General features: G+C 44.1%; 4 protein-coding genes across 4 annotated transcripts; 1 reads left to right on the forward strand and 3 right to left on the reverse strand.

The window, feature by feature from the left end:
* Positions 1-9183: 9183 nt before the first annotated feature.
* LOC136653728 (vomeronasal type-2 receptor 26-like) lies at positions 9184-14853 on the reverse strand. Its single transcript, XM_066630611.1, has 4 exons — positions 14639-14853; positions 12516-12812; positions 11381-12113; positions 9184-10065 (listed from the first exon to the last, which is right to left on the reverse strand). Exons 1-4 carry the CDS (start codon positions 14851-14853, stop codon positions 9184-9186), a joined length of 2127 nt encoding a protein of 708 aa, XP_066486708.1.
* A 3989-nt stretch (positions 14854-18842) lies between these two features.
* On the reverse strand, positions 18843-27291 carry LOC136653729 (vomeronasal type-2 receptor 26-like). Its single transcript, XM_066630612.1, has 6 exons — positions 27074-27291; positions 25165-25456; positions 24093-24944; positions 22427-22654; positions 20170-20296; positions 18843-19744 (listed from the first exon to the last, which is right to left on the reverse strand). Exons 1-6 carry the CDS (start codon positions 27289-27291, stop codon positions 18843-18845), a joined length of 2619 nt encoding a protein of 872 aa, XP_066486709.1.
* A 9499-nt stretch (positions 27292-36790) lies between these two features.
* On the forward strand, positions 36791-43567 carry LOC136653730 (vomeronasal type-2 receptor 26-like). The gene is made up of 6 exons (XM_066630613.1): positions 36791-37008; positions 38306-38597; positions 39097-39948; positions 40548-40775; positions 41357-41483; positions 42666-43567. Exons 1-6 carry the CDS (start codon positions 36791-36793, stop codon positions 43565-43567), a joined length of 2619 nt encoding a protein of 872 aa, XP_066486710.1.
* A 4994-nt stretch (positions 43568-48561) lies between these two features.
* Positions 48562-53762, reverse strand: LOC136653731 (vomeronasal type-2 receptor 26-like). The gene is made up of 3 exons (XM_066630614.1): positions 53178-53762; positions 51604-51831; positions 48562-49443 (listed from the first exon to the last, which is right to left on the reverse strand). Exons 1-3 carry the CDS (start codon positions 53760-53762, stop codon positions 48562-48564), a joined length of 1695 nt encoding a protein of 564 aa, XP_066486711.1.
* Between the last annotated feature and the right edge of the window lie 7186 nt (positions 53763-60948).

The following is a 60948-nucleotide window of genomic DNA, read 5'->3' on the forward strand; positions in this document are numbered from 1 at the left end:
CTTTTTCCTTCTGTATCCTGAATGACAATTCTCGTTGCAAAGCGAAAGGGGCTGTGCCTGTCCAATAATGAAAGAAGAGGATTTGTTTGGATGCAAAAAATTATCCCCACTGGATCAGGCCAAAGGCCCATCTAGTCCAGCTTCTTGTATTTCACAGCGGCCTCCTAGAAATGAACTCTAGAGAGGTCAGAGATTAACTCTGGAGTAGAGGATGCTGGCAGAAGTGATGTTCTGTCAGTGAGCACAACAAGGCATTCAGTTCAAGGGCCACTGTGTTCTGGCACCAGTGAGTTAGCAGTGGAGGTGAGTGGTGGGTGGAAGGGTTGAGGAGGAATGGGTGATGTGTTGGGGTGGGGAGGGGGAGGGTGCTAGGTGGAATGGGGCAAGAGGGGAAGTTACCAGCAGCATGTGGTAGCTCGTTCCCTAACCCACCTCAATTCTCCACTAGCAAAATGGCTCCACCATTTTAACTACCTTGGTTCACCACCAGCAGAATGGCTGTCACACAACTAAGGACACCCATTGGATAAGCACATTTGGAAATGGAGGCCTCCTCCAAGGTAAGGGAATGAATGTCCCCTTACCCTGTGTTTCAAGTTTTGCTAATTGAACATTTAGGATTGGAAATCATAACTGAAAGGTATCTCACAGACAGACAGAGCATTGGTTTTAATGTCTGACTAGTGAATCATTTTTTTAACATGATTCAAATAACTGGAGAGAGTTCCCACATGCAGCAAGCCTTACCTGGTTAAACCTGCTGGGCCATACAATGGCAACATCGTCAATAGAAAGCAAGTTGTCTTGTGTAGCTGTGGGTTCCATCCTCCCAACTCTGACTCTCCAAAACGACTGGTTTGAGAAAGTGACCCAGTTGATAATATCAAATCCAGCAACTAGATTTCCATCTTGATCAAAGGAAACCATTTCCCCAGCACTGTTGTTGAAGGAGAGACTTCTCAGGAAGTAGTGGAGCTAAGTAGAGGGGAAAATCACAAGCTGTAAAAAAGACACAAATATACAACAAACTGGCCATCTGTCATACTTGAGGGTTATGCACAGTACTGTAAGCAAAATTGTTAAGGGCGCAATCCTAACCCCTTATGTCAGTGCTATCCAGCGGTGCCAATGGGACATGTGCTGCATCCTGCAGTTGGGTGTCACTCACGGAGGCCTCCTCAAAGTAAGGGAGAGTTTGTTCCCTTACCTCAGAGCTGCATTGCCCTTATATCAGTGCTGGAAAACACTGATATAAGGGGTTAGGATTGCACCCTAAAGGTATTACAATGTTATAAGAAAGTATATTTTTTCTTGTGGAAGACTACGGAGTCCAGCAAAGCCTGAAGACATTTCTTTTTAGACAAGCCTTCTGAGTTCTTGGTCTTTTAAACACCTTTTTAACATCTGGATTTTACAGGCTTGGGGCTTTTATAATTTGCTGCTCCTGATCTTTTTACTGTATTAATATTTTATTCCTGTTTTGATGATGTTCTTAATTGTGGAGTGTTTTTAATGTAATTTGTGTTTTTAATGGTGATTTTATGTTCTTTGTAAGAACATAAGAACATAAGACGAGCCCCACTAGATCAGGCAATATGCCCATTTAGTGCAGCTTCCTGTATCTCACAGTGGCCCACCAAATGCCCCAGGGAGCACACCAGATAACAAGAGACCTCATTCTGGTGCCCTCCCCTGCATCTGACTTAGCCTGTTTCTAAATTCAGGAGGTTGTACATACATATCATGGCTTGTAACCCGTAATGAATTCTTCCTCCAGAAACTTGTCCAAATCCCTTTTTAAGGCATCCAGGCCAGATGCCGTCACCACATCCTGCGGCAAGGTGTTCCACAGACCGACCACATGCTGAGTAAAGAAATATTTAGACTGCATTATAGATGCTGTAACTGTGGCGCCAAGTGGCAGAGGGGTAACACAGGGCATGGGGGAGGCATTCTGGGGCAGGGAGAAGGTGGGGGGAAGGAATGGCAGGTGGAAGGAATGGGGCAGGAGGGGAATGGAAGCAGGCCCTATATCCTGTATGATTAGTTAATAATAATTAATAAGCAATTTGTTGATGTAAAGGTAGTGGGGATACCTGAAGCCAGTCCTTTGGTCTGCATAATAATAATAATAACTTTATTTTTACCCCAACTTTCTCCCCTAAGGGACTCAAGGTGGCTTACAACAGGTTAAAACAGATTAAAAACATAATTTAAAAACAGATAAAAGCATATTAACACATATCATAAAAACAGTAGTCAGATAAAAAGTAGTAAAAAGGTAAAAAGGTAAAAAGAGCATGGAGCAGCAAGTCATAAAAGAATCAGGCCTGTAAAAAATTAAAAGATGTTGAAAAGATGTTAAAAAGGCCGAGAACTCAGAAGGCTTGTTTAAACAGAAGGGTCTTCTGGCCTTGCCGAAAAGTCTCAAGAGAGGGAGCCATACTTAAGTCAAGAGGAAGGGAATTCCATAGCATTGGTGCCACCACTGAGAAGGTCCTATATCTAGTCGCTGCCCCATGTATCTCCCTAGGCGGCGGCACTTGTAAAAAGGCCTTCTCTGACGACCTAAGAGGACGAGCCGGATTGTGTGGAGTAGGTGATCTCTAAGATACCCTGGCCCAGAGCAGTATAGGGCTTTAAAGGTCAAAACCAGCACCTTGAATTGGGCCCGGAAATGAATGGGCAGCCAATGTAGCTGCTGGAGAAGCTGACTGACAGAGTCAAACCGCCTACCTCCAGTAACCACACGGGCTGCCGCATTCTGCACTAATTGCAGTTTCCGAACCATCTTCAAGGGCAGTCCCACATAGAGCGCGTTACAATAATCTAACCTCGATGTCACCATGGCATGGATCACCGTGGCCAGGTCTGCACAATCCAAGTACGGCTGCAGCTGGCGCACCAGCCGAAGCTGAGCGAAGGCCCCCCTAGCCACAGACGCCACCTGGGAATCCAGGAACAGCTGCGAGTCCAGGTGGACCCCCAAGCTGTGGACCTGCTCCTTCAGGGGGAGTGCAACCCCATTTAGCGCAAGCTGGTAGTCCAGCACCTGCATCGAGGACTTCCGAACAGGAGAGCCTCTGTCTTATCCGGATTTAATTTCAGCTTGTTAGCCCCCATCCAGATCCTCACTGCCTCCAGACAGCGCTCCAGGCCCTCAACCACCACCCTGGAGTCTGGAGGAAAGGAGCGATAGAGCTGGGTGTCATCAGCATATTGATGGCACCCCACTCCAAACCCCTGGATGACCTCTCCCAGTGGTTTCATGTAGATGTTAAATAGCATGGGGGACAGAATTGAACCCTGTGGCACCCCGCACCTCAAGGGCCAAGGTGTCAAACAGGCATCCCCCAGCACCACCATCTGGGACCAATCCTCCAAGTAGGAGCGGAACCACCGCAAAACAGTGCCTCCCACTCCCAACTCGGCCAATCGGCCCAGAAGGATACCATGGTCAATGGTATTGAAAGCCGCTGAGAGGTCCAGCAGGACCAACAGGGACGCACTCCCCCTGTCCAGTCCCTGGCGTAGGTCATCCACCAAGGCGACCAAGGCGGTTTCCATCCCAAAGCCTGGCCTGAAACCACATTGAAAAGGATCCAGATAATCCGCTTCATCCAAGACCCTCTGGAGTTGGGCCGCCACCACCCGCTCAATTACCTTGCCCAGAAACGGGATGTTGGAAACTGGCTGGTAGTTGTCTAACACAGTGGAATCCAGGGAGGGCTTCTTCAGGAGGGGGCGAACCACCGCCTGTTTCAAAGCACATGGCAACGCCCCCTCCATCAAGGAAGAGTTGACCACCCTCCCTGTCCACTCAGCCAGTCCACCCCAGGCAGCTCTTATCAGCCAAGCTGGGCAAGGGTCAAGCAGGCAGGCAGATGGCCTCACACTTCAAAGGAGTCTGTCTACATCCTCAGGCTGTACAAGCTGAAAAGAATCCCACAACACTGGACAAGCAGTTGAAAGGGGACATCATCAGACATTGTCAATGTAGCATCCAAGTTGTGACGAATATGATCAATTTTATCTGCAAAAAGTTGTGCAAACACGTCACAGCGGCTGACCGTGTGTTCCTCCTGGTCTACTGGAGGGGCCTGATGGAGGAGGCCCCGCACCACCCAGAACAGCTCTGCCGGACGGTTGTCAGCAGACGCAATGATAGCAGAGAAGAAAGATCTCTGCATGGAAATTTAGTATGCATGGAAATTTAGATGCATGGAAATTTAGTATGGATATCTTAGCATGCTCCGGACATTACCTGCCAAGGCTGATGATTCCTCAGATTCCATTTCCCTCCACACGTCATCACTCTGTGATTGCATTTGGATGACTGAATGGCATGCAAAGCATGTGCCACAGAATAGACTGCATTATAGATGCTGTAACTGTGGCTGGTCATGCTCATTTCAAAAACAGAGCTGGGCAGAGTCTCCAGGTTTTCCTCTCCTGTGCAAATTTCCTCATCCACCTTGAAGTTGGAGAACACACAGCCAAATGCCTGCTCCCAAAACGCTCTGATAAAACCATCTCCTTTGTCTGAGGCTGGTTTTCTGTTACGGAGAAATGTGCTGAATCCTGTCACCTGCTTTGAATGAATGGCAAAGGATAGAGCACCGTGGATGAAGTGGATGTCCCAGCTTCTTTGAAAGGGGAGTGATATTAGATCCATCTGGGCTGTCATAACCCAGACTTTGCTTTTTCTCTTCATGGGTATATCCTCTAATGCAGGCATTTCAAGCATCACTCTCAAGATTATTGTGGTCTGAATTTCCCCATGTATGACTACTACATTGGCAGTGCTCCCCATGACAATATTGTATAGCCCAAGCCAGTCGTCCGCTTGTTCAGCAATGTTATTTGAAAAACTTTCTGAAGGAAATCTTTCTACGAACTCAAAACAAATACCACTTTGCGAAAACATGGGAAGCACATCTTGTATAAACTTCTCTCCATGGTCATCATCTACATACATCACCCCAATCCAAATCCAGCTGAAATGAAGAAGCAATTGAAGAATCCCCCTATATTGATGGGCTCCATTTGGGAACAGGTGGTGGAAGAAAGCAGCTTCCATCTGGTCATCCATCACCGGAGCAGAGCCATATGTGAGCTAAATAAAATAATATTTTTGGGGAAAAAAATCAAAATTAAAACTACTTTGCATGTGAGTTACAGTGATGCATCACACACAATAGAATATCCATGTCAGATTGTAAGCTACTTTTCAGAAACAGGTTGCTAACAGGTCTCTCTCTCTCTCTCTCTCTCTCTCTCTCTCTCTCTCTCTCTCTCTCACACACACACACACACACACACACACACACACACACACACACACACACACACACAAATGAACTCAGCTGTTCGGCATCTAGATTGCATCTGCTCCTGCTGCACACCTTACTTGTGGAATCTTGTAGATGCTAAGAATGGTTGCCATGTGGTGAAGAAGGCGAGAGGTAGGTCCTCCAATGGTTGCTTCTGGATAGTTCTGGATATCACACTTGTAGTTAGGGATGAACCCACCTCGTGTGGAGAGGAGTTCCAGAGATGCTTGGTAGATCCAGACTATATTTAAATGACTGTTATAGATGTTGAAACCAAGGGTGACGTTGGGTAAGATCTTGGGATTTTCATTCAGCTCACCGATAGCAAAGAGCAAGGCCATGATGTGTTGGTAATGTTGAGTCAACACCCTGCAATGACAGTTATATGATGCTTTAAAGTACACCTGCTTCAGAACGTGGCATTCCCAATATTATTTCAATACAGCACATGGTCCTATTCCAGGGAAGTGCAAATGGACATCATTATACAAAACAGAACTTTCGGCTTTATATGAGATGGTAGAACTACTTTGGAAGCTCCTACTTAAAACAGATATACAAACATTTCATGCTTCAATTCTTAAAAGTAACCATACAAGACCGTTAGCATGCCATTTGCATGCTGGCATCTTTGTCCCACCTTGCCTCATACACAAATATCAGAGGTGCCCTATGATTGGGGGAATATTGTGGGGAGGCGGGACACTCTTGCACTCCAGGAGCAGATGCAACTCGGCAGCTCAGTCATCTCCAGACAGCATTCTTGCCCATCCACCCTTTCTATAGTCAGAGACGAGCTGGTTGTTCTTTGAAGACCAGGTAGGAACTTTTCTTTTTAACTGCTAATTGGCTTGTAATTGGCTTTTTCTTTTCATTTTTTTTCCTACCCCAGACCATATTTGGGCATTCTGGTGTTCTCAGTTAGGTTTGTCCCCATTTAGGTCACTTTAGCTGGTAGCGTTCAGGGGCAGTAGGTAGGAATAATCATCAGGAGTCCATTCTGAGGCTGCACAGCCAGAGGGTGAACCAGTACCACTCTGCTGATGCTTGACCAACTCAAGGAGGCTGACTGGAAATCCCCTGGATGGCAGAAGGAAATGAGCCTTATGGCCTGGCTGGTGGGCAAATTCCAGCTCAGCTGCCTCAACTCAGAAGGGTTGGCTATGACAGGCACACTCAGTCTTGGACTCAGTGCAGTCTTGAGTCAGAGAGTACGCTTGGCCCCCAAAGGAGAAGGTAGATGGCTAAGGGATCAACCCTATCCAACTTCCCAGCAGCAATGCAGCTGCAATGCAGCCCCTAGATAAGGGAACAAACATTCGCTTATCTTGAGGAGGCCTCCATGACTGCCCCAACACTGAATGCCACACATACCCCCCTTGGCATAGCTGCATCGGCCCTGGAGTGTTTGATGGGCTTCGGCCCTGAGACTGTTTCTCCCAGAGTCCGATCCACGCACATTTTGGGAAGTTAAGTTTTGCCCTGCTGCATATTTCAAAATAAATAAAGTGGCCCTGATTAACTCAGCGACTTTGTTTTGTGTATTTATTGCAGGTTCATGGGTCAAACAGAAAATGTAATAAATGCTCAAATATTGCCTAAACTATTTCAGCATTTCAAATATTTAGCACTTGGAATATTTAAAATAAATGCCCAAATAGTGCGTGGAAAGAAAAGCATGTCTGAAAACTTGAAAAATACCTTTTAAAAAAATAGCAACAGGATATGTTCTAAATAACTTGAGAAAGGTTGCATGCAAAATATATCAGGAAAATAAGCATGCAAAAAAAAGAGGAAGCTGACATTGCTATATAACCAGAAAATTCTTAATCAACAATTTATGCAACAATTAGCAACAAGCTGTATTCTAAATATCTTGACAAAGATTGCATGCAAAATATTTCTGGAATATAAGCATGCAAAATGACATGACGTATGGCATTGCTATGTAACCAGAAAGTTCTTCATCAGCAATCCATGCTGCTTGCAGAGAATTGCTTACAGAAAATGGCTTGGAAAGTATTGGATCCCTTTCTGAACAAGCTACAGAAACATTGTTGGAGATGGATGATTGAGTGGGGCAGTCAGAGTTATACTGTCATTCTAAATAAGATTTCTGGTTTAGCCCCATAAATCAACCAAAGCTAAAGCTTACCCATCTTACATATTTAGCAAAGCAATTCCTTACACAACGTCGTCAATGTGTTCAGGAGAAGGACGCTTTTCAAAGGCTATTGGATTTAAAAGCAAGTAGTTCTGAGCAATGATGCTACCGATGATGAGTTCTCCAGGTTGATAATACTGGTGATCAATAGGAAGAGGCTCACAGACATTGCATTTACGAAGGAGCAATTTGCAGACGGTCTGAGGCAACAGGACTAACACTAATGTCATAAATGCCACCATCTTGCATGAAGATCTTTCTAGAAGTAAATTTGCCATTCCACATTTACATTTGAGCATCCGTGGGAAGCACAGTTGGGCTTCACTCAAATTATTTGGAACCAAAATGGGAAAAGTAATGCCAAGTTTAGCAATCGGGCTCAGGAAGCCCTCTCTGTCTCTAACCTCAACTGTGAGTGCCACAGGAGATCTTAACAGCAGCAGCCTTCTGACTTTTGGTTTTGGTACTTACAGTTGTAATTCCCAAGGGTCCTGGAGAAGAAGCCATAGAAACAAAGATAATTAGATAAGTACAGGGTGTATAAACACCTGCTTCTAATTATAATTGGTCTTGACGATGCAGAAGAAAAACATGTTCCTCAATCTCTCAGCAGAATAATTCTCTGGTCCCCCTCAGTGGGACATCAAAACATTCATTAGCTGGTGATGACTGGCAAGAAGAAGAGCCACCAGAAGCCTCCCTCCTCTACACCTGCTCCACTTCACTTTGAAGAAGAAAAAAAGGTGAAGGAAAAAAAGGAGGTGGAGCAGGCAGCAGTGCTACTCTACTCAATTGAGAATCAGGGGAAATGGAAAAATGAAGTCAACAGAATGGAAAGTTATACCCATAAAGGAGAAATAGTTCGCAAATTGTTATCTGCAAAAATGGAAGGGGAAAAAAACCACCTACAGCTGCCCCTTGGTATTGGCAGATTTCTTAAGGGCAGAGGCACTTCTGTTTACTTCCCCATACCCCCCACCCATTCCCTATATTCATTTCTTGGAGGGAGAGTTAATTTCCTGCTTCTTGCTTAGGTTCACGTTAACATAGAGAAGTTCACTTTCCCTTCTAGATCACCTGCTTGCTTGTCTGTTGAACATAAAGGTATGGCAAGAAACTGCTTACCTGCTTGTTTGGTTAAAGCAAGAGGCATTTCACACAACTGCAATGGCAGTGGAGTGGGGGGGCATGGGCGCTGTCCTCAGGGGGGCCCAGCAACATACCTCCTGTGGATATCGGGGACTCCCGTGTTTTGTTCTTTGAAATCAAAATGGAACCTCTCTTGCAATGGAATAAACAGAGTATTCCCACTACCAAATCCAGACGCGTGCATTTCTTGTTTTTCAATTCATCAGCTGTAAAACAAGTTATCAATTTCCTTCCAGAATGGGACTGCGTACCAAAAAACCACAGTAAAACTACATTAATTTTATTGAAGTAAAGAGGTTTGGGAGAATGAATATATTCTATATTAAAGCAGGATCATTCCTAGAATAAAGTCATTATTACCACTACATTGACACATAAATGTGGAACTAAATTCCTCATTAGAAAACCAACACATGGATGAAGTTTAAAAGAGTCATGACTGTGTATAGATTAGCATTTTCCATTGTATTCATTGGGAATCTGTGCTAATTTTTGATGATATTTTTTTTTAAAATTTATATATATTTTTATCTTTTATTACTTCAGTCTTCTTATCAGATGTTCTCTTCTGTTCAAATCAGGCCGCACTACGATAGCGTAGCATTTGGGGGAAAAGATGCAGATCAGCAACCCAGCACTGGAGGCCAGGATCGAGGAGATCTCCACAGCCACCATGTATTTCCCTTTCGCGCTCAGGTACGTGGGCACAAAGGATAACCAAACACTGCAAAATATCAGCATGCTGAAGGTGATGAACTTGGCTTCATTGAAACTGTCTGGCAACTTCCTGGCCAGGAAAGCCACACTGAAGCTGAGGAGAGCAAGAAAGCCCAGGAAGCCCAAAACACAGTAAAACATGAGAGTTGAGCCCTCGTTACATTTCAGTACCATTTCTGCAGTCAGTGAGTTCATGTCCAAACTGGGGAATGGAGGGGAACTTGCCAACCACACAGTGCAAAGGATGGCTTGAAGAAGGAAGCAGGTGAAAACCACGCAACAGCCCAGTGGTTTCCTCACCCATTTATTCATCTTAGAACCTGGTTTAGTGGCCATGAAAGCAAAAACCACAATCATGGTTTTGGCCAATACGCAAGAAACGGCCACTGAGAAGATGACACCAAATGCAGTCTGTTGAAGGAGACACGACACCATCTCAGGTTTGCCAATGAACAGTAAAGCACAAAGAAAACAGAGCAGGAGGGAGATGAGAAGAGTGTAGGTGAGATTCCGGTTGTTGGCTTTGACAATGGGAGTGTCCTTGTACTTAATGAAAATCCCCAGCACCACAGCAGTGGCAAAAGAAAAGATGAGAACAAACATGGCTAGACCCATCCCCAGAGGTTCTTCATAAGACAAGTACACAATGTATTTTGGAATGCACCAGTTCTTGTTCTTGTTTGGATAGTGGTCTTCTGGACACTGAAAACAGTGATCTGTGTCTGGAAAACAAAACATGGCTTTCAATATGGCATTCCAATGTATGGTTCATTGCACTAATAAAATGGAATATTATAAAACCCCTTATAATGGTTTTTATACAATAATATACAGAGAAAACATTAGTTTGTATTCATTTTATTGTAGAACACAATTCTTGAGACTAGTGAGGTAAACAAAGAATATTCTCTCCTCGAATATCACAAGCCAGGAGAGATCACTACTTGTCTGGCTATATTTGAATATCATGTTTTGTGTCAGAGAAGTGCAACACAATACTTAAAGGTTTACATGCATCAGTGTGGCTTTATCAGACTGGATCCTCTTAGCAGCAATCATCAGCACCCTTTTTGTCTTACCCTTTTTGTTTGAAATTTTCCCTTCTGGGCAGGGAAGACAATCATAACAGCAAAATTGTTTCCCTTCCACCTTTGTCCTTCTGTATCCTGAATGACAATTCTCGTTGCAAAGCGAAAGGGGCTGTGCCTGTCCAATCATGAAAGAAGAGGATTTGTTAGGATGCAAAAAATTATCCCTGCTGGATCAGGCCATAGGCCCATCTAGTCCAGCTTCCTGTATCTCACAGCGGCCCACCAAATGCCCCAGGGAGCACACCAGATAACAAATGACCTGCATCCTGGTACCTTCCCTTGCATCTGACATAGCCCATTTCTAAAGTCAGGAGGTTGTACATGCACATCATGGCTTGTAACCCAAGATGGATTTTTCCTCCAGAAACTTCTCCAATCCCCTTTTTAAGGCATCCAGGCCAGATGCCGTCACCACATCCTGTGGCATTTCCTCACACAGTCGTAAGACACCTTGGGTGCCTTTAGGGAGAAAGGTGAGGTAGAAATACAGTAAGTTAGTAGCAGCCCAATTCTGCTGAATGTGCTCCACCGCTGGCACGCTCTGTCATAAACAAGCTGGTAAGGCACATCTGTGACCATTACCATGAGCCCAGTGCCAGAGCTGGCCCAGCGCAAGCCCACACTGGGCTATCACCAGTCGGAGGCAAGCAGTCCACCACTCCGTGCTCTGTGTGAAGCGCCAGGTGGCAGAGGGGTAACACAGGGCATGGGGAGGCATTCTGGGGCAGGGAGAAGGCGGGGGAAGGAATGGCAGGTGGAGGGAATGGGGCAGGAGGGGAATGGAAGCAGGCCCTATATCCTGTATGATTAGTTAATAATAATTAATAAGCAATTTGTTGAGTTAAAGGTAGTGGAGATACCTGAAGCCAGTCCTTTGGTCTGCATGGAAATTTAGTATGGATATCTTAGCATGCTCCGGACATTACCTGCCAAGGCTGATGATTCCTCAGATTCCATTTCCCTCCACACGTCATCACTCTGTGATTGCATTTGGATGACTGAATGGCATGCAAAGCATGTGCCACAGAATAGACTGCATTATAGATGCTGTAACTGTGGCTGGTCATGCTCATTTCAAAAACAGAGCTGGGCAGAGTCTCCAGGTTTTCCTCTCCTGTGCAAATTTCCTCATCCACCTTGAAGTTGGAGAACACACAGCCAAATGCCTGCTCCCAAAACGCTCTGATAAAACCATCTCCTTTGTCTGAGGCTGGTTTTCTGTTACGGAGAAATGTGCTGAATCCTGTCACCTGCTTTGAATGAATGGCAAAGGATAGAGCACCGTGGATGAAGTGGATGTCCCAGCTTCTTTGAAAGGGGAGTGATATTAGATCCATCTGGGCTGTCATAACCCAGACTTTGCTTTTTCTCTTCATGGGTATATCCTCTAATGCAGGCATTTCAAGCATCACTCTCAAGATTATTGTGGTCTGAATTTCCCCATGTATGACTACTACATTGGCAGTGCTCCCCATGACAATATTGTATAGCCCAAGCCAGTCGTCCGCTTGTTCAGCAATGTTATTTGAAAAACTTTCTGAAGGAAATCTTTCTACGAACTCAAAACAAATACCACTTTGCGAAAACATGGGAAGCACATCTTGTATAAACTTCTCTCCATGGTCATCATCTACATACATCACCCCAATCCAAATCCAGCTGAAATGAAGAAGCAATTGAAGAATCCCCCTATATTGATGGGCTCCATTTGGGAACAGGTGGTGGAAGAAAGCAGCTTCCATCTGGTCATCCATCACCGGAGCAGAGCCATATGTGAGCTAAATAAAATAATATTTTTGGGGAAAAAAATCAAAATTAAAACTACTTTGCATGTGAGTTACAGTGATGCATCACACACAATAGAATATCCATGTCAGATTGTAAGCTACTTTTCAGAAACAGGTTGCTAACAGGTCTCTCTCTCTCTCTCTCTCTCTCTCTCTCTCTCTCTCTCTCTCTCTCTCTCTCTCACACACACACACACACACACACACACACACACACACACACAAATGAACTCAGCTGTTCGGCATCTAGATTGCATCTGCTCCTGCTGCACACCTTACTTGTGGAATCTTGTAGATGCTAAGAATGGTTGCCATGTGGTGAAGAAGGCGAAAGGTAGGTCCTCCAATGGTTGCTTCTGGATAGTTCTGGATATCACACTTGTAGTTAGGGATGAACCCACCTCGTGTGGAGAGGAGTTCCAGAGATGCTTGGTAGATCCAGACTATATTTAAATGACTGTTATAGATGTTGAAACCAAGGGTGACGTTGGGTAAGATCTTGGGATTTTCATTCAGCTCACCGATAGCAAAGAGCAAGGCCATGATGTGTTGGTAATGTTGAGTCAACACCCTGCAATGACAGTTATATGATGCTTTAAAGTACACCTGCTTCAGAACGTGGCATTCCCAATATTATTTCAATACAGCACATGGTCCTATTCCAGGGAAGTGCAAATGGACATCATTATACAAAACAGAACTTTCGGCTTTATATGAGATGGTAGAACTACTTTGGAAGCTCCTACTTAAAACAGATATACAAACATTTCATGCTTCAATTCTTAAAAGTAACCATACAAGACCGTTAGCATGCCATTTTCATGCTGGCATCTTTGTCCCACCTTGCCTCATGCACACATATCAGAAGTGCCCTATGATTGGGGGAATATTGTGGGGAGGTGGGACACTCTTGCGATCCAGGAGCAGATGCAACTCGGCAGCTCAGTCATCTCCAGACAGCATCCTTGTCCATCCACCCTTTCTATAGTCAGAGATTAGCTGGTTGTTCTTTGAAGACCAGGTAGGAACCTTTCTTTTTAACTGCTAATTGGCTTGTAATTGGCTTTTTCTTTTCTTTTTTTTTGCCTACCCCAGACCATATTTGGGCATTCTGGTGTTCTCAGTTAGGCTTGTCCCCATTTAGGTCACTTTAGCTGGTAGCGTTCAGGGGCAGGAGGTAAGAATAATCATCAGGTGTCCATTCTGAGGCTGCACAGCCAGAGGGTGAACCAGTACCACTCTGCTGATGCTTGACCAACTCAAGGAGGCTGACTGGAAATCCCCTGGATGGCAGAAGGAAATAAGCCTTATGGCCTGGCTGGTGAGCAAATTCCAGCTCAGCTGCCTCAACTCAGAAGGGTTGGCTATGACAGGCACACTCAGTCTTGGACTCAGTGCAGTCTTGAGTCAGAGAGTACGCTTGGCCCCCAAAGGAGAAGGTAGATGGCTAAGGGATCAACCCTATCCAACTTCCCAGCAGCAATGCAGCTGCAATGCAGCCCCTAGATAAGGGAACAAACATTCGCTTATCTTGAGGAGGCCTCCATGACTGCCCCAACACTGAATGCCACACATACCCCCCTTGGCATAGCTGCATCGGCCCTGGAGTGTTTGATGGGATTCGGCCCTGAGACTGTTTCTCCCAGAGTCCGATCCACGCACATTTTGGGAAGTTAAGTTTTGCCCTGCTGCATATTTCAAAATAAATAAAGTGGCCCTGATTAACTCAGCGACTTTGTTTTGTGTATTTATTGCAGGTTCATGGGTCAAACAGAAAATGTAATAAATGCTCAAATATTGCCTAAACTATTTTAGCATTTCAAATATTTAGCACTTGGAATATTTAAAATAAATGCCCAAATAGTGCTTGGAAGGAAAAGCATGTCTGAAAACTTGAAAAATACCTTTTTAAAAAATAGCAACAAGATATGTTCTAAATAACTTGAGAAAGGTTGCATGGTGTATATCAAAAAAATAAGCATGCAAAAAAAAAAAAAAAAGCTGACATTGCTATATAACCTGAAAATTCTTAATCAACAATTCATGCAACAATTAGCAACAAGCTGTATTCTAAATATCTTGACAAAGATTGCATGCAAAATATTTCTGGAATAATCATGCAAAATAACATGACGTACGGCATTGCTATGTAACCAGAAAGTTCTTCATCAACAATTCCTGCTATTTGCAGAGAGGTGCTTACAGAAAATGGCTTGGAATGTATTGGATCCCTATCTGAACAAGCTATGTTTCTCCAGCAACATTGCTGGAGATGGATACTTGAGTGGGGCAGTCAGGGCTATGCTGTCATTCTAAATAAGATTTCTGGTTTAGCCCCGTAAATCAACCAAAGCTAAAGCTTACCCATCTTACATATTTAGCAAAGCAATTCCTTACACAAGGCCATCAATGTGTTCAGAAGGATGCTTTTCAAAGGCTATTGGATTTAAAAGCAAGTAGTTCTGAGCAATGATGCTACCAATGATGAGATCTCCTGGCTGATAATACTGGTGATCAATAGGAAGAGGCTCACAGACATTGCATTTACCAAGGGGCAACTTGCAGACGGTCTGAGGCAATAGGAATAACACTAATATCATAAATGCCACCATCTTGCATGAAGATCTTTCTAGAAGTAAATTTGCCATTCCTACATTTATATTTGCGCATCCGTGGGAAGCACAGTTGGGCTTCACTCAAATTATTTGGAGCCAGAATGGGGAAAAAATGTCAAGTTTCAGCAATCAGGCTCAGGAAGCCCTCTCTGTCTCTCACCTCAACTGTGAGTGCCACAGGAGATCTTAACAGCAGGAGCCTTCTGATTTTTTGTTTTGGTACTGACAGTTGTAATTCCCAAGGGTCCTGGAGAAGCAGCCATAAGAACATAAGAACAGCCCCTCTGGATCAGGCCATAGGCCCATCTAGTCCAGCTTCCTGTATCTCACAGCGGCCCACCAAATGCCCCAGGGAGCACACCAGATAACAAGAGACCTCATCCTGGTGCCCTCCCCTACATCTGGCATTCTGACTTAACCCATTCCTAAAATCAGGAGGTTGCGCATACACATCATGGCTTGTACCCCATAATGGATTTTTCCTCCAGAAACTTGTCCAATCCCCTTTTAAAGGCGTCTAGGCTAGACGCCATCACCACATCCTGTGGCAAGGAGTTCCACAGACCGACCACACGCTGAGTAAAGAAATATTTTCTTTTGGCTGTCCTAACCCGCCCAACACTCAATTTTAGTGGATGTCCCCTGGTTCTGGTATTATGTGAGAGTGTAAAGAGCATCTCCCTATCCACTCTGTCCATTCCCTGCATAATTTTATATGTCTCAATCATGTCCCCCCTCAAGCGTCTCTTTTCTAGGCTGAAGAGGCCCAAACGCCATAGCCTTTCCTCATAAGAAAGGTGCCCTTTGCCCCGTAATCATCTTAGTCGCTCTCTTTTGCACCTTTTCCATTTCCACTATGTCTTTTTTGAGATGTGGCGACCAGAACTGGACACAATACTCCAGGTGTGGCCTTACCATAGATTTGTACAACGGCATTATAATACTAGCCATTTTGTTCTCAATACCCTTCCTAATGATCCCAAGCATAGATTTGGCCTTCTTTACTGCCGCCGCACATTGGGTCGACACTTTCATCGACCTGTCCACCACCACCCCAAGATCTCTCTCCTGATCTGTCACAGACAGCTCAGAACCCATCAGCCTATATCTAAAGTTTTGATTTTTTGCCCCAATGTACATGACTTTACACTTACTGACATTGAAGCACATCTGCCGTTTTGCTGCCCATTCTGCCAGTCTGGAGAGATCCTTCTGGAGCTCCTCACAATCACTTCTGGTCTTCACCACTCGGAAAAGTTTGGTGTCGTCTGCAAACTTAGCCACTTCACTGCTCAACCCTGTCTCCAGGTCATTTATGAAGAGGTTGAAAAGCACTGGTCCCAGGACAGATCCTTGGGGCACACCGCTTTTCACCTCTCTCCATTGTGAAAATTGCCCATTGACACCCACTCTCTGCTTCCTGGCCTCCAACCAGTTCTCAATCCAGGAGAGGACCTGTCCTCTAATTCCCTGACTGTGGAGTTTTTTCAGTAGCCTTTGTTGAGGGACCGTGTCAAACGCCTTCTGAAAGTCCAGATATATAATGTCCACGGGTTCTCCCGCATCCACATGCCTGTTGACCTTTTCAAAGAAATCTATAAGGTTGAAACATAGAAACAAAGATAATTAGATAAGTACAGGGTGTATAATCACCTGCTTCAAATTATAATTGGTCTGACTATGCAGAAGAAAAACATGTTCCTCAACCTCTCAGCAGAACAATTCTCTGGTCCCCCTCAGTGGGACATCAAAACATTCATTAGCTGGTGATGACTGGCAGGAAGAAGAGCCACCAGAAGCCTCCCTCCTGTACACCTGCTAAACTTCACTTTGAAAAACCTGGTGAAGGAAAAAAAGGAGGTGGAGTGGGCAGCAGTGCTACTCTACTCAATTGAGAATCAGGGGAAATGGAAAAATGAAGTCAACAGAATGGAAAGTTATACCCATAAAGGAGAAATTGTTTGCAAATTGTTATCTGCAAAAATGGATGGGGGAAAAAACCACCTACAGCTGCCCCTTGGTACTGGCAGATTTCTTAAGGGCAGATGCACTTCTGTTTGCTTCCCCATACCCCCCACCCATTACCTATATATTCATTTCTTGGAGGGAGAGTTGATTTCCTGCTTCTTGTTTAGGTTCACGTTAACATAGAGAAGTTCACTTTCCCTTCTAGATCACCTGCTTGCTTGTCTGTTGAACATAAAGGCATGGCAAGAAGCTGCTTACCTGCTTGTTTGGTTAAAGCAAGAGGCATTTCACACAACTGTAGTGGACATAAGCAATGGCAGTGGAGTGGGGGGGCATGGGAGCTCTCCTCAGGGGGGCCCAGCAACATACCTCCTGTGGATATCGGGGACTCCCGTGTTTTGTTCTTTGAAATCAAAATGGAACCTCTCTTGCAATGGAATAAACAGAGTATTCCCACTACCAAATCCAGACACTTGCATTTCTTGTTTTTCAATTCATCAGCTGTAAAACAAGTTGTCAATTTCCTTCCAGAATGGGACTGCGTACCAAAAAACTGCAGTGCTTGTGCGCACAGAGAGAGAGAGAGAGAGAGAGAGAGAGAGAGAGAGAGAGAGAGAGAGAGAGAGAGAGAGAGACCTTGATTCTGACTACACTCAATGCATTTCAAATGACAGATAATATCTACACCTACCAGGCCTGGTTCGAGGGCAAATGATGCATCATCATTGTTGTCATTGCCCTGTGTGTGCGTGCCCAGCTGGACACCCCACCCCCATCCTGCTGTGCCCCTTCCCCACTTCAAAATGAAGAAACTGGCAAAGGAGAAAAGGGGGTGGAGATGGCAGCAGCGCTACTGTATACGATGGAAAAACAGGATTGCTGCCACTGCTAACTTCTGCCCCCTGGTGGGTTGTGAGCCCATGTGAGGTGGATTGTGGGTTGGGCCCTACCAACAGCCCTTGCATCCAAATGGCTCCAACTTGGAACCAGATTTGGCGTCCAAGGAGTCTTGTTCTGGGTTGTCCCTGGCTGGTGACCCACTCTACTGGCCTTCTGAGGCCTCATAATGTCCTGTAGAAGACTCCAAAACCCACTTCCATTTTTCTGATGTTAAGATTGGGAACCGCTGTGTTAGCCAAATGACTCATGTCACTACTGCTTACAAAGCACACTCAGAAGCCCCTGCATCATCACAGTGTCTCAAGAGGATGTTCCCTGTGGCTCACGGGGAGGGTGGATGAAGCAGCCTATGTCTTCTCTTTGGGTATATCAAATCTCTCCACAGCCCCCTTCCCCCCGGAGAATGACAGGTGCTTCGTGGAGAAGGGAGGAAGAAGATGCTACTACATGAATATGCCGGAAACACCATTACTTAGCTCTCTGGCAAAGGAGACCCAAAAATAACCAGGAAATTCTCAAGATAATGCAGATGTGAAAACCTCTAAAATTACTTATATAGGCTTCTCTCTATGGCAGGATTAGACTGCATCAACCAAGAATGACCAGAGGCACATAAGAAGGCTGACATGAAACACTGTGAGTCAGAGTTAGTGACTCACAAATTAATAAATTCTAAATTAACAGTTAGGCACCATTTCTTGGACTTTCTTTCCATATAGACTAAGGTTCTTTAAATTTGAAGAATTATGAAATTGTCATAATATTATGAAACACATTTCAGGAAAGTAGTAAAACATAAACCACAACTGCTAAAAAATCAAAATATTCCATGGGTTTTCCTACATTAATTTTATTGAAGTAAAGAGGTTTGGGAGAATGAATATATTCTATATTAAAGCAGGATCATTCCTAGAATAAAGTCATTATTACCACTACATTGACACATAAATGTGGAACTAAATTCCTCATTAGAAAACCAACACAAGGATGAAGTTTAAAAGAGTCATGACTGTGTATAGATTAGCATTTTCCATTGTATTCAATGGGAATCAGTGCTAATTTTTGATGATTTATTTTTTTATTTTTTTAAAAAAATTTATATATATTTTTGTCTTTTATTACTTCAATCTTCTTATCAGATGTTCTCTTCTGTTCAGATCAGGCCGCACAAGGATAGTGTAGCATTTGGGGGAAAAGATGCAAATCAGCAACCCAGCACTGGAGGCCAGGATGGAGAAGATCTCCACAGCCACCATGTATTTCCCTTTTGTGCTCAGGTACGTGGGCACAAAGGATAACCAAACACTGCAAAATATCAGCATGCTGAAGGTGATGAACTTGGCTTCGTTGAAAGTGTCTGGCAACTTCCTGGCCAGGAAAGCCACACTGAAGCTGATGAGAGCCAAAAAGCCCAGGAAGCCCAACACACAGTAAAACATGAGAGTTGAGCCCTCGTTACATTTCAGTACCATTTCTGCAGTCAGTGAGTTCATGTCCAGACTGGGGAATGGAGGGGAACTTGCCAACCACACAGTGCAAAGGATGGCTTGAAGAAGGAAGCAGGTGAAAACCACGTAACAGGCCAGTGGTTTCCTCACCCATTTCTTCAACTTAGACCCTGGTTTGGTGGCCATAAAAGCAAGAACCACAGTCATGGTTTTGGCCAATATGCAAGAAACGGCCACTGAGAAGATGACACCAAATGCAGTCTGTTGAAGGAGACACGACACCATCTCTGGTTTGCCAATGAACAGTAAAGTACAAAGAAAACAGAGCAGGAGGGAGATGAGAAGAGTGTAGGTGAGATTCCGGTTGTTGGCTTTGACAATGGGAGTGTCCTTGTGCTTAATGAAAATCCCCAGCACCACAGCAGTGAAGAAAGAAAAGATGAGAACAAACATGGCTAGACTCATCCCCAGAGGTTCTCTGTAAGACAAGTACACAATGTATTTTGGAATGCACAAATCCTTCTCCTTGTTTGGAAAGTGGTCTTCTGGACACTGAAAACAGTGATCCGTGTCTGGAACACAAAGCATGGCTTTCAATATGGCATCCCAATGTATGGTTCATTGCATAAATTGGAATATTATAAAGCCCCAAATCAGTTGAATATTCAAAGAAAACATTCCTCAGTTTTCATGCATTTTAGAACTCAATTCTTGAGGCCTTTGAGGCAAACGAAGAAGGATATTCTCTCCTCAAATATCACAAGCCAGGAGAGATCACTACCTCCATCTTGTCAGGCTGTGCTTGAATATCACATTTTGTGTCAGAGAAGTGCAACACAATACTTAAAGGTTTACATGCATCAGTGTGGCTTTATCAGACTGGATCCTCTTAGCAGCAATCACCAGCATTGCGCACTGTACACATTTTTAATTCTTAGGGCAATTAAGAATAACAACCAGTATAAGTTTGATCAACGCAATACATTTAATTTCTTACCCTTTTTGTTTGAAATTTTCCCTTCTGGGCAGGGAAGACAATCATAACAGCAAAATGGTTTCCCTTCCACCTTTGTCCTTCTGTATCCTGAATGACAATTCTCGTTGCAAAGCGAAACGGGCTGTGCCTGTCCAATCATGAAAAAAAACAGGATTTGTTGGGATGCAAAAAGTATGTTTTCACTTTCACTCGTCAATCCAGATTTGAGAAATGGTTTGCCGCTCACCCAGATTAATGAGGAAAGGGAAAGTGGCTTTCTAAAACAGCAGTCACAGAAACTGAAATTGACTACAGTACCAGAGCTACTCCGAACCCTAATCTTGTTGCTGTCAATACAATACATACAGAGTGAGCAGCAAACCTATTCTTGATCTGCTATATCAATACTCTTGGTTGCTTCAAGATTGAATCCCTTCTGGAAAAGGAAACCAAGTTCCCATAGAGCAGCCCCCCTCCCAGCTACCAAACAAAGAGTTGTTAGATCTAGAAGGGTTTCTAGATGCTTGTCCATAAAAGCACTAATTCCACTAATTTGTGGAAATTAGGAATGGATCCTGGATGAGATATGAATAGACATTTTGGAGACTTCGGTTTCTCCAACTATACCTACCAGAACAAAAGAAAACAAATGCTGTTCTGGGATAAATTGTAAGTGTTCAGTCCAGGTTACCCTTGGTAGCTAACTTCAATGCAAAATCAAGCAAGCCTGATTGGGACAGAAATGGACTCTAGAGTGGAACTGTGAGAGTATGCCACCAGAAGTGATGTTCTACCCTCAAGCATGATGAGATCAACAAATAAGGGCCATTGGAGAGGTCACTGTATGCTGGCATCAGTGAGTTGGCCGTGGAGGAGGTGGGGGCAGAAGGAACATGGAATATGTTGGGGTTGGTAGGGGGAAAGTGCAAGGTAGAACGGGGGCAAGAGGGGAAATTGCCAGCAGAATGTCTGTGCGCCAGTATGCTATACTTCTTCCCTACCCCTTCCTTAATTCTCCAGAGGCACATCAGTGCATCAAATACAGATTTCTCAACGTTGAAAGGCAAGATCTTTATAGGATGGCAAACAGAATATGTTCCCCGTTAAGTTGGGAGATCCCTGTATTGTATGGTCAAGTAGCCTCATAACTTTACTTGCTGCACACTTTTCAAAAAAGGAGAGCTTTCTCCCTTACTAGATTTAATGTGCTCCCATCAGCCGTCCTTTATGGGAAATTCCTAAGATAGCTCATTCTGAAAGGCGATGCACTTGTGGGCTGGGTTGTGTTGAGACCATTATCCGTTCCATTCTTTATTGTCCCTTCTACTCTGAGATTCTTCAAAGATATTTGGATCTGATACTGAGAACAATGGAGGACTTAAGGATGTGGCAAGAATCAGGGCCTAGAAGAGGGGGTAAAGGGGGTAAAGGGGTAATTTGTACCTGGGCCCAGGATCAAAAAGGGGGCGCAGGAACCAAAGGAGGGGGCCCAGAAATGTCCTGGGATCTTACATTTTCCAATCTTCTCAGACTTGTTGCCTTTATGGGATGCTGGGGACACTACTACAGGCACGCAGTTGCAGCTACTGGCAAGCCATGTATGCTTGGGAGTGTGTTTAGTCTTCCGTGTTACTCTATCTATCTGCCGATGCTCAGCTGTCTTCACCCTCCCCCCATCCTGTTTTGCTCCTCCTTGCCCCCATTCTGCTTGTCCGTAACTACTTTCCCCCACTCTGTTTCACCCCTCTCCCTTTGCAAAGAGGCCCAGAACAAACTTTGTACCCCCTGATAAAATTCCTCTCAGAGGCCCAGGCAAGAATACGCTACCTCCTAACTGATTTTTCTGCAGAAATAACAGATACTGTGGCAACTTTCCTATATCAGCTCATTGAGATGCACAATTGAGAAGTGGATTAGTTTTCTGGCTGACCAAATGTAAACAGTTGTAAATTTGTTTGTTTTTTATGACAATAAAGGATTCTATGTCTATATCTATATCCTTACTTAATTCTCCACCTGCAAAACAGCTGCCACAGAAACAAGGACACCCATTGGAAAAGCCCTTTGAGAAATGGAGGCTTCCTCCAGGATAAGGAAGTGAATGTTCCCTTACCTCCAAGTTTTGCTAATTGAACATTTAGGATCAGAAAGCATAATTGAAAAGAATCTCACCTAATTGACAGGACACAGACAGAGCATTTGTTTAATTTCTGAATTCTGAATAATTTTACAACATGGCAGAAATAACTGGAGAGAGTCTCCACATGTAGCCAACTACCTGGTTAAACCTGCTGGGCCATACAAGGGCATCATCATCAATAGAAAGCAAGATGTCTTCTGAAACCTTAGGTTCTATTCTCCCCACTTTGACTCTACGAAAGGACTGGTTTGGGAACGTGACCCAGTTGATAATATCGAATCCGGCAACTAAATTTCCATCTGGATCAAAGGAAACCATTTCCCCAGCACTGTTGTTGAAGGAGAGACTTCTCAGGAAGTAGTGGAGCTGAGATGAGAGGAAAAATCACAAGCTGTACAAAACAACACAAATATCCAACAAACTGGTCACCTGCCAGGTGGACAGTTCTTTCTTGAAAGCCTGAACCAGGCTAAGTGGAGCAGAATTCATAATAGCAGCAAAAACTAAGTGCCACAAAAATTAAATGAATAACAAGAGAATATAGCAAAATATGCATGGTACCAGTCATAACCCTGGCACTGAATACAGTAACATAAGTATTAAAAGACAGAGGAGATGACATCATAATTTAGAAACTGGTGAATTCATCATTAGTCCCAAAGGGGAACGACAAAGAGGAAAATACAATGCTGCTTCTATGTGATTATAAGGAGGTTGCACTGCATCCTACAGATGGACAGTTTGGAGACCTCCTCTGGGTAAGGGACCATTTGTTGTCTTATTCAGGGTTAAGCCTCTGAGGCTCAGCTGGATCTACTCGGTCATGTGCCTTGTGGACCTGGGTCAGGGAATGAGGTCTATGAAGGGGGTTGAATTTGGTGGACACAACTGCTGCCAAACCCACCCCTGCCTACCTTCCCCCTCACCCCTGTTGCTGCCCTGTTCTGCTCTCCTCTGCACCAGGTAATTTGTGGAAAGAGAAAAGCCCATTCCTATGAGGCTCCACGGATGCTGGAATTCCCAAGGTGAACAGGTCTGTCTTCAGAATCTTCCCCAAAAAAGGGATAGATAGATAGATAGATAGATAGATAGATAGATAGATAGATAGATAGATAGATAGATAGATAGATAGATAGATAGATAGATACTTTATTTACGGTCATCCGACCAGCTAATCACAAACAACAACAAAAAATAAAATACACAGAATTAAAACCAACACCCCTTTACACATATGTAAAATCATAAAATCAGAGATTTACACTCTCAATTTTCTTCCTTACCAACTGTGCAGCATAACAAAAGCGGGCAACCCTGAGTGATATATCTGAGTATACATCAGAAAGCAGAAAAGCAAGCTGCTCCTCCACCTGCATCCCCGTTTCAATACCAAAGATCGGGAAGATAAATTTAGATCTCAAATCATCATAGTATGGACATTGCAAAACAATGTGGGCAGTTGTCTCCACCACATTATTAACTTAACCTACACTGATAATGAAAAATCATAGAAGATGATCACAAAGGAAGATGCAGTTTTTATCTCAGTTCATATGTCGGTAGTTGAGAACGTCACAAGATTGGTAAAACAAATTACAGTCATCCATATCCAAATTAATCAAGTTCAATAAGGAATTAATATGAGCAGAACCACTTGCTGCTTTATTTTTAACATGGAACCTGGAAAAGTCCTGACACATGGATGCTTTTCTGGAAGGAGATGTTTGTATGTGATGTAGGATCTGTAGTACACCTGGAAAGGATGAGCCCTGCCACCCCCGTTTTAATATGCTCAGGACATTACCTGCCACGGCTGATGATTCCTCAGATTCCACCTCTTTTCATTTGATTTGACTCTGTGTTTGAATTTGGATGACTGAATGGCATGCAAAGCATGTGCCACAGAATAGACTGCATTATAGATGCTGTAACTGTGGCTGGTCATGCTCATTTCAAAAACAGAGCCTGGGAGAGTCTTCAGCTTCTCCTCCCCTGTGCAGATTTCCTCATCCACCTTGGAGTTGGGGAACACACAGCCAAATGCCTGTTCCCAGAACACTCTGATAAAACCATCTCCTTTGTCCGAGGCTGGTTTTCTGTTATGGAGAAATGTGCTGAATTCTGTCACCTGCTTTGAATGAATAGCAAAGGATAGAGCACCATGGATGAAGTGGATGTCCCAACCTCTTTGAAAGGGAAGTGACATTAGAGCCATCTGGGCTGTCATAACCCAGACCTTGCTTTTTCTCTTCATGGGTACATCCTCAAATACTAGGAACGCAAGCATCAATCTCAAGATTATTGTGGTATGAATTTCCCCATGTATGACTACTACATTGGCAGTGCTTCCCATGACAATATTGTATAGCCCAAGCCAGTTGTCCACTTTTTCAATCATGTTATTTGAAAAATTTTCTGCTGGAAATTTTTCTATGAACTCAAAGCAAATACCACTTTGGGAAAATGTGGGAAGCACATCTTGTATAAACTTCTCTCCACGGTCATCATCTACACAGATCACCCCAATCCATATCCAGCTGAAATGAAGAAGCAAGTGAAGAATCCCTCTGTATTGATGGGCTCCATTTGGGAACAGGCAGTGGAAGAAAGCAGCTTCCATCTGGTTATCCATCACTGGAGCAGAGCCATATGTGAGCTAAATAAAATATCATTTTGGGGGGGAAAATTCAAAATTAAAACTACTTTGCATGTGAGTTACCGTGATGTATCATACACAATAGAGTATCCATGTCAGATTGTAAGCTGCTTTTCAGAAATAGGTTGTTATGCACTGTCTCTCTCTCTCTCACACAGGCACACAAAAGACCTCAGTAGTTCAGCATCTAGATTGCATCTGCTTTAACTGCACACCTTACTTGTGGAATCTTGTAGATGCTAAGAATGGTTGCCATGTGGCGAAGAAGGTGAGAGGTAGGTCCTCCTATGATTGCTTCTGGATAGTTCTGGATATCACACTTGTAGTTAGGAATGAATCTCCCTCGTGTGGAGAGGAGTTCCAGGGACGCTTGGTAGATCCAGACTATACTTGAGTGGCTATTATAGATGTTGAAACCGAGGGTTACATTGGGTAAGATCTTGGGATTTTCATTCAGCTCACCGACAGCAAAGACCAAGGCCATGATGTGTTGGTAATGTTGAGTCATTACTCTGTAATGAAAATTATTTGATGAGTTTAAGTACCAGCTTCAGGTACTTGATACCTGCTTCAGAAAGTGGCATTCCCAATATTATTTCAAAACAGCACATGGTCCTACTCCAGGGAAGTGCAAATTTAACTGTTACACAAAACAGAACTTTGGACTTTGGTAGAACTACTCTGGAAGCTTCTAGTTAAAACTGATATGCAAACATTCACGTTTAATGAAGCCATTTTCAACCACTGTGCCATGGCACACTGGTGTGCCGTGGATGGTCCCTAGGTGTGCCAAGGGAATTTGGGTCATTAATCAATAGGACCATTGGGGGATGCGCGCCCCCATTGACAGCACAGCGTGCCTTGTCAATTGTCAAAAAGCTGATGGTGTGCCTTGACCATTTTAGTGCCTTGCTAGTGTGCTGCAAGATGGAAAAAGGTTGAAAATCACTGGTGTAATGCCTCAATTCTTAAATGTAACCATACAAGTCCATTAGCATGCTATTTGCATGCTGGCATCATTGTCCCACCCTGCCTCATTCACACACATCAGAAGTGCCGTATGATTGGAGGAATATTGTGGGGAGGTAGGACACTCTTGCGCTCCAGGAGCAGATGCAACCCGGCAGCTCAGTCATTTTTTTGCCTACCCCAGATCGTAGTCAGGCATTCTGGTGTTAGGTTTGTCACTATTTAGGTTTCTTTAGCTGGTAGCATTCAGGGGGTGGTAGGTAGTCATTAGGTGTTGATCCTGAAGCTGCACGGCCAAAAGGTGAGCCAGGACCACTCTGCTGATGTGTGACCAGCACAAAGAGGCTGACAGGTAAGCCCCTGGATGGCAGAAGGAAGTGAGCCATATGGCCTAGCCTGTGGACAAATTCTGGCTCAGCTGCCTCAACCCATAAGGCTTGGCTATGTCAGGAATAGTCAGTCTTGAACTCAGTGCAGTCCTGAGTCAAAGGGTACACTTGGCCCCTAAAGGAGAAACTAGATAGCTAAGACACCTTTCTCCAGAGTTAGATCCTCGCATATTTTTGGAAGTTAAGTTTTACCCTGCTGCATATTGAAAAATAAAGCGGCCCAATGAACTCTGTGCCTCTGCTTTGTGTGTTTATTTCGGGTGCACAGGTAAAACAGAAAATTAAATAGATGCTCAAATATTGCTTAAACTACGAGTATCTTAGCATTTGAAATATTTAACATTTAAAATACTTTTAAAAAATGCCCCAAGAGTGCATTGAAATAAAAACATGTCTGGAAATTCAAAAAACACCTTTTTAACAATTAGCAACAAGAGGTATTCTAAATATCTTGACAAAGATTTTGTGCAAAATATTTCTGGAAAATAAACATGCAAAATGACAAGAAGTACGGCATTGCTATGCAACCAGGAAGTTCTTAATCAACAATCCTTGCTGCTTGCAGAGAAGTGCTTACAGAAAATGGCTTGGAATGTATTGGATCCCTGTCTGAACAAGCAATGTTTCTCCAGCAACATTGCTGGAGATGGATACTTGAGTGGGGCAGTCAGGGCTATGCTGTCATTCTAAATAAGATTTCTGGTTTAGCCCCATAAATCAACCAAAGCTAAAGCTTACCCATCTTACATATTTAGCAAAGCAATTCCTTACACAAGGCCATCAATGTGTTCAGGAGAAGGACGCTTTTCAAAGGCTACTGGATTTAAAAACAAGTAGTTCTGAGCAATGATGCTGCCAATGACAAAGTCTCCTGGTCGATAATACTGGTGATCAATAGGAAGAGGCTCACGGACATTGCATTTACGAAGGGGCAAATTGCAGACGGTCTGAGGCAACAGGACTAATACTAATAGCATAAATGCCAGCATTTCATGAAGATCTCTCTGGAATAAATTGCATTCCACACCAGAAGAAAAATTAACATTCACAATATCACATCCCATATTTACATTTGAGCATCCGTTGGGAAGCACAGTTGGGCTTCACTCAAATTATTTGGAGCCAAAAGGGGGAAAGTAATGCCAAGTTTCAGCAGTTGGGCTCAGGAAGCCCTCTCTGTCTCTTACCTCAACTGTGAGTGCCACAGGAGATCTTAACAGCAGCAGCCTTCAGACTTTTGGTACTGACAGTTGTAATTCCCAAGGGACTGGAGAAGAAGCCATAGAAACAAAGATAATTAGATAAGTACAGGGTGTGTAATCACCGGCTTCAAATTATAATTGGTCTGACGATGCAAAAGAAAAACATGTTCCTCAATCTCTCAGCAGAATAATTCTCTGGTCCCCCTCGGTGGGACATCCAAACATTCATTAGCTGGTGATGACTGGCAGGAAGAAGAGCCACCAGAAGCCTCCCTCCTCTACACCTCCTCCACTTCACTTTGAAGAATCTGGTGAAGGAAAAAAAGGAGGTGGAGCGGGCAGCAGTGCTAATCTAAGAGCATAAGAACAGCCCCACTGGATCAGGCAATAGGCCCATCTAGTCCAGCTTCCTGTATCTCACAGCAGCCCACCAAATGCCCCAGGGAGCACACCAGATAACAAGAGACCTGCAAGGCATTCTGGGAATTGTAGTTAAGAACATAAGAACAGCCCCGAAGGATCAGGGCATAGGCCCATCTAGTGCAGCTTCCTGTATCTCACAGCAGCCCACCAAATGCCCCAGGGAGCACACCAGATAACAAGAGACCTGCAAGGCCTCCTGGGGATTGTAGTTAAGAAAATAAGAACAGCCCCACTGGCTCAGGCCATAGGCCCATCTAGTCCAGCTTCCTGTATCTCACAGCGGCCCACCAAATACCCCAGGGAGCACACCAGATAACAAGAGACCTGCATCCTGGTGCCCTCCCTTGCATTGGCATTCTGACATAGCCCATTTCTAAAATCAGGAGGTTGCGCATACACATCACGGCTTGTAACCCATAATGGATTTTTCCTCCAGAAACGTGTCCAATCCCCTTTTAAAGGCATCCAGGCCAGGCGCCATCACCACATCCTGCGGCAAGGAGTTCCACAGACCAACCACACGCTGAATAAAGAAATATTTTCTTTTGTCTGTTCTAACTCTCCCAACACTCAATTTCAGTGGATGTCCCCTGGTTCTGGTGTTATGTGAGAGTGTAAAGAGCATCTCTCAATCATCTTTAGCCTTCCCGTGCATAATTTTGTATGTCTCAATCATATCCCCCCTCAGGCGCCACTTCTCTAGGCTGAAGAAGCCCAACGTTGTAGCAGCACAAAATGCTGCTCTGGGGAGCACCCAAGGCTTTTGAGGGCTTTGGTGCTTGGTGGGAGACACACAAGACTATATCTTGTGGCCTGATGGAGAATTTTAAAAGCAGAAGCACTCTGAGGGTTTGAAAGTTAGATCTTGAGACAGCAAAGCATTAGAACAATGAATACAACAGACAAGTATAGTAGCGAGATGCAGAAGGAAGGCCAGATGCAGAAGAAGAGCTTCTGGAATTCAGCCTTCTCTGCCTTTCATTCCTTCTCATACAATTCACAACAGGCTGGGGTTTTCCATTCTCTGATTTTGTTTACAATACTAAAGCATGAGTCAATAGTCTGTGTAATAGGGAAATTTGCAAGAGGATGATGAGACTCACACTGGCTGTAACCTTCTAGCTTTCTAGCTTAACCACAAACACATTCCTAGATATGATTCTTTATAACATTGCCTTGTTGACAGGCTACAAAGCTTCAGACCTAGCATGTCACCAAGGCCGCGCCGAGTTTGCTCTTGCGCATGTGCAAAGTGTGCTTTGCTTCATTGTCAACATACCAAGGCTAAGGCTAGCACCTGTGTAGATAACCACTACACAACGTCATAGCCTTTCCTCAAAAGGAAGGTGCCCCAGACCAGTAATCATCTTAGTCACTCTCGTTTGCACCTTTTCCATTTCCACGATGTCCTTTTTGAGATGTGGAGACCAGAACTGGACACAATACTCCAGGTGTGGCCTTACCATCGATTTGTACAATGGCATTATAATATTAGCCGTTTTGTTCTCAATACCTTTTCTAATGTTCCCAAGTATAGAATTGGCCTTCTTCACTGTCGCCGCACATTGGGTTGACACTTTCATTGACCTGTCCACCATCACACTTTCCTCTCCACACTTTCCTGGGAGGAAGCCCCACTGCCTCTAGTGGGACTGACTTCTGTGTAGACAGGCATAGGAGGGGCTCTGAGGCTGCAGTCCTGTCCACACTTTCCTGGGAGGAAGCCCCACTGCCTCTACTGGGACTGACTTCTGAGTAGACAAGCACAGGATTGGGCCCTGAGGCTGCCATCCTATCCACAGTAAGCCCCATTCACTAAAGTGGACTTCTGAGTAGAAATGCATAGGGGCTCTTAGGCTGCAATCCTAGGCACTTTCCTGGAAGTAAGCTCCATTGACTAGAACGAGACTTACTTCAGAGTAGACATACCTAGGATTGGGCTCTTAATCCTGGCAGAGATATATATCTGCACCCGTTTTCACATGCTAAGGGCAGGTGAAAAGGGATTCTATGTGTGTACAATGTGCTGTCCAGCCTTGCCAGAGATCCTCCTCATCCTTCCCCCACAAGCATGCCCTCCACCAGCCAGTGTTTGCAGCTCCTCTCCAGCAATGCACAGCAGCTGCTCAGGGCAGCAGAGAACATACAATTGCATGCCAAGCACCTTCCCAAAGACACAGAGTATTCTGATACCTGAATTAAATCATATTTAATGGCTTGTTTGCAAACGTAGCTGTTTCTATGTGCACCTAAGGACCCCTCTCATGTAAGAATTCCTTTTTTGTTTTTACTCCCACAGTTGCTTAGAGTAATTTTATTACATGGAACTCATGTAAGCCATTTTTCGGAATCCATTCACTGCATCCTCTCCTTGAAGTAGTGCCACACTACATACTATACGCTATAAGTGCACCTGTACAGTATTTTTCCCCATGTGTAGAAAAAGTAGCTAGGGGGAAGGGGATGTGGAGATTGACAGCCCAATCCTATGCATGTCTACTCAGAAGTAAGTTCATCTTTAGGGGGGAAGCACATAAAAAATATTTTATTTCTCCACTAAAAAATGGTTTAGAAATAAATAAATGAATGAATAAATAAATAAATAAATAAAAGATTAACAAGTTGTGAGTTCCTGCACCTTTTTATTTACAAAAAAAGCACTGCCTGTATATCACAGCGGCCCACCAAATGCCCCAGGGAGCACACCAGATAACAAAAGACCTCATCCTGCTGCCCTCCCTTGCATCTGGCATTCTGACATAATCCATTTCTAAAATCAGGAGGTTGCGCATACACATCATGGCTTGTACTCCATAATGGATTTTTCCTCCAGAAACTTGTCCAATCCCCTTTTAAAGGCGTCCAGGCTAGACGCCATCACCACATCCTGTGGCAAGGAGTTCCACAGACCAACCACACGCTGAGTAAAGAAATATTTTCTTTTGTCTGTTCTAACTCTTCCAACACTCAATTTTAGTGGATGTCCCCTGGTTCTGGTGTTATGTGAGAGTGTAAAGAGCATCTCCCTTTCCACTCTGTCCATCCCCTGCATAATTTTGTATGTCTCAATCATGTCCCCCCTCAGGCGTCTCTTTTCAAGGCTGAAGAGGCCCAAACGCCATAGCCTTTCCTCATAAGGATGGTGCCCGAGCCCCGTAATCATCTTAGTCGCTCTCTTTTGCACCTTTTACCCAGCACCCCCCAATAAAGTCACAGGCAAGGGCATATGGTACAAAGGGCCACTTTATTAACTATTTAAATACACTTCAGATTGCAACACGGCCTAACAAAATAAGTCATGCGGGTTCTACATGGAGGAAACGGAGCTGCCCATCTACTTCCCCCTATATTGATTTGGGCGACCACACCAGACTCTGGGCAGCGTCAGTACAAGCCTGCCGCCCCCTTCATTGTCACCCCGAAGGGGCAGGGTGGCAGGCTAGCTCAGGCCACCCGAGCGAACCCGCGGTGCGCCTTTACCACCAGGCTGAGGTTCATCCAGCCTGCGTCACCCAGCCGGGAATGCCAGCATGACCAAGCGTGGAGTCCACCCGGCCCTTGCCACCCTGCCGTGTACACCGATATGACCTTACCTACCCAAAACCCGCACGACACCTGCCTAAAGTGACCAAGAAGACCTATGGAAAACCCCCATTCCGCCCCTAACTCCACAGTCTGGGGTAGGCAAAAAACCACCAACCGATGTGCCAATTAGGCTGATGGCAAAAATTCCTACCCGGCCCCAGAAGGCGACCAGCTAGTCTCGGACTGCCAGAGGGTGGGCGGGTGGATGACCGCTGCCTGGTCCCAACTGCGCGGGCTTCTCCGAGCAGCCTGCATGTGGCCCCAGACCAATTAGCCCCCAGCCAATCGGCTGTGAGGCTGGCCCGTCCTGTGTCTCGTGAGGGGGCAGGGTAAATGCTGGTGGCGCGCTAATACACGTGCCACCAGAATTCCATTTCCATTATGTCTTTTTTGAGATGCGGCAACCAAAACTGGACACAATACTCCAGGTGTGGCCTTACCATCAATTTGTGCAACGGCATTATAATATTAGCCGTTTTGTTCTCAATATCCTTCCTAATGATCCCAAGCATAGAATTGGCCTTCTTCACTGCCGCCGCACATTGGGTCAACACTTTCATCGACCTGTCCACCACCACCCCAAGATCTCTCTCCCGATCTGTCACAGACAGCTCAGAACCCATCAGCCTATATGTGAAGTTTTGATTTTTTGCCCCAATGTGCATGACTTTACACTTACTGACATTGAGGCGCATCTGCCATTTTGCTGCCCATTCTGCCAGTCTGGAGAGATCCTTCTGGAGTTCCTCACAATCACTTCTGGTCTTCACCACTCAGAAAAGTTTGGTGTCGTCCGCAAACTTTGCAACCTCACTGCTCAACCCTGTCTCCAGGTCATTTATGAAGAGGTTGAGAAGCACTGGTCCCAGGACAGATCCTTGGGGCACACCGCTTTTCACCTCTCTCCATTGTGAAAATTGTCCATTGACACCCAATCTCTGCTTCCTGGCCTCCAACCAGTTCTCAATCCATGAGAGGACCTGTCCTCTAATTCCCTGACTGTGGAGTTTTTTCAGTAGCCTTTGGTGAAGGACTGTGTCAAACACCTTCTGAAAGTCCAGATATATAATGTCCACAGGTTCTCCCACATCCACATGCCTGTTGACCTTTTCAAAGAATTCTATAAGGTTTGTGAGGCAAGACTTACCCTTACAGAAGCCATGCTGATTCTCCCTCAGCAAGGCCTGTTCGTCTATGTGTTTTGAGATCCTATCTTTGATGAGGCATTCCACCATCTTACCCAGTATAGATGTTAGGCTGACTGGCTTATAGTTTCCCGGGTCCCCCCTCTTTCCCTTTCTAAAGATAGGCATGACATTTGCTCTCCTCCAATCTTCTGGCACCATGGCCGTTTTGAGGGACAAGTTGCATATCTTAGTCAAGAGATCTGCAACTTCGTTCTTCAATTCCTTAATAACTCTTGGGTGGATGCCATCAGGGCCTGGTGACTTATTGATCTTTAATTTATCAATGAGGTCTGAAACATCTTCACTTTTAACCTCTATCTGACTTAACTCCTTGTCAGATCATTGTTAAAGAGGATACCAAACAGCATTGTCCTATGACAAAATGAGCCATGTATCATCTGCTTCAGGGTGGTTTTGTCCCACTCCCTGGGTTTAGAGAAGGATAGCATTGACAGCATGGGAGAAGGACCAGTTGTGCAACCATTTAACTCTTCCATCCATTTGGTGTCTTATTCTGGGGCACAGAAGCACTTAGTAAAACTTCAGAAATTGCGACCAAGACACTTCTGACTTAGCTCACAATTTACCCCATTCTATGAGCCTATGTCATTGTCAGAACTACTATTCAAGTGTCAGTCCCTGACTCAAGGCTGTTTTAAATGGCCTTCTGAAAGTGTAGACCACAGGCTTCCAGTCCATGCACCTTTTTTGGTACGACTGCATTGATGGGGTGATCATTCAGCCCGAGGGTAGGATTGCAAAAATGTTGGGATAAGTCATTCATCCGAATCCCACCCTTGGGCTGAATGAGTTCTCCCAACATTCTTACTTCCAACAGCCAAGCATTCTCTATGTCCCTGGTCCGACCCAATTTCTTCAAACTCTCTGCCATGGGAGGAGTCTACCCTGATAACTGGTTTGAAAGGATTTTGCTATCTGCATATGGTTGCATTAATGCTCCCTACCAGCTTTGTGATGTCCTAACTACTTTTGAACATTACCTTCTGGAGCATCTGGGTAGTGGAGTTTCTGGCACACTGTTCTACCCTTCCCTTAGATAAAATAATGGACTTTGATCATGTTTATTAAGTATTTCTGACATGATCTTGTTTGTGAATCTTTCTAGAATATTGATCAAAATCATCACCATATGTATAATTTCATGTCCACCCACCCATTCTGAGGAAAACGGTAGGATTCACTAATTGCCTGTGTTGTGCCTCAAAAGTGTGAGCCTTAGCCCCACTGGTTGGCGTTAGATGGGAGATTGTTTCTGCCTGCTTCATAGACATGCACTTTCCATAGCTATAACTTGTGGTTCTGTGTGTTGAGTCACCTGGCTTTGATCACAAGCAGCAGACATGTGCAGGTTGGAGAAGGAAGAACAGGATAATAATGGTGAGCACCTGGCAAAAGTTTTGAGCAAAGCAAGAAGTTTTCACACCACTGCCTCAAGGCTGGATGGTGGGAGGGAAATGGGATGGGACCACCACTATGGTCCTTCACCAACGTCCAAGGCAGGGCAGCCTGAAGAGGGTGATGCTGCCACAAGCTTCCTCAGTTGTGAAAGGGCTGGCATTGCTTATCTGCTGCCCAGAGCTAGAAGGGTCTTGCCGACAAAAGAAAACACTGGGATCCATTGCATCCTAGTTTTGTCACAGGTGTCCACACTGTAAAGAGAACTTGCCATAGATCTTCACTTGTTTGAATAAAATGGTGACTTGTTTCCAGCTGCCCTGTCTCCTGCCTCTATCTGAATGGGGGAATTGTTTGCCTTTGACTGGCTGGCACAGCTGCACGACAATTGCCTGTTTTAGCAAATTCGAGTTTGAGCAGGGCAAGTTCTACCTTCTTTTGAAGCCTGACTCACAGTACCTTTTCAGGCTGCATTTATACACTTCATTCATGGTCACTACGAGCTTTGTGATGTTGCCTTTCAAGTCCACATTTTGGTCTTTTTTCCAACAAATCCAATAACAATATCCTTGGGCAGGTGGTCTGGTCTAGAGGTTTGAGCCTCCAACTGCCTGAAGATAACATCTGAAGGTTGCCAGTTCGAGGCCACCGGCACCATGAACGGCGAGACCTTGAAGTAGCTGACTAGCTGAACCGAGTTATTCCACCTGCTCTTCGGAAGGAGCTACTTGTCAGCCTGTGTGGGAAGAGGCCAGAAAGTGATAACAGACTGCAAAAGTTCCATCTGAAATGTGTGTGGTTCCTGAAAGATAGAACCTTTCTTTAATTGTAAAAATCCCTATGGGGATTTAAACAGCCTGCCTATGTAAACCGCCTTGAATTAAAGTCTGAGGAGAAATCTGATGACCAAGAAAGGTGGTATATAAATACCTGTATTATTATTATTATTATTATTATTATTATTATTATTATTATTATTATTATTATTATTATTATTATTTGGAGAGTCTCTACTCCGCCATTGGTGTACACCACTGGTTCCCCAACTTTTTAGAGCCCCTGGAGGCTGTTGTCTGATTTTTCAATGCCAAGGGGTGTGGGGAGCAGTGCTCCCTCCCCAGGTAGCAACTTGCTTAACCCTTGATGCACATAGCCTTGCTATGCACGTCTCTTGCTTTAACCAAACAAGCAGGCAGGCAGCCTCTTGCAATTTAACAGACAAACAGGTAGGTAGGCTGGAAGGGAAAGTGAACGTAAGCAGGAAGTAAACATAGAGGAAGTTCTCACTTCCTTCTAGATCACCTGCTTGCTTGTCTATTAAAGCAAGAGATTCTAGTTTTGCAAGAGGCTGCATGCCTGCATGTTTGGTTAAAACAAGAGGCATTTTGCACGACTGTAATGAGCATCAAGGTAATGGGTGTGGGGAAGTGTGGATAAGAGGATCTACACATACCAGATCCACAGATCCGAGGGGGGGCAGTGCCCAGGAGAGTGTAGTGAAGGGGGTAATTTGTACTGGGGCCCAGTGCAGAAAGGGGACCCAGGAGTGAAAGGAAGGAGCCCCGAAACTTCCTGGAATCAGACATTTTTTGATTTCAGCAAGATTTACTCTCTGTGTGGGATGCTGGGGGTGCTCTTGGGGCATAGGTCCCAAGTAGGTCTTTGGCTTGTGAATTCTTTAATCATGTGCAGGAGGTCAGAGACACAGTCACAGTACTACTGCTGCTGCAGAAGTTGGTTTTGATGCACACTGCACACTTGCCATTCTAGTGTGAGCCTAAATACAATGATACTAATTTTCTGCTATATATTTCTATATTTAAAAGGTTTTAGGGAGACCTAGGAGTGTCTGGTTATCTGTATCACTGTACCTAGCTGTGGATGCCACACTAGTGGGTAGACCTGGGCTCTGCGTTGGAAAGCCTAGTAGACCTGGGCTCCAACTCTACTGGCTGTCATCACGCTTGCCTGGTTTATTTTGCCTCCTCTCCTCCCCTGTTGGGAATGGGCCTAAAAGAAACTTTGACTCCCTGATAAAATTCCTCTCAATGGCCTGAATGTGATTTTGTTCCTTCCAGCTTTGCAGATAAACAATTTGCAAACTATTCCTCTTTTATGGGTGTAACTTTCCTTTCTGATTACTTTAATTTTCAGTTTCCACCTCCTTTTTCCCTCCAGCAATTTCTTCAACGTGAAGTGGAAGAGGTATCCAGGAGGGAGGCTTCTGGTGGCTTTTCTTCCTGCTAGTCAGCACTAGCTAATTAATGTTTTGATGTCCCACTGCGGGGGACCAGAGAATTATTCTGCTGAGAGGTTGATGAACATGCTTTTTCTTGTGTAACGTCAGACAAAATTTAACCCTGGGAGGATGATTATACACCCTGTATTTATCTAATTTTCATTATTTCTGTAAGATCTTCTCCAGGTCCCTTGGGAAATACAGTGGTCAGTACCAAAACAAGAAGACTGGAGGCTGCTGCTTTTCATATCTCCTGTGGCACTCACAGTTGAGGTGAGAGACAGAGAGGGCTTCCTGAGCCTGATTGCTGAAACTTGGCATTTTTTCCTCATTCTGGCTCCAAATAATTTGAGTGAAGCCCAACTGTGTTTCTCAAGGTTGCGCAAATGTAAATGTAGGAATGGCAAGTTTACTTCCAGAGAGATCTTCATGCAAGATGGTGGCATTTCTGACATTAGTATTAGTCCTGTTGCCTCAGAGAGTCTGCAAGTTGCCCCTTCGCAAATGGAGTGTCTGTGAGCCTCTTCCTATTGATCACCAGTATTATCAACCAGGAGACTTTGTCATTGGCAGCATCATTGCTCAGAACTACTTGTTTTTAAATCTGATAGCCTTTGAAAAGTGTCCTTCTCCTGAACTCATTGACGACCTTGTGTAAGGAGTTGCTTTGCTAGCTATATATATAAGTCATTTTTTTCCAGATAATAATCCACAAATATTCTAAGATGGATAAGCTATCACTCTGGTCGATTTTCTGGTTATATAGCAATGTCATTATGATGGCTTTTTTGCATGTTTATTTTCCTGAAATAGTTTGCATGCAATCTTTCTCAGACTATTTTGGGAGACATCTGGTTGCTAACTGTTTAAAAGGTATTTTTTGCATTTCCACACATGCTTTTCTTTCCATGCACTATCTGGGAATTTATTTTCAATATTTCAAGTGCTAAATATTTGAAATGCTAAAATAGTTTAGGCAATATTTGAGCATTTATTTAATTTTTTATGTTTTACCCACACACCCCAGATAAACACACAAACCAGAGGAGCAGAGTTAAACCAGGCCACTTGGTTTATTATACAATATACAGCAGGGCAAAACTTAGCTTCCCAAAATGTGTGGGGATCTAACTCTGGGGGAAGCTGTTCTAGCCACCTACGTACCTATCAGGGTCCATCTGACTCAAAATTGCACAGAATCCACGATCAACTTTGCCTGTCAAAGTTAACCCTTATGGGTTGAGGCAGCTGAGCTAGAATTTGCCCACTGGCAAGGGAATATGGCTCGTTTCCTTCAGGCAACCTGGGGTCAGCCAGCCAGCCTCCTTGAGCTGATTTAGTATCAGCAGAGTGGTAGTGGCTCACTCTCTGGCCACCTGATGATTATTCTTACCTACCGTCCCCTGAACGCTACCAGCTAAAGTGACCTAAATGGTGACAAACCTAACTGAAAACACTGGAATGTTCAACTACAGACTGGGTAGGCAAAAAAACTGCCAATTCAAGCCAATTAGCAGTAAAAAAAATCCTGCCTGACCTTCAAAGAATGACCAGCAGACTATAGAAAGGGTGGGTGGGAATGTCAGCTAGAGGTTATTGAGTCTCTGGGATGCAACTGCCCCTGGAGAGAAAGAGTGTCCTGCCTCCCCAGGATCTTCTCCCAATCGGGGGACACCTTTGACTTGCATGCATGAGGTAGGGTGGGACAAAGATGCCAAAATTGTAGAGTTTAAGAATTGTGGCGTCAAATGTTGTGAATGCTTGTATATTGGTTTTAACTAGAAGCTTCCAAAGCTTCTACTGCCTCAAATAAAGCCCAAAGTTCTGTTTTGTGTAACAATGCCAATTCATACTTCCCTGGAATAGGACCGTGCACTGCATGGAAATAATATTGGGAATGCCACGTTCTGAAGCAGGGGTCCTTTAATGCATCATACAACTGTCATTGCAGGGTAATGACTCAACTTTACCAACACATCATGGCCTTGGTATTTGCTGTTGGTGAGCTGAATGAAAATCTCCAGATCTTACCCAACATCACCCTTGGTTTCAACATCTATAATAGCCTTTTAAGTGCTGTCTGGATCCACCATGCGTCTCTGGAACTCCTCTCCACACGAGGTGGATTCATCCCTAACTACAAGTGTGATATCCAGAACTATCCAGAAGCAATCATTGGGGGACCTAACTCGGAACTTCATCGCCACATGGCAACCATCCTCAGCATCTACAAGACTCCACAAGTAAGTTCTGCTTTTGGAGCACATGAGATCTAGATGCCCTATGGCGGAGTTCTCTTGTGTGTATGTTTTTGTATGTGTTTCTAACAGTGCGTAGTACCCTGTTTCTGAAAAGCAACTCATGATCTATATTCAATGGTGTGTGTGTGATGCTGGCGAAGGGAGTCAATATTTGCATTCCTGACAAATTTTTTTTGTCAGTTATGTAGGTCGTTATGACTGTAAAATTTCAAAAAATGCACCAACACACTATTACATTATTAAAGCTAGGAATAAATGAATTGAAGAACAAGGAGAGAACAGATTGTTCTTTTCAAAAAAAGAGCAGAAATTTACAAGATGTTTGCTAAATGTTTACTAAAGACAGAATATGGCAGGTTCTATCCTGGCTGATATATGGGGACAAGCATCACCACTTACAACTGCATCACTGTAACTCACATGCAAAGTAGTTTTAACTTGGGTTTTTTTCAAAAATAATATTTTGTAATATTTTATTTAGTTCATATATGGCTCTGCTCCAGTGATGGATCACCAGATGGAAGCTGCTTTCTTCCACCACCTGTTCCCAAATGGGGCTCATCAATACAGGGGAATTCTTCACTTACTTCTTCATTTCAGATGGATATGGATTGGGGTGATCTATGTAGATGATGACCTTGGAGAGAAGTTTATACAAGATGTGCTTCCCATGTTTTCGCAAAGTGGTATTTGCTTTGAGTTCGTAGAAAGATTTCCATCAGAAAGTTTTTCAAATAACATTGCTGAACAAGTAGACGATGGGCTTGGGCTATGCAATATTGTCATGGGGAGCACTGCCAATGTAGTAGTCATACATGGGGAAATTCAGACCACAATAATCTTGAGAGTGATGCTTGAGTTTCCAGCATTTGAGGATGTACCCATTAAGAGAAAAAGCAAGGTCTGGATTATGACAGCCCAGATGGAACTAATGTCACTTCCCTTTCAAAGAGGTTGGGACATCCACTTCATCCACGGTGCTCTATCCTTTGCCATTCATTCAAAGCAGGTGACAGGATTCAGCACATTTCTCCGTAACAGAAAACCAGCCTTGGACAAAGGAGATGGTTTTATCAGAGCTTTTTGGGAGCAGGCATTTGGCTGTGTGTTCCCCAACTCCAAGGTGAATGGGGAAAATTGCACTGGGGAGGAGAAGCTGGAGACTCTGCCTGGCGCTGTTTTTGAAATGAGCATGACCAGCCACAGTTACAGCATCTATAATGCAGTCTGTTCTGTGGCACATGCTTTGCATGCCATTCAGTCATCCAAATTCAAACACAGAGAGATGACCAATGAAAAGAGATGGAATCTGAAAAATCATCAGCCTTGGCAGGTAATGTCCTGAGCAGACATTGGTGTTGGAGGGTAATCCTTGCCATGCGTACCCCAGATCCTAGGTCACTTAGAAACATCTCTTTTTAGAAAAATATCTATGTGCCAGGTCTTTACGAGGTTCCATGTTAGAACTAATTGGTGATCCTGCTCATATTAATTTCCAAATGGACTTGTTTAATTTGGCTAGATCTGATTACTTTAACTTTGTTTTACAGTCTTTTCAACTTCCTAGTTACCAATATATGGATTAACTGCATATTCTTGTTTGATTACCTTCTACATTTTTTTAACTCTTATTCTTCCCCCTATTGGCACTGAACGTTAGTTCATGACAATCAATAAACAACTAGTTGAGGTCAAGGTAATGGGGACACCCGAAGTCACAAATGACTGCAATTGGTACATCTGCAATTGGTATATGTTATTCATATAATTTTAGAGGTTTTGTGGCACTTAATTTTTGCTACTACTAGGAATTCCTCTACACTTGTCCTTGATCAGGCTTTTAAGCAAAGAACTGTCCATCTGGCAGGTGACCGGTTTATTGTATGTTTGCATCGTTTTGTACAGCTTGTGATTTTCCCCTCAACTTCCTAGCTCCACGACTTCCTGAGAAGTTTCTCCTTCAACAATAGCGCAGGGGAAAAGGTTTCCTTTGATCAGGATGGAAATTTAGTTGCTGGATTCGATATTATCAACTGGGTCACATTCCCAAACCAGTCCTTTCGTAGAGTCAAAGTTGGGAGGATAGAGCCCAGGGCTTCAGAAGACATCTTGCTTTCTGTTGATGATGATGCCATTGTGTGGCCCAGCAGATTTAACCAGGTAAAGTTTGCTCTATGTGGGGACACTCCAGTTATTTGCAACATGTTTAAAATAAAATAAATTTTAAAAAGATTCACTGTTCAGACTCTAGACAGCTCTTTCTGTTTCCTGTCAGCTGGGTGAGTTTCATTTCAGTTATGATTTCCAATCCTAAACATTCAATTAGCTAACTTGAAGCAAAGAGTCAGGGCACATTCATTCCCTTACCCTGGAGGAAGCCTCCATTTCCCTATGGGCTTCCCAAATGGGTGTCCTCGGTTCAGTGGAAGCCATTTTGCTTGTGGAGGTAACAAAAGGTCAGGATAGGAATATAGTATACTTGCTCACACAAGCGCTACTGGCAACGACCCTTCCTGCCCCCATTCTTGCCATTCAAGAGCACTTGCCATTCAGCCCAGGAAAGTGTTTACTTTTTTTTGTTCTTGTAGGTGTAGTTGGGGCAACCCAAGTCTCCAAAACTTTCCTCACACCTTTCCCAGAAACCGTTCTTGATTTCCATGCACACCTGTGCTTGTTTGAACAACCATCCAAATGTCCTTCTTCTGAAGGCTAACATATCCTGCTCTTTCATCTGTGGACAGGCACAGCCTCTTTCTCTTTGCAATGAGAATTGTCACCCAGGGTACAGAAGGACCAAGAAGGAAGATAAACCATTTTGCTGCTATGATTGCCTTCCATGCGCAGAAGGGAAAGTTTCAAATGAGAAGGGTAAGAAATGGAATGTATGGAGTTTACCTGATGCTGTGTATACTTTGGGTCCTCCGAATCCACTGGGTATCTGCTTCAGGACCCCCCATGGATACCAAATTCCACAAATAATTAAATCCATGGGGGAGAAAGCTCAGTGCTTCCATTACTTATCTGGGGAAGTACCCAGGGCCTAGTAGAAGGGGGTAAAGGGGTTAATTTGTACCCAGGCCCAGGGTCAAAAGGGGGGCCCAGGAGCCAAAGGGGGGACCCAGAAATTTCCTGGGATCTGACATTTTCCTATCTGCTGGGGACACTACCATGACTGGGGATGCTGGGGACACTACTGATGCCACATGGGTGGGTAGACCTGGGCTCCAAAGACTTTTCCAGCTGTCTCTACCTTCCCCTCACCCTTCTTTGCCCCTCCCTGCCCCTATTCTGCTCGCCCATCACCACCCTCCCCCGCTGTGTTTCACTCTTCCCTCTTGGCAAAGGGGCCTAAAAGAAACTTGGTACAACCTGATAAAATTCCTCTCAGAAGTCCAGGAAGTACCTTAGATGGTTGCGCATGGCCTCCCAGCCTCTTGAGAAGCCTCCTGGAGGTGACATCTGGAACGTCAATGAGAACCGAAGTTACTTCCAGTCTTGTCTCTGGGCAGAGGGATTCTGAGGTGCAGGGAGGTTGCATGTAGCCTCCCTGTTTCTCAGAAGAACTCTCTGATGAGACCAAGAGACCAAGAGCCATTTCCTGTTGCATCAAGGTGGTCCTCTGAGGAACCTCAGCCATAGGCTCAGCATCTGGATACTCAAATTCTTGGATGCTAAACCCAAGACAAAGAGGACCCACAGCTTTGATGATGATTGTCATAATGGTGAAAAATATGTCCGTGATTCAGTGCTGTTGACTGCAGCTAAGAGGATGACCCTAATTCCCTGATATGAAAAACACAATATTCCAGACTATCCAGACAAGGGGAAGTAGAGATCAACCCTGACATTTGATATTCAGAGATAGAATAACCGTCTTTCTTTTCACCACTGGTGTCAAGAATTGAGTTCCAAACAGAATGAAAACAGAACAATGTTTTCTTTGCACAGTCAACTTGCCATGCTCATTCAGGTCTTTATAATATTTCATTTTATGAGTACAATGAACAGCACATTGGGGTGCTGTATTGAAAACCATGCTTTGTTTTCCAGACACGGATCACTGTTTTCAGTGCCCAGAAGATCACTATCCAAACAAGGAGAAGGATTTGTGCATTCCAAAATACATTGTATACATGTCTTATGGAGAACCTCTGGGGATGAGTTTAGCCATCTTTGTCCTCATCTTTTCTTTTGCCACTGCTGTGGTGCTGGGGATTTTCATTAAGCACAAGGACACTCCCATTGTCAAAGCCAACAACCGGAATCTCACCTACACTCTTCTCATCTCCCTCCTGCTCTGTTTTCTTTGTGCTTTACTGTTTATTGGCAAACCTGAGAAGGTGTCGTGTCTCCTTCAACAGACTGCATTTGGTATCATTTTCTCAGTGGCCGTTTCTTGCATATTGGCCAAAACCATGATTGTGGTTCTTGCTTTCATGGCCACCAAACCAGGTTCTAAGATGAAGAAATGGGTGAGGAAATCACTGGCCTGTTACGTGGTTTTCACCTGCTTCCTTCTTCAAGCCATCCTTTGCACTGTGTGGTTGGCAAGTTCCCCTCCATTCCCCAGTCTGGACATGAACTCACTGAATGCAGAAATGGTACTGAAATGTAACGAGGGTTCAACTCTCATGTTTTACTGTGTGTTGGGCTTCCTGGGCTTTCTGGCTCTCGTCAGCTTCTGTGTGGCTTTCCTGGCCAGGAAGTTGCCAGACACTTTCAACGAAGCCAAGTTCATCACCTTCAGCATGCTGATATTTTGCAGTGTTTGGTTATCCTTTGTTCCAGCTTACCTGAGTACGAAAGGGAAATACACGGTGGCTGCGGAGATCTTCTCCATTCTGGCCTCCAGTGCTGGGTTGCTGGTCTGCATCTTTCCCCCCAAATGCTACACTATTGTAGTGCGGCCTGATTTGAACAGAAGAGAACAACTGAGAAGAACATTTAAGTAACAAAAGAAAAAAAAAATTCAACTAAATTTAATACTGATTCCCACTGCATACAATTGAAATTGCTAATTGTACACATTCATAACTCTTTGAAGCTACATCCCTGTGTTGGTTTTCTATTGAGGAATGCAGTCCCACATTTAAGTATCAATGTAGTGGAAATGACATCTTTAATCTAGGAATTATCCTACTTTAATGCACAATATTTACATTGCCCAAACCTCTTAAATAAAATTAATGGTGGGAAATCTATGAAATATTTCACTTTCTTAGCCATGGAGGGTTATATTTTAACATTTTGCCGAAATCTGTTTCATAATTGTTTTGATACTTCTTTGAATTTAGGGGACCTTGATCTATATGAAAAGCAAGAACAAGAAATGGTGCCAAGCAGTAAATTTGGAATGTATTAATTAGTCAATCACCTGTTCCCAAATCCCTCGGTAGTTCTGGCTCACAATGAACAGTTCATCTCAACATTCTTACTCCTAAGAACCAGACAGGCTTATATTCCCTCTTCATTCGTGGTGGACGCAGACTAATCCTGCCATAGAGGGGAGCCTGTATAAGTAGTTCAGAGGATTTCATACCTGAGAATTTACAGGTGACTTTTGGATGTGCTTTGCCTGAGAGCTCAGTAATGGTGTTTCTGGCATACTCATGCAGTAGCATCCAGTGGCGTAGCTAATGATCGTGTAGCCCCGCAAGTGATGTCACAACCAGAAGTGATGTCATGCCTGAGCTTTTTTAAAAGTGAAAATTGGGGGAAAAACCTGCCTTCCCCCCAGCAGCTTGCCACCCACTTGCTCTACTTGCACCCCCCAGTCAGTAGCATAACATACAGCCCAATCCTATCCACACTTTCCTGGGAGTAAGCCCCTTTGACCGTAATGGGACTTACTTCCGAGTAGACACACACAGGATTGGGCTGTAAGGTGTCTATCTGCTACCTGGAGTGAAAGAAGTTTTGTAGCCCCCCCCCCCCCACCAGACAAAACAAAATTTAATTAAGTAAATAAATAAAAAGTGTGCTCCTGATTGGTTCGAGAACCTGTTCTGGGATAAAGAGGGATGGTTATTCTCCCCCTGCTAAATATAAGAGGGGCACCACTTGAAAAAGTGCCTTTTTACCCAGTTAGCAGGGGTAACTATACTATGATACATGGAAATGTGAGCTGGCTCTTATTATCACCTTCTTGGTTTCATGCTGTATCATGATAACATGTCATTGGCTCTCAGAACAATTAGGGCACAATCCTAACCCCTGATGTCAGTGCCTTCCAGCACTGACATAAGGGCAATGCAGCTCTGAGGTAAGGGAACAAACATTCACTTATTTTGAGGAGGCCTCTGTGAGTGATACCCAACTGCAGGATGCAGCACATGGCCCGTTGGCACCGCTAAGCCAGTGCAGGAAAGCACTGACATAAGAGATTAGGATTTTGCCCTTAGTCTCATAGATCAGTTTTGAGTTTAAAAATTTCACTTTTTGTTCCATAAGGCAGTTGTGTTTTCGTTTTCTAGTTAATCGGCCACAACTTTTGATAGAATACAGATATTCCAATACAGTTTGCTTCATTGCATTCAGCATTAAACTATCTTTCCATTGATATATAACATGATGGTATTATTCATACATACCAAGGTTTTCACAATTTTGGTCACTAGTGTCAAGCTCAGCTCATTACCCCCCTAAAGCTTGATGCCCAGTGCAACTGCTACCCCCCTTAGCTACGCCACTGGTAGCATCTCCTTCCACCCTTCTCAGAGATCATTCTCCATAAAGGCACCTGTGATTATCCAGCCAGCTATGGAGAGGGTTGACTGAGCAAAAGAGAAGGCATAGGCTGTTTCATCCACCCTCCCCATGAGCCACTGGGAGATGCCAGTTGAGACCTTGTGATGATGCAGAGACTTCTGTGGGTGCTTTTAGCCAACACAGCCAATCTTAACACTGGAAAACCAGAAGTGGGTTTTGAGTCTTTTACAGGCCATTATGTGTCCTGTGAAGGCCAGTAGAGTAGATCACCAGCCTGGCATGACTCAGAATAAGCCTGGGTCTTCAACCAGGTCTCAATCCAGGAGAGAACCTGCCCTCTAATTCCCTGACTGTCGAGTTTTTATAGTAGCCTTTGGTGAGGAACCGTGTTGAACGCCTTCTGAAAGTCCAGACATATAATGCCCACGGGTTCTCCCGCATCCACATGCCTGTTGACCTTTTCAAAGAATTCTGAAAGGTTAGTGAGGCAAGACTTACCCTTACAGAAGCCAGGCTGATTCTCCCTCAGCATTCTCCCTGTCGACTCTACTCAGTGGAGAATCAGGGGAAAAGGAAAAATGAAGTCAACCGAAAGGAAAGTTACACCCATAAAGGAGAAATAGTTTGCAAATTGTTATCTGCAAAGCTGGAAGGAACAAAATCACCTACAGCTGCCCTGTGGTAACTGCAGATCTGTTATGGGCAGTCGCACTTCTGTATATTTCCCCATACCCCCCACACATTACCTATATGCTCATATCTATGAGGGAGAGTTAAGTTCCTCTCTATCCCCCTGTTTCTTGCTTAGATTCACATTAACGTAGAGGAAGTTCACTCTCCCTTCTAGATTGCCTGCTTCCTTTCTGTTAAACATAAAGGCATGGCAAGGAGCTGCTTACCTGCTTGTTTGGTTAAAGCAAGAGGCATTTCACACAACTGTAGTGAATATATACAAGGGTAGTGGAGTGCCGGGGGCATGGGGGCTGTGGAGATGGGGCTCCCTCTCATCCGCAGTTTCCAGTGTCCTCATGGGGCCCCAGCAATATATCTCCGGTGGAGATCGGGGACTCCCCTGTTTTGTTCTTTGAAATCAAAATGAAACCTTTCTTGCCATGGCATAAACACAGTATTTCCACTACCCAATCCAGACGCTTGCATTTCTTGTCTTTCAAGAAGCTTGTTTTTCAATTCCTCAACAGTAAAAGAAATTCTCAATTTCCATCCTGACGGGGGCTGTGCTGGTGCAGTGAGAGTGAGCAGAGAGAGAGAACCTGGATTCTGACTACACTCAATGCATTTCAAACGACAGATAAGATATGCTGCTTTGAGGTGTGCTTCGAGGGCAGATGCATATTCCTTGTTGTTGTCCCCGCTGTGTGTGTGTGTACAGCTGGACATCCCACCCGCATCCTGCTGTGCACCTTCTCCACTTCAAAATGAAGAAATTGGCAAAGGAGAAAAGGAGACAGAGGTGGCTACTTCATGCAATGGAAAAACAAGATGGCTGCCACTGCTAACTTCTGCCCCTGGTCCTGTCCCCAGCAGCTTCCACCGTGATCCACAGAGAGTGGCTCTCCATGAAATGAAGCCCTTCACAATTGGAGTGAAAACTGGAGTACACGTGGTCTGCGCTTCCAGAAGGCAAGTTATGACAGCCATAAAGTGGGGACCACCCCTAGAATGCTCGTTACAGCCCCGGACCAGCCCATATAATTAGGTCAATTCGGAGCTAAGTCAGAAGAGTTTTGGCCACTATTTCTGGTGGTTCACTGCTTTGCCCCAGAATAAGACACTGGGTGAATTGAACAGTCAAACAGCATCTCATATTCCCGTGACATCTGTGATTTTCTATTGCTGTCCTCCTCTTTGCTCACTGACTAAACCCAATGAGTGGAACAAAAACAGCCAGAAGCTGATGATGGATGGTTCATATCAACACAGGGCCTAGCTGTTTGACCTCATCTTTACCATTAAGGTGCAGTCAGGTGGGTCACCAAACATTCATTACCATTGAGGTGCAATCAGGTGGGACCACATTCATTCTGAGGTCCAGTCCTGAAATCTGGTGTCCTAGATCTTGGTGATAGCAATAGTATGTGCTAGCCCCGCCTTTCCCAAAGTGTGGGTCACCACCCCTCCAGTGGGTTGTGAGGCCATGTGAGGTGGATTGTGGGTTGGGCCCTACCAACTGCCCTTGCGTCCAAATGGCTCCAACTTGGAAGCAGATTTGGCAGCCTTGTTCTGGGCTGTACCAGGTTGGTGACCCACTCTACTGCCAGTCTCAGGCCTCTTAATGGAGGGTAGAAGACTCCAAAACCCACTTCTGGTTTTCTGATGTTACGTTTGAGAACCGCTGTATTAGCCAAAAGACTCATGCCTCTACTGCTTGTAAAGCACCCTCAGAAGCCCCTGCATCATCACAGTTTTTCAAAAGGATGCTCCCAGTGGCTCATGGTGAGGATGGAAAAAGCAGCCTATGTCCTCTCTTTGGGTCTATCAACCCTCTTCATAGCACCACAGATAATCACAGTGCTTTGCGGAGAACGACAGGTGCTTCATGGAGAAGGAAGGAAGAAGATGATACTGCATGAGTATGCCAGAAACACCATTACTTAGCTCTCTGGCAAAGCAGACACAAAAGTAACCAGTAAATTCTCAAGATAATGCAGATGTGAGATCCTCTAAACTACTTATATAAGCTTCTCTCTATGGCAGGATTGGTTCGCATCAGCCAGGAATGACCAGGGGCACATAAGAATGTGGACATGAAACACTGTGAGTCAGAGTTAGTGACTCACAAATTAATATATTCCAAATTAACAGTTTGGCACCATTTCTTGTACTTCCTTTCCGTACAGATTAAGGTTCTCTAAATTTGAGGAATTATCAGATTGTCATAACATTATGAAACACATTTCAGGAAAGGGGTAAAGCAACCCATGATGGCTAAGAAATCAAAATATTGATTTTTTCCCCCCAACATTAATATTATTGAAGTAAAGAGGTTTGGGATAATGTATATATTCTATATTAAAGCAGGATCACTCCAAGATTAAAGCCATTATCTCCACTACATTGACACATAAATCGGGGACTGAATTCCTCATTAGAAAACCAACACATGGATGAAGCTTAAAAGAGTCATGACTGTGAATGGATTAGCAATTTCCATTGTATAAATCTTTTTGAATTTTTTATCTTAATTTTTATTTATTTTTATGTATTTTTGTTGTTGTTGTTACTTAAGTCTTCTTATAAGGAGTTCTCTTCTGTTCAAATCAGGCCACACAACGATAGTGTAGCATTTGGGGGAAAAGATGCAGACCAGCAACCCAGCACTGGAGGCCAGGATGGAGAATATCTCCACAGCCACCATGTACTTCCCTTTCATGCTCAGGTAAGCTGGTATAAAGGATAACCAAACACTGCAAAATATCAGCATGCTGAAGGTTATGAACTTGGCTTCGTTGAAAGTGTCTGGCATCTTCCTGGCCAGGAAACCCACACAGAAGCTGAGAAGCGCCAGAAAGCCCAGGAAGCCCAACACACAGTAAAACATGAGAGATGAGCCCTCGTTACATTTCAGTACCATTTCTGCATTCAGTGAGTTCATGTCCAGACTGGGGAATGGAGGGGAACTTGCCAACCACACAGTACAAAGGATGGCTTGAAGAAGGAAGCAGGTGAAAACCACACAACAGGCCAGTGGTTTCCTCACCCATTTCTTCATCTTAGAACCTGGTTTGGTGGCCATGAAAGCAAGAACCACAATCATGGTTTTGGCCGATACGCAAGAAACGGCCACTGAGAAGATGACGCCAAATGCAGTCTGTTGAAGGAGACACAACACCATCTCAGGTTTGCCAATGAACAGTAAAGCACAAAGAAAACAGAGCAGGAGGAAGATGAGAAGCGTGTAGGTGAGATTCCGGTTGTTGGCTTTGACAATGGGAGTGTCCTTGTGCTTAATGAAAATCCCCAGCACCACAGCAGTGGCAAAAGAAAAGATGAGAACAAAGATGGCTAAACTCATCCCCAGAGGTTCTCCGTAAGACATGTATACAATGTATTTTGGAATGCACAAATCCTTCTCCTTGTTTGCATAGTGATCTTCTGGGCACTGAAAACAGTGATCCGTGTCTGGAAAACAAAGCATGGCTTTCAATATGGCATCCCAATGTATGATTAATTGCATAAAGTGGAAAATTATAAAACCCCAAATCAAATGAATATTCAAAGATAACATTCCTCAGTTTTCATGCATTTTAGAACTCAATTCTTGAGACCATTGAGGCAAACGAAGAAGGATATTCTCTCCTCGAATATCACAAGCCAGGAGAGATCACTGCCTCCATCTTGTCTGGCTATACTCAAATATCATGTTTTGTGTCAGAGAAGTGCAATACAATACATAAAGTTTTACATGAATCAGTTTGGCTTTATCAGACTGGATCCTCTTAGCAGCAATCACCAGCATTGCATTCTGTACACATTTTTAACTCTTAGGGCAATTAAGAATGACAACCAGTATAAATCTGATCAACACAATACATTTAATTTCTTACCCTTTTTGTTTGAAATTTTCCCTTCGGGCAGGGAAGACAATCATAACAGCAAAATGGTTTCCCTTCCACCTTTTTCCTTCTGTATCCTGAATGACAAATCTCTTTGCAAAGTGAAAGGGGCTGTGCCTATCCAAACAAGAAAGAAAATAAAAAACAGGATTTGTTGGGATGCAAAAAATATGTTTTCACTTTCACTGGTCAATCCAGGTTTGAGTTATGCTTTGCTGCTCACCCAGATTAATGAGGAAAGGGAAAGTGGCTTATAAAGCAACTTAGAGAAACTGAAATTGACTAGAGAACCAACGCTTCTCCAAACCCTCATCTTGTTGCTGTCAAAAAATAAGAACATAAGAACAGCCCCACTGGATCAGGCCATAGGCCTATCTAGTCCAGCATCCTGTATCTCACAACGGCCCACCAAATGCCCCAGGGAGCACACCAAATAACAAGAGACCTCATCCTGGTGCCCTCCCCTGCATCTGGCATTCTGACATAGCCCATTTCTAAAATCAGGAGATTGCACATACACATCATGGCTTGTAACCCGTAATGGATTTTTCCTCCAGAAACTTGTCCAATCCCCTTTTAAAAGAGTCCAGGCCAGACGCCATCACCACATCCTGTGGCAAGGAGTTCCACAGACCAACCACACGCTGAGTAAAGAAATACTTTCTTTTGTCTATCCTAACCCTCCCAACACTCAATTTTTGTGGGTGCCCCAGCCCAGTAATCATCTTAGTCACTCTCTTTTGCACCTTTTACATTTCCACTATGTCTTTTTTGAGATGCAGCAAAACAATTCAGTGAGCAGTGAATCTGTCCTTTATCTGCTATAAAGGTATCCTTGGTTGCTTCAGGATTGGATACTTTCAGGAAAAGGAAGCCAAGAGTGCTCCCCCAGCTACCAAACAAACAGATTTAGAAGGGTGTCTACATGCTTGTCCAAAAAAGCACAGGCATTTGTGGAATTTGAGAATAGGTCCTGGATGAGATAGGAATACACATTTTGGAAACTTGGGTTCCTCCAACTATACCTACCAAAAGAAAACAAATGCTCTCCTGGGATAAATTGTAAGTGCTCAATCCAGGTTACTCCTAGCAGCTAATTTCAATGCAAAATCAAACAAGCCTGATAAGTACAAAAATGGACTCTAGATAGGAACTGTGAGTCTGGCACCAGAAGGGAAGTTCTGGCCGCAAACACAACGAGGTCAACAGAAGGCAACTGGAGACTCCAGGTCAAGGCCTTGACTCCACGTCAAGGTCCACTGGAGAGGTCATTGTGCGCTGGAATCAATGAGTTGGCAATGGGGGGTGGGGGGCAGAAGGAATGTGGAATTTGTTGGGGTGGGGAGAGTGCGAGATAGAATGGGGGCAGCAGGGGAAGTTGCCAGCAGAATGTCTGTGCACCAGTACCCTATGCTTCCTCCCTAACCCTTACTTAATTCTCCACCAGCAAAATGGCTACCACAGAACCAAGGACACCCATTGGAAAAGCCCTTTGGGAAATGGAGGCTTCCTCCAGGATAAGGAAGTGAATGTTCCCTTACCTCCAGGTTTTGCTAATTGAACATTTAGGATCAGAAATAATAATTGAAGGAATCTCAACTAACTGACGGGACACAGGCAGAGCATTTGTTTAGTTTCTGAATGGTGAATCATTTTTTTCACATGACAGAAATAACTGGAGAGAGTCTCCACATGTAGCCAACTACCTGGTTAAACTTGCTGGGCCATACAAGGGCATCATCATCAATAGAAAGCAAGATGTCTTCTGAAACCCTAGGTTGTATTCTCCCAACTTTGACTCTGCGAAAGGACTGGTTTGGGAACGTGACCCAGTTGATAATATCGAATCCAGCAGCTAAATTTCCATCTGGATCAAAGGAAACCATTTCCCCAGCACTGTTGTTGAAGGAGAGACTTCTCAAGAAGTAGTGGAGCTGAGATGAGAGGAAAAATCACAAGCTGTACAAAACAACGCAAATATCCAACAAACTGGTCACCTGCCAAGTGGACAGTTCTTTCTTGAAAGCCTGAACCAGGCTAAGTGGAACGGAATTCATAGTAGTAATAAAAATTAAGTGCCACAAAAACTCTCAAATTAAATGAATAACAAGAGAATATAGCAAAATATGCATGGTGCCAGTCATAGCCCTGGCACTGAATACAGTAACATAAGTAATAAAACACAGAGGAGATGACATCATAATTTAGAAACTAGTGAATACATCATTAGTCCCAAAGGGGAACGACAAAGAGGAAAAAATACAATGCTGCTTCTATGTGATTATAAGGAGGTTGGACTGCATCCGGCAGATGGACAGTTCAGAGACCTCCTCTGGGTAAGGGACCATTTGTTGCCTTATTCAGGGTTAAGCCTCTGAGGCTCAGCTGGATCTACTCGGTCATGTGCCTTGTGGACCTGGGTCAGGGAATCAGCTCTATGAAGGGGGTTGAATTTGGTGGACACTACTGCTGCCAAACCCGCCCCTGCCTACCTTCCCCCTCGCCCCTGTTGCCGCCCTGTTCTGCTCTCCTCTGCACCATGTAATTTGTGGAAAAAGAAAAGCCCATATCTATGAGGCTCCATGGGTGCTGGACTTCCCAAGATAAACAGGTCTGTCTTCAGAACCTTCCCCCAAAAAGTAAAATTGCACTCATCAGATTTCCATGCAAACCAGAGGACTGGCTTCAGGTGTCCACACTACCTCTACCTCAAGAAATGGTTTAGTATGATTAACTTAACCTACACTGATAATGAGTGATATATTACATGATAACTTAACCTACACTTTCCTGAGTGATATATCTGAGTATACATCAGAAAGCAGAAAAGCAAGCTGCTCCTCCACCTGCATCCCCATTTCAATACCAAAGATCAGGAAGATAAATTTAGATCTCAAATCATCATAGTATGGACATTGCAAAACAATGTGGGCAGTTGTCTCCACCACATTATTAACTTAACCTACACTGATAATGAAAAATCATAGAAGATGATCACAAAGGAACATGCAGTTTTTATCTCAGTTCATATGTCGGTAGTTGAGAATGTCAGTAGGTTGGTAAAACAAATTACAGTCATCCATATCCAAATTAATCAAGTTCATTAAGGAATTAATATGAGCAGAAACACTAGCTGCTTTATTTTTAAGAAGGATCCTGGAAAAGTCCTGACACATGGATGCTTTTCTGAAAGGAGATGTTTGTATGTGTTGTAGGATCTGTAGTACACCTGGAAAGGATGAGCCCTGCCACCCCCGTTTTAATATGCTCAGGACATTACCTGCCAAGGCTGATGATTCCTCAGATTCCATTTCTCTCCACACATCATCATTCTGTGATTGCATTTGGATGACTGAATGGCATGCAAAGCATGTGCCACAGAACAGACTGCATTATAGATGCTGTAACTGTGGCTGGTCATGCTTATTTCAAAAAGCAGAGTCTCCAGCTTCTCCTCCCCAGTACAATTTTTCCCATCCAACTTGGAGTTGTGGAGCACACAGCCAAATGCCTGTTCCCAAAACTCTCTGATAAAACCATCTCCTTTGTCTGAGGCTGGTTTTCTGTTACGGAGAAATGTGCTGAATCCTGTCACCTGCTTCGAATGAATGGCAAAGGATAGAGCACCGTGGATGAAGTGGATATCCCAACCTCTTTGAAAGGGAAGTGACATTAGATCCATCTGGGCTGTCATAATCCAGACCTTGCTTTTGCTCTTCATGGGTATATCCTCAAAAACTGGCAACACAAGCATCACTCTCAAGATTATTGTGGTATGAATTTCCCCATGTATGACTACCACGTTGGCAGTACTTCCCATGACAATATTGTATAGCCCAAGCCAGTTGTCCACTTCTTCAACCATGTTATTTGAAAAACTTTCTGCTGGAAATTTTTCTATGAACTCAAAGCAAATACCACTTTGGGAAAACGTGGGAAGCACATCTTGTATAAACTTCTCTCCATGGTCATCATCTACACAGATCACCCCAATCCATATCCAGCTGAAATGAAGAAGCAAGTGAAGAATGCCTCTATATTGATGGGCTCCATTTGGGAACAGGCAGTGGAAGAAAGCAGCTTCCATCTGGTTATCCATCACTGGAGCAGAGCCATATGTGAGCTAAATAAAATATTATTTTGGGGGGGAAAATTCAAATGAAAACTACTTTGTATGCGAGCTACAGTGATGCGTCACACACAATAGAATATCCATGTCAGATTGTAAACTGCTTTTCAGAAATAGGTTGCTATGCACTCTCTCTCTCTCTCTCTCTCTCTCTCTCTCTCTCTCTCTCTCTCTCTCTCTCATTCACACACAAGACCTCAATAGTTCGGCATCTAGATTGCATCTGCTCCAGCTGCACACCTTACTTGTGGAATCTTGTAGATGCTAAGAATGGTTGCCATGTGGCAAAGAAGGTGAGAGGTAGGTCCTCCAATGTTTGCTTCTGGATAGTTCTGGATATCACACTTGTAGTTAGGAATGAATCTCCCTCGCGTGGAGAGGAGTTCCAGGGACGCTTGGTAGATTCAGACTATACTTGAGTGGCTATTATAGATGTTGAAACTGAGGGTGACGTTGGGTAAGATCTTGGGATTTTCATTCAGTTCACCGACAGCAAAGACCAAGGCCATGATGTGTTGGTAATGTTGAGTCATTACCCTGTAATGACAATTATTTGATGCGTTTAAGTATACCTGCTTCAGAAAGTGGCATTCCCAATATTATTTCAATACAGCACATGGTCCTATTCCAGGGAAGTGCAAATTTAACTGTTACACAAAACAGAACTTTGGGCTTTATATGAGGTGGTAGAACTACTTTGGAAGCTTCTAGTTAAAACTGTTATGCAAACATTCACTATGTTTAATGCTGTCATTTTCAACCATGGCACACTGGTGTGCCGCAGATGGTCCCCAGGTATGCCATGGGAATTTGGGAGAAGGTCAATAGGACCATTGCGGGATGTGAGCCCCCATTGACAGCACAGCATGCCTTGTCAATTGTCAAAAAGCTGATGGTGTGCCTTGACCATTTTAGTGCCTTGCTAGTGTGCTGCAAGATGGAAAAAGGTTGAAAATCACTGGTGTAATGCCTCAATTCTTAAATGTAACCATACAAGTCCATTAGCATGCTCTTTGCATGCTGGCGTCTTTGTTGCACCCTGCCTCATGCACACGTATCAGAAGTGCCGTATGATTGGAGGAATATTGTGGGGAGGCAGGACACTCTTGTGCTCCAGGAGCAAGTGCAACCTGGCAGCTCAGTCTTTTTTTTTGCCTACCCCGATCAGAGTCAGGCATTCTGGTGTTTTCAGTTAGGTTTGTCACTATTTAGGTTTCTTTAGCTGGTAGCATTCAGGGGGTGGTAGGTAGTCATTAGGTGTTGATCCTGAAGCTGCACGGCCAAAAGGTGAGCCAGGACCACTCTGCTGATGGATGACCAGCACATGGCTCAGCTGCCTCAACCCATAAGGGTTGGCTGTGACAGGAACAGTCAGTCTTGAACTCAGTGCAGTCCTAAGTCAAAGGGTACACTTGGCCCCTAAAGGAGAAACTAGATAGCTAAGACACCTTTCTCCAGAGTTAGAGCCTCGCACATTTTTGGAAGTTAAGTTTTGCCCTGCTGCATATCGTAAAAATAAAATGGCCCAGATTAACTCCGTGCCTCTGCTTTGTGTGTTTATTTCGGGTGCATGTTAAATAAATGCTCAAATATTGCCTAAACTATCTTAGCATTTAAAATATTTAGCATTAAAAATACTTTTAAAAAATGCCTCAATAGTGCATTAAAATAAAAACATGTCTGGAAATGCAAAAAAATACCTTTTTAACATTTAGCAACAAGATTTATTCTAAATATCTTGACAAAGTTTATTTCTGGAAAAGGCAAAAAATTTCTGGAATATAAACATGCAAAATGACACGACATACGGCACTGCTATGTAACCAGAAAGTTTTTCATCAACAATCCATGCTGCTTGCAGAGAAGTGCTTATAGAATGTGACTCGGGATACATTAGATCCATATCTGAAGAAGTGATAGAAACATTGGTGCTGATGTATGATTATGTGGTGTAGTCAGGGCTATGCTTTCATTCTAAATAAGATTTCTGGTTTAGCCCCATAAATCAACCAAAGCTAAATCTTACCAACCTTAAATATTTAGCAAAGCAATTCCTTACACAAGGCTGTCAATGTGTTCAGGAGAAGGACGCTTTTCAAAAGCTATTGGATTTAAAAACAAGTAGTTCTGAGCAATGATGCTACCAATGATGGTTGATAATACTGGTGATCAATAGGAAGAGACTTACAGACATTGCATTTACGAAGGGGCAACTTGGAGACTGTCTGAGGCAACAGGACTAATATTAATATCATAAATGCCACCATCTTGCATAAAGATCTTTCTAGGAGTAAATTTGCCATTCTACATTTACATTTAAGCATCCGTGGGAAGCACAGTTGGGCTTCACTCAATTTATTTGGAGTCAAAATGGGAAAAATAATGCCAAGTTTCAGCAATCGGGCTCAGGAAGCCCTCTCTGTCTCTAACCTCAACTGTGAGTGCCACAGGAGATATTAACAGCAGCAGCTTTCTGACTTTTTGTTTTGGTACTGACAGTTGAAATTCCCAAGAGACCTGGAGAAGAAGCCATAGAAACAAAGATAATTAGAGAAGTACAGGGTGTATAATCACCTGCTTCAAATTATAATTGGTCTGACTATGCAAAAGAAAAACATGTTCATCAACCTCTCAGCAGAATAATTCTCTGGTTCATCTCAGTGGGACATCAAAACACTCATTAGCTAGTGATGACTGGCAGGAAGAAGAGCCACCAGAAGCCTCCCTCCTCTAGACCTCCTCCACCTCCTCCACTTCACTTTGCATAAAATGGTGATGGAAAAAAGAAGATGGAGCTTGCAGAGGTGCTAATCTAAGAACATAAGAACAGCCCCACTGTATCAGGCCATAGGCCCATCTAGTCCAGCTTCCTGTATCTCACAGCGGCACACCAAATGCCCCAGGGAGCACACCAGATAACAAGAGACCTGCATACTGGTGCACTCCCTTGCATTGGCATTCTGACATAGCCCATTTCTAAAATCAGGAGGTTGCACATACACATCATGGCTTGTAACCCATAATGAAATTTTCCTCCAGAAACTTGTCCAATCTCCTTTTAAAGGCATCCAGGCCAGATGCCGTCACCACATCCTGAGGCAAGGAGTTCCACAGACCAACCACACGCTGAGAAAAGAATTTTTTTTCTTTTGTACGTCCTAACTCTCAATTTTAGTGGCTGTCCCCTGGTTCTGGTGTTATGCGATAGTGTAAAGAGCATTTCTCAATCCACTATCCTTCCCATGCATAATTTTGTATGTCTCAATCATATCCCCCCTCAAGCATCTCTTTTCTAGGCTGAAGTGGCCCAAACGCCATAGCCTTTCCTCATAAGGAACGTGCCCCAGCCCAGTAAACATCTTAGTCGCTCTCTTTTGTACCTTTTCCATTTCCACTATGTCTTTTTGAGATGCGGCAACCAGAACTGGACACAATACTCCAGGTGTGGCCTTACCATCAATTTCTACAATGGCATTATAATATTAGCTGTTTTGTTCCCAATACCTTTTCTAATGATCCCAAGCATAGAATTGGCCTTCTTTACTGCCTCCGCACATTGAGTCGACACTTTCATCGAACTGTCCACGACCACGCCAAGATCTCTCTCCTGTCACAGACAGCTCAGAACCCATCAGTCTATATGTGAAGTTTTGATTTTTTGCCCCAATGTGCATGACTTTACACTTACTTACACTGAAACGCATCTGCCATTTTGGTGCCCATTCTGCCAGTTTGGAGAGATCCTTCTGGAGCTCCTCACAATCACTTCCGGTCTTCACCACTCGGAAAAGTTTGGTGTCGTCTGCAAACTTAGCCACCTCACTGCTCAACCTTGTCTCCAGGTCATTTGTGAAGAGGTTGAAAAGCATCGGTTCCAGGACAGATCCTTGGGCACACCGCTTTTCACCTCTCTTCATTGTGAAAATTGCCCATTGACACCCACTCTTTGTTTCCTGGTCTTCAACCAGGTCTCAATCCAGGAGAGGACCTGCCCTCTAATTCCCTGACTGTGAAGATTTTTTCAGTAGCCTTTGGTGAGGGACCGTGTTGAACGCTTTCTGAAAGTCCAGATATATAATGTCCATGGGTTCTCCCGCATCCACATGCCTGTTGACCTTTTCAAAGAATTCTAAAAGGTTTTGGAGGCAAGACTAACCCTTACAGAAGCCAGGCTGATTCTCCCTCAGCAAGGTTTGTTTGTCTATGTGTTTTGAGATTCTATCTTTGATGAGGCATTCCACCACCTTATAATGGTGGAATTATAGGTGGGCCCTATAATTAGTATGGTATTTTGGCTGATGGCCAATCAGGTTGGCCATCAATGTTAAAGGAGATACCAAACAGCATTGACCTATGACAAAATGAGCCATGTATCATCTGCTTCAGGGTGGTTTTGCCCCACTCCCTGGGTTTAGGTATTGAGAAAAGAGAAGGATAGCATTGACAGCATGGGAGAAGGACCAGATGTGTAACCATTTAACTCTTCCATCCATTCGGTGTTTTATTCTGGGGCACAGAAGCACTTAGTAAAACATCAGAAATTGCGACCAAGACACTTCTGACTTAGCTCACAATTTACCCCATTCTATGAGCCTGTGTCATTATCAGAACTACTATTCAAGTGTCAGTTCCTGATTCCTGGCTGTTTTAAATGGCCTTCTGAAAGTGTAGACCACAGGCTTCCAGTCCATGCACCTTTTTGGTACAACTGCATTGATGGTGTGGTCATTCAGCGCAAGGGTAGGATTGCAAAAATGTCGGGATAAGTCATTCAGCCGAATCCCACCCTTGGGCTAAACAAGTTATCTCAACATTCTTACTTCCAACAGCCAAGCATTCTTTGTGTCCCTGGTCCGACCCAAATTCTTCAAACTCTCTGCCATGGGAAGAGTCTGCCCTGATAACTGGTTTGAAAGGATTTCACTCTGTGCAGATGGATGCATTAATGCTTCCTACCAGCTTTGTGATGTCCTAACTACTTTTGAACATGACCTTCAAGGAGCACCTGGGTAGTGGAGTTTCTAGCACACTCTTCTGCCCTTCCCTTAGATAGAATAATGGACTCTGATCATGTTTACTAAGTATTTCTGACATGATCTTGTTTGTGGATCTTTCTAGAACATTGATCAAAATCATCACCATATGTATAATTTCATGTCCACCCACCCATTCTGAGGAAAACGGTAGGATTCAGTAGTTGCCTGTGTTGTGCCCCAAAAGTGTGAGCCTTAGCCCCACTGGTTGACGTTAGATGGGAGATTGTTTTTGCCTGCTTCATAGGCATGCACTTTCCATAACTATAACCTGTGGTTCGAACCTGTGGACAGCCACTCTTTATAGCCTTCATAGATCTCACAAAGGCCTTCGACCTGGTCAGCAGGGATGGCCTCTTCAAGATTCTCCCCAAGATTGGATGTCCACCCAGGCTCCTCAGCATCATCAGATCCTTCCACAAGGACATGAAGGGCACTGTTGTCTTCGATGGCTTAACATCAGACCCCTTTGACATCCGAAGCGGTGTGAAGCAGGGCTGTGTTCTTGCACCAACCTTGTTTGGAATTTTCTTCGCTGTTCTGCTGAAGCATGCCTTTGGAACTGCAACAGAATGCATCTATCTCCGGACCAGTTCAGATGGAAAGCTCTTCAACCTCTCCAGACTGAGAGCAAAGTCCAAAGTCCAGCTGAAATGTCTGCGTGACTTCCTCTTTGCCGACGATGCAGCTGTCATTACTCACTCTGCTGAAGATCTCCAGCAGCTCATGGATCGTTTTAGCAAGGCCTGCCAAGATTTTGGACTGACAATCAGCCTGAAGAAAACACAGATCATGGTTCAGGATGTGGACTCACCTCCCTGCATTACAATCTCTGCACATGAACTGGAGGTTGTCCATGACTTTGTGTACTTTGGCTCAACGATCTCTGACACTCTTTCTCTCGATACCGAGCTAAACAAATGCATCGGTAAAGCAGCTACCACATTTTCCAGACTCACAAAGAGAGTCTGGTCCAACAAGAAGTTGACGGAACATACCAAGATCCAGGTCTACAGAGCTTGTGTCCTGAGTACACTTCTGTACTGTAGCGAGTCATGGACTCTTTGCTCACAACAGGAGAGGAAACTGAACGCTTTCCACATGCGCTGCCTCCGACACATTCTCTGCATCAACTGGCAGGACAAAGTTCCAAACAACACAGTTCTGGAACATGCTGGAATCCCTAGCATGTATGCACTGAAGAAACAGAGACGCCTGCGTTGGCTCAGTCATGTCGTGAGAATGGATGATGGCCGGATCCCAAAGGATCTCCTCTATGGAGAACTCGTGCAAGGAAAGCACCCTACAAGTAGACCACAGCTGCGATACAAGGACATCTGCAAGAGGGATATGAAGGCCTTAGGAGTGGACCTCAACAAGTGGAAAACCCTGGCCTCTGAGCGGCCCGCTTGGAGGCAGGCTGTGCAGCATGGCCTTTCCCAGTTTGAAGAGACACTTGACCAACAGTCTGAGGCTAAGAAGCAAAGAAGGAAGGCCCATAGCCAGGGAGACAGACCAGGGACAGACTGCACTTGCTCCCAGTGTGGAAGGGATTGTCACTCCAAAATTGGCCTTTTCAGCCACACTAGACGCTGTTCCACAACCACCTTTCAGAGCGCGATACCATAGTCTTTCAAGACTGAAGGTTGCCAACAACCTGTGGTTCTGTGTGTTGAGTCACCTGGCTTTGATCACAACCAGCAGTCATGTGCAGGTTGGAGAAGGAAGAACAGGATAATAATGGTGAGCACCTGGCAAACGTTTTGAGCAAAGCAAGAAGTTTTCACACCACTGCCTCAAGGCTGGATGGTGGAAGGGAAATGGGATGGGACCACTGCTATGGTCCTTCACCAACGTCCAAGGCAGGGCAGCCTGAGGAGGGTGATGCT

Source organism: Tiliqua scincoides, chromosome 5 (genome assembly GCF_035046505.1).
Source record: "Tiliqua scincoides isolate rTilSci1 chromosome 5, rTilSci1.hap2, whole genome shotgun sequence".
In the NCBI taxonomy this organism is placed as follows: Eukaryota; Metazoa; Chordata; class Lepidosauria; order Squamata; family Scincidae; genus Tiliqua; species Tiliqua scincoides.

What these genes read in the sequence shown, in the direction of transcription:
- LOC136653728 (XM_066630611.1), bottom strand. Translation starts at nt 14,853, where the DNA reads ATGGTGGCATTTATGATATTAGTGTTATTCCTATTGCCTCAGACCGTC. An exon ending in GAACACATTGATGGCCTTGT is followed by an intron (nt 12,813 to 14,638) that starts GTAAGGAATTGC and finishes CTGTCATTGCAG; the next exon opens with GGTGTTGACTCAACATTACC. An exon ending in GGAATCATCAGCCTTGGCAG is followed by an intron (nt 10,066 to 11,380) that starts GTAATGTCCGGA and finishes CACTGTTTTCAG; the next exon opens with TGTCCAGAAGACCACTATCC.
- LOC136653729 (XM_066630612.1), bottom strand. Translation starts at nt 27,291, where the DNA reads ATGCTGGCATTTATGCTATTAGTATTAGTCCTGTTGCCTCAGACCGTC. An exon ending in GCATCTACAAGATTCCACAA is followed by an intron (nt 24,945 to 25,164) that starts GTAAGGTGTGCA and finishes TATTTTATTTAG; the next exon opens with CTCACATATGGCTCTGCTCC. An exon ending in GGCCCAGCAGGTTTAACCAG is followed by an intron (nt 20,297 to 22,426) that starts GTAGTTGGCTAC and finishes ATGATTGGACAG; the next exon opens with GCACAGCCCGTTTCGCTTTG.
- LOC136653730 (XM_066630613.1), top strand. Translation starts at nt 36,791, where the DNA reads ATGGTGGCATTTCTGACATTAGTATTAGTCCTGTTGCCTCAGAGAGTC. An exon ending in AAAATCATCAGCCTTGGCAG is followed by an intron (nt 39,949 to 40,547) that starts GTAATGTCCTGA and finishes TCAACTTCCTAG; the next exon opens with CTCCACGACTTCCTGAGAAG. An exon ending in GAAAGTTTCAAATGAGAAGG is followed by an intron (nt 41,484 to 42,665) that starts GTAAGAAATGGA and finishes TTTGTTTTCCAG; the next exon opens with ACACGGATCACTGTTTTCAG.
- LOC136653731 (XM_066630614.1), bottom strand. Translation starts at nt 53,762, where the DNA reads ATGGTTGAAGAAGTGGACAACTGGCTTGGGCTATACAATATTGTCATG. An exon ending in GGAATCATCAGCCTTGGCAG is followed by an intron (nt 51,832 to 53,177) that starts GTAATGTCCTGA and finishes CTCTCATCTCAG; the next exon opens with CTCCACTACTTCTTGAGAAG. An exon ending in GGCCCAGCAAGTTTAACCAG is followed by an intron (nt 49,444 to 51,603) that starts GTAGTTGGCTAC and finishes CACTGTTTTCAG; the next exon opens with TGCCCAGAAGATCACTATGC.